Source organism: Hemitrygon akajei, chromosome 3, assembly GCF_048418815.1.
Source record: "Hemitrygon akajei chromosome 3, sHemAka1.3, whole genome shotgun sequence".
Lineage (NCBI taxonomy): Eukaryota > Metazoa > Chordata > Chondrichthyes > Myliobatiformes > Dasyatidae > Hemitrygon > Hemitrygon akajei.
The window spans coordinates 188,921,364-188,993,452 of record NC_133126.1 but is presented as its reverse complement, the minus strand read 5'-3'; the positions used below and the strand labels follow the sequence as shown (position 1 = coordinate 188,993,452).

At 42.2% G+C, this 72,089-nt stretch overlaps 1 protein-coding gene across 1 annotated transcript; it reads left to right on the top strand.

Moving 5' to 3' along the window:
* Window positions 1–48,536: 48,536 nt before the first annotated feature.
* LOC140724466 (succinate receptor 1-like) lies at window positions 48,537–62,485 on the top strand. The gene is made up of 2 exons (XM_073038920.1): window positions 48,537–48,646; window positions 60,887–62,485. The coding sequence occupies exons 1-2, from the start codon at window positions 48,644–48,646 to the stop codon at window positions 61,862–61,864; spliced, it is 981 nt and encodes a 326-aa protein (XP_072895021.1). The 5' UTR covers window positions 48,537–48,643; the 3' UTR covers window positions 61,865–62,485.
* The last annotated feature ends 9,604 nt before the right edge of the window (window positions 62,486–72,089 follow it).

Below are 72,089 nucleotides of genomic sequence, written 5' to 3'. Positions count from 1 at the left end.
CAACGAGCACAGCCCAGGGTGTGCTGGGGCACCCGTCGAGTGTCACCACACATTCTGGCACCAACATAGCATGCCCACAACATTCCTGATATTTTCAGGGACTATTGTTAGTAGCAAATCAAGGACAAATAATTTGGTAATAGAGTTGCATAACATGGAGTAAGCTCGTAGCCCTTGAATAATCATAAATAGCTCTGATGATTTGGCACAGTATCACTCAGTGATAATGCAAATTTGATCAACCTCCTGGTGTCGCAGGACAGCTTACATGCACTAAAACTTGAGAGTATCGGATTAAGGTATGTAAGTGGAAGAGTTTATAGAGGAGGAATCTGACGATGAACAGCGGAGGCTGAGGGGAGATTTGATAGTGGTTTATGAAAGGCAGGGATGGAATACTCAGCCGCTATCTTTTGCTGAATACTAGAGGGCATGCATTTAAAGTGAGAGGAGGAAAGTAGGAAGGAGATGGTCGGGGCAAGATGTTTACACAGAGAGTAGTAGAGCCTGGAATGCTTCGCCAGGCGTGGTGACAGAGGCATTTAAGAGGCCCTTGGATAGGCAGATGGATTTGCAGAGAGTGACAGGATATGAACTTTGTGTAGTTTAATTAGATGTTTCGAGTGGGCAGACAATGCAGGAATATGGACCATGTGCAGACAGAAGGGATTAGGGGTCATTAGCTATGCATAAGTTTGTGGGCTGAAGGGCCTGTTCCTCTACTGTTCTATGTTCTAAGATCTACTCCATTCTACCGCTTTGTGGGCTATTAACTAGCTGCGAGGTGCTTCTGAGAAAATGAAGAACCATAGGCAGCGTGGAGCATAACAGTTAGTGTGGCACTACCACACCACCTGCAACCAGCGTTCAATTCTGCAGCTCTCTGTAAGGAATTTGTACATTCTTCCCGTGACAGAGTGGCTTTCCTCAGGAAGCTCCCGCTTTCCAACAGTGTATGGGTTAGTAGATTACTTAGTCATATGGGTTGGTACAAGCTTGTTGGGCTAGAAGGGCCTGTTACTGTGCTCTATCACTAAGTAAGATTTAAATAGAATATATACTGTAATTGGATAAACCTTTCCTTTAATAATAAAATAAAGATAACCACTAGATGGCAGCCAAGCAAAATATTTCCCTCTTTACTCTCATTCAAGGATCCAATTTATTGACGTGGACATTGCGTCTCTCAGGAATTACAGTTAGAAGCTGGGGCTTTACCACTGGCCAGCACGATTGGCTCAGTGCATACCCCTGGCAGAGCATTCCACAAATAATGCTATTGCACTGCCAGGAGAGCATAGTTCATCCAGCTCAAACAGAGACGGTGCTGACATTTTGAGATTATTGACATTGAGGACTCTCTATAATCCCTTGCTGCTGACGGAGCAGAAAAGATTTAGTAAGGTCCAAGAAAAGCTGTAAGCAGTAGAGACAAAAGAGATTGCAGATGCTGAAATACTACACAGTCTGCTAAAGGAACTTAGCCAGCATCTGTAGAGGGAAATGGACAGTTAACGTCACGAAGGACGGTGCAAAAGGATGCTTCAAAAGAAAAATGCAACTGGCCGGAAATGTTACACTGTAGACAGCTTTGATACTAATGTTGTAATATTTTGAAATAATTGGCAGAGTTTTTGTTATGTTGCATTTTATGTCGGATGGAAAGTTTCAGCACCGTGGGTGTTTCACTCATATGGGGGAAGTAGGTCTTGCATCTTGGCTAAAGAATCCAGTCCAGATTTTCAGAATCCTTGTCCTGGATTAAGATGGCAGAAGAACCATCGGACCTTGGAGGCTGAAGGATTTTCTGTTGAAGTCACCTTCAGTGACTACATGACATGCTCAGTCATTACTGCTCTACTGGAATGTTAAATAAACACTCAATATTTAGCTTAGTTTGCAGTGCACCCACTTCTGTCTAATGTTGTGGTGTTGTGGTTAAGCTACAAGTTCCCAGGAGCGAGCATCCTAGGAACTAACTGGTCATGGTTGGTGCTCATGGTGGGTGGGGTGGTGAGTGTTGGGACCGCTTGTTTTCACATTATAAGTGGATGACAATTAATGCTTTTGTGGCCAAGTTTTCAGACGATACGAAGATAGGCGCAGTGGAAGGTAATGTTGAGGAAGCTGGTAGTCTGTGGAAGGACAGTTTGGGAGAATGGGTAAAAAAGTGGCAGATGGAATATAGCGTAGCGAAGTTTATGATCAGTGTCGGGAAGTATTTGATCATGTACCTTGGTAGAAGGAATAAAGTCTGGAGATTAGAAGAATGAAGGGGCATCTCATTGAAACTTATCGCATATTGAAAGAACCAGATAGAGTGGAGGTAGACACGTTTCATGTAGTGCGTGAGTCTAGAGCCAGATGGTGCTGCCTCAGAATAAAGGTACCTCCATTCAGAACAGAGATAAAGAGACATTTCTTTAGCAACAGGATGTTGAATTTGTGGAATTCATTCCCGTGGACAACTGTGGAAGCAAAGTCATTGAGTATGGTTAAAGTAGAGATTGATAGTTTTTGATTAGTCAGGGTCATAGAGTCATGGAGAAGTACAGCACTGAAACAAGTCCTTTGGCCCATATAGTCCATGCTGAAACCATTTAATCTGCCTGCTCTCAGCAGCCCATACTGGGAACCTAGCACCCCATTCCCCTACCATCCATGTAACTATCCAAACTTCACTTAAACGGTGAAATTCATCTCACATGCAACACTGTGAGATGCTGACAGCTCATTCCACACACTCACGACCCTCTGAGTGAAGAAACTTCCTCCCACGTTCCACTTAAACTTTTCACCTCTCACCTTTAACCCATGACCTCTGGTTGTAGTCCCCCCCCCCAACCTCAAAGAAAAAGCCTGCTTGCATTTACCCTATCTATACCCTTCATAATTTTGCATACCTCTATCAACTCTCCTCTCAACCTTCTATGTTCTAAGGAATACAGTCCAATCTTTCCTTATAACTCAGGTCCTCCAGACCCAGCAACATCCTTGTAAATTTTCTCTGCACTCTTTCAACTATGTTTACATCTTTCCTGTAGGTAGGAGACCAAAACTGCACACAATACTTCAAATAAGGTCTTAGCAATGTCTTGTACAGCTTCAACACAACATCCCATCTGTCTCCTGGGTGTCAAAGGTTGCAGGGAGAAGGCAGGAGAATGGGTTTGAGAGGGATGATAAAATCAGCCATAATTAAATTCTGACCTAATTCTGCTCCTGTGTTTTATGGCCTTATGGTCTGACATCACCAGAGGCCTGTCCTGATCCAGCCACATTGACATTATGGCCTAGAAAAATCAGCATAAGGCAACAGGAAATTCATTCTTTGCAGGCGTTCACAGAAAGGACAAAGACATGGAATAGATCAGTGAGAAACTGCTAACAAAGACAGACAATCAAGCAAGATGAAAATATGACAAAATAAAAATAAAAACATAATAATAATAATAATATGTAAATAGTAAAGAATATCGAGACAGTTCTAAAGTATGTTTCTTAAAGGAGAACTCAGGGCTGCAGATTTCAGTGATAGTAGTTTAGAAGTGCAGATTCTCTAGAGGTTTATTGAGCTGCCTGCAAAACGTCGCTGTGTTTGACAATGCTGCTCGACCTACAGAGTTCCTCCTGAAAGTTGTTTGTTGCTTCAGGTTACACCACCTGCAGTTTCTTTTGATGTCATAACAAGTCATTGGGTATACTTAAAGCAGAGGCTGACAGGATCTTAATTAGTAAGAGCAAAGATTACTGAGAATAGGCTGGAGAAGGGGGTTGAGAGGGATAATAAATCAGTCATGATGGAATGGCAGAGCAGACTCAATGGGCCTAGTCTGCTCCTATGGCTTATTGTCTTATGGTCTTAAATTGCAATTTCATTCTCTTCCTCTTTTGAAGGGTGGTTCAATCAAAGTCAAATGATTTTCTGAAACAGGCTAGTGCTATGTAACAAGTATGCATTTTGAAGCCATTGAATCATACGGCTCAGAAAGGATTGTATAACCCTTTTTGACTGTGATTGGTATTTTTAATGTTCACTATTGGTGTCACTACCTCGCTCTTTCCTTGTTGTGCTGTGATTTTCCTTTTGCGCTGACGGACATCTGCCCGATTCTGTTTCAAAGGCTATTTCTGAACCTGCTTCATAAACACAAAAGATTCCACAGAGATCTACGGTGGAGAATAAACGACTGAGCAGAACACAAAGAATTGGCGGAAGAACTCAACAAGACACGTAGCATCTATGTGGGGAATAAAAAGTCGGGTATTCAGGCTAAGACCCTTTATCATGCATGGAAAGGAAGGACACAGAGATCAGAATAAGGTGAAGGAGGGGAATCAAATTCCTTCTTCAGTCCTTTACCTCTTCCACCTATCCTATCCCAGCATTTTACTTCATCCCCCTCCACCCCCCCCCATGCCTTCTTATTCTAGCTTCTGCCTCCTTCCATTTCCATCCTGACAAAATTTCTTGGCCCGAAACGTCAGAAATTTATTCCCCACCATAGCTCCCGAGATCCTCTAGAATTCTGTGTGTGTTGCAGTGGATCTCCTGCTTGTGCAGAATCTCTTGGGTTTTTGTTCTCCTCATCACCATGGGAACCACGACAACGTTGTGATCAGTGCAACTCTACTGCAGCTCAGGGTGTTCCAGAGTTGAGAGTTCAATTCCAGTGCCATTCTGTAAGGAGTGACTGCACGTACACCCCATGGAATGCATGGGGAATGTTGTGATTTGCCCGGGTGCCATGGCTCGATGGGCCAAAAGGACTATTCTGTGCTGTATCATGAAATAAATCAATAACATAATCTTACTTTGCAGCTTTGTCAGAGCTTCCTGATATTGACACTCAGAGCTGTGACAGGCACATTTCAATATAAGAGCATAGGATCATAAGATATAGGAGCAGAATTAGGCCACGGCCTATTGAGTCTGTTCTGCCATTTCATCGCGACTGATCCATTTTTCCTCTCAGCTCCAATCTCCTGCCTTCTCTCCATATTCCTTCATGGCCCTGTTCCATCAAAAATCTATCAACCTTTGTCATAAATATACGTAAAGGCTTCGTCTCCGTGGCTGCCTCTGGCAACAAATTCTGGAGATTTACCCACAAACAAGAGAAAATCTGCAGATGCTGGAAATCCGAGAGAAACTCAGCAGGCCAGGCAGCTTTTATGGATAAGAGTACAGTTGACGTTTCAGGCTGAGACCCTTTGGCAGGAATGGAGGGAAAAAAAAAGACCTGCTGAGTTACTTCAGCATTTTGTGTGTGTTCCACAGATTCACCACGCCTGACTAAAGAAATTCCTCCTCATCTCCATTCCAAAAGGATACCCCTCTATTCTGAGGCTGTGTCCTCTGGTCCTAGACTCTCCCACCATAGGAAACATCAGGCTTAGAGCCATCAAATGCTCTTCATATGAACTCTGGAATCATTTTCGTGAAGCTCCTTAGAACCTTCTGCAGGGTCAGCACACCTTTCTAAGATAAGGGACCCAAAACCGTTCACAGTACTGAAAGTGAGGCCGCAGCAGTGCTTTATAAAGCTTCAGCATTACACCCTTGCTTTTACCAGGGGTGATTGATAAGTTTGTGGCCTAAGGTAGAGGGAGTCAATTTTAGAAAACCTAGCACATTTATTTTTCAACGTAGTCACCTCCTACATTTACACACTTAGTCCAGCGGTCGTGGAGCATACGGATCTCTTCTTTGTAGAAGTCGGCGTCTTGGACCTCCAGGAAGTGGTCCACAGCAGGGCTGATTGTTAAGTTTGTGTCCTGAGGTAGAAGGAGATGAGTTATACAGCTCTCATTACGTGCACGTGCAGTTCAGCTCGTTGAGTGATTATGCAGAAAGCTTGAAGTTAATAGTTTTTGTGGTATTTCTGTTTCAGATAATTGAAAATTGCAAGTAAGCACTATCTGAAAAACTGGACAATATCGGCCTTCGTGCAGTCATCTGCTACCTTGGTCTCAAGAGCTTATCACCCAAGGAGGTCCATGAGGACACGGTGACAACACTGGGGGGGGGGGGGGGGTGAAAAATAAGTGTGATGGGTTTTCTAAAACTGAGTCCTTCTATCTTGGGCCATGAACTTATCAATCACCCCTCGTATATTCTAGTCCTCCTGAAAAGAATGCTAATGCTGCATTTGCCGTCCTCACCAACAAGTCAGCTTGCAAATTCGCCTTTAGGGAATCCTGAACAAGGACTCCAAAGTCCTTTTGTGTCTCAGATTTTTGAAATTCCTCTCTATTTAGAAAATACATTTTTATTTCTTCTACTAAAATACATGGCCATGCACTTCCTGACACTATATTCCATCTGCTACTTCTTTGCTCTATATTCTTCTAATTTGTCGAAGTCCTTCTGCCATCTCTCTACTTCCTCAAAACTATTTGCCCCTCCTCCTATCTTCATATGGTCTGCAATTTGTCAACAAAGTCATCAATTCCATCATTCAAGTCACTGACATATATTGTAAAAAGAATTGGTCCCAACATAGACCCCTGTGGAACGCCACTTTAATCCTCTTCTTGCCTCCTGCCAATCAGGCACTGCTTTATCTCTGCCAGTATTTTTCCTGTAATAACATGGACTCTTAAACTGTTAACCAGCCACATGTGTGGCACCTTGTCAAAGATCTGAAAATCCAAGTACACAATATCGTCTGATTCTCTTTTGTCTATCCTGCTTGTTATTTTTTCCCTTAAGGAAATCATGCTGACTAAATCCTATTTTATCGTGTGCCTTCAATTTCCCCAAAATCACATCATTAGCAACCAACTCCAACATCTTCCCAACCACTGAGGACAGACTAACTGGCCTATACTTTCCTCTCTTCTGCATCTCTCATTTCTTGAAGAGTGGGGCGACATTTGCAATTTTCCAGTCTTCCAAAACCATTCCAGAATCTAGTGATTCTTGAAGGTTCATTACTAATCCCTCCTTAATCTCTTCAGCCATCTCTTTCAGAACCCTGGGCTGTACATCATTTGGCCCAGGTGACTTTTCTATCTTTAGACCTCAGTTTCTCACCAACCTTTTTCCTAGTAATGACAACTTCACAGACCCCCTGACACTATCGTACTTCCACTATACTGCTAGTGTCTTCCACGGTGAAGACTGATTCAAAATACTTATTCAGTTTGTCTGCCATTTCCTCATCCCCTATTACTACAGTATCCCCTTAGAGGTCTGATATTCACTCTTGCCTCTTTTTTCCATTTCATGTGTCTGGAGAATCTTTTGGTATCCTTTTTAATATTATTGGCTAGCTTACTTTCATATTCCATTATACACCATCATACCCCAGATATTGGTGGAGAAACTGACCTCGCTGGGACTCAACACCTCCGTCCGCAATTGGATACTGGATTTCTTAACAGTAAAGCCACAGTCAGTCCATGTTAGTTTGCTGCAACATCTCAAGTCCTAATACCCTGAGCAGCGGGTAACCCCAAGGCCGTTTGCTCAGCCCGCTGCTGTTCACAATGCTGGTGAAAGACTGTGTCGCAGGATTCAGCTCAAACCATGTCATCAAGTTTGTGGATGACACAACAGTAGTTGGCCTTGTCAAAAATGATGAACAGATGGATTATAGAGAGGAACTGGAGCGGCTGGTGGAGCAGCCTAGAACTTCACATCATGGATGACCTTACTTCTCCCTTAAGATAACGTCCCTGAACAAAAAGACACAGCAGCGACTTCACCTCCTGAGAAGATTGAGGAAGGCAACGCTCTCACCTCCCATCTTAACTGCATTTTACCGGAGCACCACTGAGAGTGACCTGACTAGTTGCATCTCCATCTGATATGGGAGCAGTCGAGCATCAGACCAGAAATCCTTACAAAGGACTCTGAGAACAGCTGACGGGATCATAATACTCCAAGTGAGGCCCCACCTGTGCTTTATAAGGTCTCAACATGACATCCTTTTATACCCTCATCTCCTTGAATGAATACTAACATTGCATTTGACTTCCTCACTGCAGATTCAGCCTGCAAATTAACCTTTGGGGAATCCTGCACAAGGACGCCAAGTCCCTTTGCACTTTGCTTTTTTCTATATTCTCTCCATTTAGAAAATAGTCAACCCTTTCATTTTTTCTTCCAAAGTGCATGACCATACAGTTCCCAACACTATGTTCCATCTATCACTTCTTTGCCCATTCTCCTAATCTGTTGAAAATCTTCTGGAGTCTCTCTTTTTCCTCATTGTCTCCTTTCAATCAGCCATTGCTTTAACCATAGTAGAATCTTCCCAGTAATACCATGGGCTTGTAGCTTGTTAACCAGCCTCATGTGTGGCACCTTGTCAAAGGCCTTCTGAAAATCCAAGTACACATCGACCAATTCTCCTTTGTCTATCCTGCTTGTTAATTCTTCAAAGAATTCCATCAGATTTGTCAGGAAAAGATTTTCCCTTGAGGAAACCATACTGACTGCAGCTTATCTCATCATAGATGTAACACCGAGCGATATAGGAAGTCATTCCTGCCTGTGGCCATCAAACTTTACAACTCCTCCTGTCATAGGCCTCCAAGTACCCTGAGATCTCATTCTTAATAATCAACTCCAATATCTTCCCAACCACTGAGGACAGATGAACTGGCCTATACTTTCCTTTCTTCTGCCTCTCTCCCTTCTTGAAAGTGGTGACATTTACAATTTTCCAGTCTTCTGGAATCATTCCAGATTCTAGTGACTCTTGAACTATCATTACTAATGCCTCCACGATCTCTTCAGCCCTACCATCATTTTGCTCTACCATCAGCCCCTCCTGGCTAGGAGTCTCACTGCACATTGCATTTGTTTGTAAACCATCTACTTCGGCCTCAGCATCCCCCGGCTAAATTAGTTTAAACCTTCATGAACAACTCTGGCAAACCTACCCACGAGGTTATTGGACCCCCTCAGTGTTCAGGTATAACCCATCCCTTTTGTGTAGGTGGTAGAATTCCCCAGAAGCAATCTCACTGATCAATAAATCTGAACCCCTGCCCCCTGCACCAGTTCCTCAACCACGCAGTCACCTGCCAAGTTCTTACTCTCACTAGTACCTGGCAGAGGCAGCAATCCAGGCTTGGAGGATCCACCAAAGGTTCTGTAGATGATGAAAAATTTAGAGCAACACACAAAAAGTGCCGGAGGAACTCCGCAAGTCAGGAAGTATCGATGGAGAAAGATGGACTGCCAATGTTTTGGGTTGGCACACTTTCCACCTGGACTCATTTATTGCTCTACAAATGTGAATACCTATCCTGCTCATCACTTAGATCACATTCTTCACCATTCTGATATCCAGTCTGAACAATAACTGAACCTCTTGCTCATGCTTTTATGCATTGAGCTGTTGCCACATGGTTAGTTGGTTAGATATTTGTATTAATAAGCAGGTGTACAGGTGTACCTAATAAAGTGGCCACTATGTTTAGATACCTCAAGTCTAACTAATGTTGTTGACTATGACTGAAACAACCTTGCAGTGCAATCAGGAATGGACATAAACTCCCCACCACATCCTTTGAACCACCTCAAAACATCTGGCACATTTCTTCATCAGATACCACTTCTTTCTTTTACAGGATATTTCTTAAACAAAAGATGAAGTTGAACTATTTAGTTCCTGATTGTGCTAAAGGCAAGGAACAAATTGGTACTTACAATAGGGAGCTTTGGTGAATACTTACATTTCTTCAGAGCAGGTACAGGTTTGATGTCAGTTGACAATGCGCTTCAGATTTTCCAGAACGTAGATTTGTCTGATCTGGTGTGAAGTTCCACTGCTATTAATTGTCCTGAAACAGAATTATAGGAGGCGAGTAGCTGGGTGACTGACAGGAGAAATGGAAATTGGCAGTTAGAACAGAGCCCCAGAGTGACACATGTATTCCAAACTTGAAGAAATACGCAAATGGTAAAATGGTACAACCATGGCTGACAAGGGAAGTCAAAGCCATTGTAAAAGCAAAATAAAGGGCATAAAACAAAGCAAAAATTAGTGGGAACATAGAGGATTGGGAAGTTTTAAAAAATCTCCAGAAAGCAACTTAAAAATCACTAGAGCGGAAAAGATGAAATATGAAAGCAAGCTAGCAAATAATATCAAAGTGGATAGTAAAAGTTTTTTCAAGCATGTTAAAAATAAAGAGAAGTCAAAGTGGATATAGGACTACTAGAAAATGAGGCAGGAGAAATAATGACGGGGGAACAAGGAGATGGCTGATGAACCAAATGAGTATTTTGCATCAGTCACGAGGAAATCTGCAGATGCTGGAAATTCAAACAACACACACAAAATGCTGGTGGAACACAGCAGGCCAGGCAGCATCTATAGGAGAAGCACTGTCGACGTTTCGGGCCGAGACCCTTCGGCAGGACTAACTGAAAGGAAAGATAGTAAGAGATTTGAAAGTAGTGGGGGGAGGGGGAAATGCAAAATGATAGGAGAAGACCGGAGGGGGTGGGATGAAGCTAAGAGCTGGAAAGGTGATTGGCGAAAGTGATACAGAGCTGGAGAAGGGAAAGGATCATGGGACGGGAGGCCTTGGGAGAAAGAAAGGGGGCGGGGGGAAAGCACCAGAGGGAGATGGAGAACAGGCAAACAACTAAATATGTCAGGGATGGGGTAAGAAGGGGAGGAGGGGCATTATCGGAAGTTAGAGAAGTCAATGTTCATGCCATCAGGTTGGAGGCTACCCAGCCGGTATATAAGGTGTTGTTCCTTCAGCCTGAGTTTGGATTCATTTTGACAGTAGAGGAGGGCATGGATAGACATATCAGAATAGGAATGGGACGTGGAATTAAAATGTGTGGCCACTGGGAGATCCTGCTTTCTCTGGCGGACCGAGCGTAGGTGTTCAGCGAAACGGTCTCCCAGTCTGCGTCAGGTCTCACCAATATATAAAAGGCCACACCGGGAGCACCGGACACAGTATACCACACCAGCCGACTCACAGGTGAAGTGTCGCCTCACCTGGAAGGACTGTCTGGGGCCCTGAATGGTGGTGAGGGAAGAAGAGTAAGAGCAGGTGTAGCACTTGTTCCGCTTACAAGGATAAGTGCCAGGAGGGAGATCGGTGGGAAGGGATGGGGGGGGGACGAGTGGACAAGGGAGTCGTGTAGGGAACGATCCCTGTGGAAAGCAGAAAGTGGGGGGAGGGAAAGGTGTGCTTGGTAGTGGGATCCTGTTGGAGGTGGTGGAAGTTACGGAGAATTATACGTTGGACCTGGAGGCTGGTGGGGTGGTAGGTGAGGACAAGAGGAACCCTATCCCGAGTGGGGTCGTGGGCGGATGGGGTGAGGGGAGATGTGCGGGAAATGGAAGAGATGCGTTTGAGAGCAGAGTTGATAGTGGAAGAAGGGAAGCCCCTTTGTTTAAAAAAGAAAGACATCTCCTTCGTCCTGGGATGAAAAGCCTCATCCTGAGAGCAGATGCGGCAGAGACGGAGGATTTGTGAGAAGGGGATAGCATTTTTGCAAGAAACAGGGTGGGAAGAGGAGTAGTCCAGGTAGCTGTGAGAGTCTGTAGGCTTATAGTAGATATCAGTAGATAAGCCGTCTCCAGAGATGGAGACAGAAAGATCAAGAAAGGGAAGGGAGGTGTTGGAAATGGACCTGGTAAATTTGAGGGCAGGGTGAAATTTTGCATCACTCTTCAGTGTAGAAGACACTAGCAGTATGCCTGATGTTGTAGTGTGTGTGAAGGAAGAGAAATGGGTGCAGTTACTATTACAAGGGAGAAGGTGCTCAAAAAGCTGAAAGGCCTAAAGGTACATAAGTCACCGGAACCAAAGGAACTGCACTCAAGGGTCTTGAAATAGGTAGCTTTAGAAATTGTGGTGGCGTTAAGAAAGATCTTTCAAAAATCACTGGACTCTGGCATGGTGCCAGAGGACTGGAAAATTGCAAATGTTACTTCACTCTTTAAGAAAGGAGGAAGGCAGCAGAAAGGATATTATAGACCAGTTAGCCTGACTTCAGTGGTTGGGAAGATGTTAGAGACAATTTTTAAGGATGAGGTGATGGAGTACTTGGTGACACAGGACAAGTTAGTACAAAGTCAGCATGGTTTCCTTCTGGGTAAATCCTGCCTGACAAACCTGTTGGAATTCTTTGAGGAGATTACAAGTAAGATAGATATTGTGTGTGTGTGTGTGTGTGTGTGTGTGTGTGTGTGTGTGTGTGTGTGTGTGTGTGTGTGTGTGTGTGTGTGTGTGTGTGTGTGTGTTACTGTGTGTGATTGTGTGTGTGTACATGCATGTGTGTGTGTCTGTATGTGTACGTGAGTGTGTTTGTGAGTATCTTTGTGTTTATGTGTGTGTGTGTTTATGTTTGTGTGTGCTTCAAAGTTTGACCGCTCCAACCAAACCACCAGAAATGACTCTTCTGCTGTTGTAGAAGTGATTGAGGTACACTTAGAACCGAAGCCACTGCTAATTGCGGAATGCTTTAGGTTTCATAAGTGAAATCAAAAAGGAGTCCATTTTTGTATATATGGCTAAATTGAAGAGATTGTCTGAGCATTGACTCTGTGTTAATGATATACTGAGAGATCATTTAGTTTGTGAAATCTTAAGTGAAAGCATTCAAAAGTGCCTCGTAAATGAAGCACAGTTTGCATTCAAAGGAGCAGTGGAAATTACTGTTTCAACTGAAACCACAGACAGAGACACAATTAAGTTGCAGTCAGGAATGAAAGTGACTGTGAATAAATTTGCAACACCTCAACAGAAACCAGCCAGCCAAACAAACTGTGTTACCATTGTGACAGTCACATACAACAAGCAAATCCACATTTAAAGGGGAAACTTACAGAACTGAGACAATGGGGTCCAAGCCTTCAAGAGTCCAGCGCACAAACACCTATCAGCTCCGGGAGGGAAGTCACATGCTTCTTCATAAGCTATCATGAAGGGGACCAGGATGGCAATGCTTGGTTGTTGGTAGGTAGGGTTAATACCTGACTTTCAATAGCACGTGTGTTATGTTCCGGCTGGACTTAGTCCTTAAACTGCTGGAGAACAGTGTGGAAAGATCAGGAGCTGTTTTCTCCTGGTAGGGATTAGTTTTTAGTTCCAAGTGCTCCTGTCACGTTTTGCCACCCTTATCTTTTGTCACCTTATCACCTTATCCTTCAATCTCTCTGAATTATGGAGGACAACATGTGTATAAATGTCCCTCTCCAGCAGACTTCATCATGATCATAATGACTCCAGTATTTCTACTATTTTTTAATGTTTCTTAATTGTGCATATGGTTTTTTAGTGTTCTATCGCTGAGCAGCAGTGAACCATCTGATTGGCCTATCAGAGTTCTTTTTGGGAACTAGTTGACAATCAGCATTTCTGATCTGGCTATTGTTCACGATTGCACTTAATGAAAAAAAAGTGCAATGAAGTGGGACACATAAGAAGAGCATGTTGGGTAGACAAAAATAAAACCAGTTATGAATGCAATGTTATCAACAATGGGCCATCTTTGTCAGGATTGAAATTCATTTTGGGCAACCATCCATAGGGTTGCCATGAGTCAACGACAACTCGAAGGCACTTAACAATAGCAACAATATGGTTTACACCGGAAGTACTTAAGAACATAAGAAATAGGAGCAGGAGTAGGCCATCTGGCCCATTGAGCCTGCACCACCATTCAATAAGATAATTGCTGATCTGGCCATGGACTCAGCTCCACCTACCTGCCTTTTCCCCATAACCCTTAATTCCCCTACTATGTAAAAACCTATCTAACTATTTCTTAAATATATTTAGTGAAGAAGCCTCAACTGCTTCCCTGGGCAGAGAATTCCAAAGATTCACCACTCTCTGTGAAAAACAGCTTCTCCTCATCTCCGTCCTAAATCTTCTCCCCTGAATCTTGCGGCAATGTCCCCTAGTTCTAGTCTCACCTACCAATGGAAACAACTTTCCTACTTCTATACTATCTATCCCTTTCAAAATTTTGTATGTTTCTATAAGATCCCCTCTCATTCTTCTGAACTCCAGAGAGTATAATCCCAGGCGACTCAATCTCTCCTCATAGGTTAACCCCTTCATCCCTGGAATCAACCTGGTGAACCTCCTCTGCACTGCCTCCAAAGCCAGTATATCCTTCCTCAAGTATGGAGACCAGAACTGCACACAGTACTCCAGGTGCGGCCTCACCAGTACCCTGTATAGTTGTAGCCTGACCTCCTTGCTCGTGAATTTAATCCCTCTAGCAACGAAGGCCAACATTCCATTTGCCTTCTTAATAACCTGCAAGCCAACATTTTCCGATTCATGCACAAGCACTCCCAAGTCCCTCTGCACGACAGCATGCTGCAGTCTTTCACTATCTAAATAATAATCTGCTCTTCTATTATTCCTTCCAAAGTGGATGATCTCGCATTTACTAACACTGTATTTCATCTACCAGACCTTGGCCTACTCACTTAACCTATCTCTATCCCTCTGCAGACTCTCCACATCTTCTGTAGAATTTGCTTTTCTACTCAGTTTAGTGTCATCAGCAAATTTTGCTACGCTACACTCAGTCCCCTCTTCTAAATCATCAATGTAAATGTAAACAGCTGCAGGCCCAGCACCGACCCCTGTGGCACTGCCAATCGGAGAAACACCCATTTATACCAACTCTCTGCTTACTACCGGTTAACCAATCCACTATCCATGCCAATACACTTCCTCCAACTCCATGCATCCGTATCTTATTTGTAAGTCTCTTGTGCGGCACCTTATTGAACGCCTTCTGGAAATTCAAGTATACGACATCCACTTGTTCCCCTCTATCCACTGCACTCATTATGTCCTCAAAGAACTCCCATAAGTTTGTCAAACAGGACCTGCCCTTTCGGAATCCAAGCTGTGGCTGTCTAATGGAACCACTCCTTTCTAAATATTTCACTATTTCTTCTTTAATGACAGCTTCAAGCATTTTCCTGACTACAGATGTTAAGCGAACTGGCCTATAGTTGCCAGTAATTGAAGTAAATGTATTTGAAGTAAATGGTAAATTAATTAAGATGGAATTGGATACCGGCTCGGCTGTTTCAGTCATTACACAAAACGAGTTTGAACAATATTTCAAAGGTACCGATCGGAAGCCTGCAGATATCCAACTGAGAACTGATACTGGAGAAAAGAAATTCCCTGCGGGAATGGCATTCATAACAGTGAAATACAACAACCAACAAGCCACATTGAGCTTGTGTGTGGTAAAGACAGAAGGACCAGCATTGTGAGGATGAGAGTGGCTTAAGCAACTACAACTTCATTGGAGATCCATCCACTGTTTTCATGCCACGTTCCCTGCAATGAAACCAATTGAAAGTGAATGAAGAAAGATACAGGACGATGCCGGAGCTGTCTCCATGCCGAACACCATAAACCGTTGCCCAACAGAGGATAAACGGGTGTTGGTACCATCCTCTGCATCTTTATTTGGAAAGCATATCAGACCCAGGAAGGACCATGTTGCTCAGAGGAACTGTGAATGTGACAGAAGCAGTAATCCAACTACAACTGCTTTTGTAGGCAACATATCTGAGAAAGCTTCCTATATGTTAAATCAGGCAAAATGCGGCTTGGTTTTAAGCTGGGAGAGAGTTCAAGGAGCTTCAGGAAAGTTGGAAGCATTCAGCTTCTGTGAGTATAAGCAACCAGAATCTACTCTGCATGCATTAAGGTTATCACATGAACTTCATGTAGGAAACAAAGAGCTGCTTGGAGACCAAAGACCAAAGCCCTGCTGGGTGAATGGAAGGACAAAATGAAATGAGCCAATGGAGATGTGTAAACAGAGGATTTCTCAGAGGATGTTGTGGATGAGCAACCAAGAGGAAAGATCAGATCATAAAGGGAGCAATAGAAGGATTGATAAGAGAATACTCCAGCGAACTGAATGCACCTTCCCAACATCAGGATGCACAACTGAGAAGGAAAAGGAAGGAAGAGATGGCTAGAAGGAACATGAAAAAGAAAATGTAAGGGATCAAAGTGGATCCAGAGAGAGGAACGGAGAAGAAACGTGTCAGAACCACTTCCTACAGACTCGGAGTCAACTCCCACAACAAGCACGGAGGAAACCCCAAAATCTGAGACTGTTTCACAACCACAAGTCTCCCCTTTGTGAGAAAAGATGTTACCCCCATGAGGAAGAAAACCTCCACAGCGATGAAATCTTCTGGCCTGAATTTTGGACAATTTAAAATTTACTCGTCGTGGCTAGCCCCTCGAGGTCGAGGATGATGGTCTCCATTTCGTTTCCACAGAGCGAAGACACCAGTGCGTGTATTTGTTTAACGTGTACTTGATGTTGCACTCCAAGAAGCACACAATACTTCACAAATCAACCAACAGATTCCAATGGCATGGAAACCATGACGGTTGGAGCTGATGGATTTGTTGCAGCCTTCATCCGCCTTCACAGCCGTTGAGTTCGAACTAACTTCGTCCACCTGTTCCACCGTCGAGGTCTTGGTTGGGTTGTTCTTTGTCAGGGACCTCACCCTCGACCTCACCACCATGGGTGACCCTAACAGGAGCATAGCTCCAGACGGCATCGCTCTCGGGATCTCAGCACCGCACAAGCTTCTCCACCACGACAAGGTGACGATCCATGGAGAAGTAAAATTTACTGTGCTGTGGATTTCTGCATATAATAACTATATTATATAGTAAATTGTGTATAGCATAGTTGGGATGCATTCTATACTGAGTTGGAGTTTATAGCCAACCAAGGAGGCATGTTGTATACTTAATACTTCAATAATATTTGAGTAATCTTGTGTGTATATAGAAGTGAGAGAGCTAAAGAGAGTCACTTGTCTCTTAACAGAATTGAACCAAAAGAAGAAATTGCTGAAGGCACTCAGTTGAACAGGCAATGTTAGTAGGAGAGAAACAGTATCACATTTAAGTTTCAAGTTCAAGTCTATTGTCATTCAACCATATAACCACCAAACGAAACAAAGTTCCTCTGAACAAAGGTGCACAACACAATACATAAAACTCACACAGAGCACATAACCAAATAAATTAACAAACTTTAAAACATATTCCGGAAGATTGACACTTCGCATAGAGTGCATTTAGAACAGAAGTTAAAAAGTAACCAACGATAAAATATATTCCCTAAGGATTGACATTTCGCATAAGGTACATTTACGACACAAGTCAGAAAGTGAACAATATAATGCTACTGGCGCTTCGTAAGTGATGAGATCTGGGTGGTGGCACGAAGGTCAGTAGTCTCACGGCCAGGAGGAAGAAGCTGTTTTCCATCCTCACAGTCCTTATCCTAATGCTGTGGTACCTCATGCATGATGGTAGGGGGTCATAGAGACTGTGGAATGATACTTGATAATGCTAAGAGTCCTGCATATGTAATGCTCCTGATAAGTAGGTGATGTTAAGGAGCTTTCATCAGATTTAGAAAAATAGGAGCACAAACTTGATAAAAATGCCAAAATGGGATAAGGTAAAGAGCAGGGGTTTGCCAGTGGAGAGGTGCAGATTAAAGTTGTCAAGGTCACAATTATTTTAAATATCAGCAGCTTGAGACAGATTCTAATTAACAAAAAAGAAAAAAAAAATGAACACAAGGTACACTGCAGATGCTGTGGTCAAATCAACACGTACAAACTAGCTGGATGAACTCAGCAGGTCGGGCAGCATCCGTTGAAATGAGCAGTTAATGTTGTCGGCCCAAGACCCGAAACATCGACTACTCGTTTCAACGGATGCTGCCTGACCTGCTGAGTTCATCCAGCTTGTTTGTACGTGTAGAAAAATAAAATCAAGCGGGAAGGTAAAGCCACAATCAAAAACAAAAAATGGCGGAAGCATTCAGCAGGTCTGCCCGCATGAGGAAGAACTTATTTAACCAGATGGTAGCGAGTCTGTGAAAGTCGGTGTCACAGATGGCTGGGGAGGCCGAGTCATTGGATATATGTAAAGTGGTGGTTGATAGGTTCTTGTTCAGTAAAGGTGTCAAAGGTTACAGCAAGAATGGGGTTGAGAGAGATAATAAACCTACCACGTTGGAGTGGTGGAGCAGACTCGATGGGCTGAATGGACTAATTCTGGTCCTATGTCTAACAAACAAGAGTTTCGAGGTTAGACGGGTTCCGTTTCTCACATATGGCCTGACCAGCTGAGTGCTCACAGAACTTCTTGTTCTATAAAATTTCAACCACCTGTATTTACTTAGAATTTTACCTGAAGAGAGAGAGGGAGAATGGGGTGGTTTCGGGAAATTTGGGGATTAACAGACATCAGCGCCTCCCCAGATGGAAGATGAGTATTCTGCCTACCTTTGTTTTCATAGCTTCCTTTGCAATTTATTGATTACCTTCATTCATGTTGGAGCAGCAGAGCGGAGAGAGAGCAGATAGGATGGATGGATCTTCCAGTAAGTTGGCGGCATGCTTAGTTGCAGTGGCCTCTCTGGGTCCTTTTTAAAGTATTCACCACCTTCCTGGATGAGGGCAGTGACACCGTTTCCACTCCACCATCGCCAGTGCACAGTGACTGCAGTGTGTCTCATCTACAATCTGTGCTGCAGTCACTCATCAGCTTTTTACAGTATTGAGCAAAAGCCTTAAAGTTCCAAGTAAATTCATTATCAAAGTGTGTATACATTACATAACTTTGAGATTCCTCTCCTTACAGAGAGCTACAAAACGAGAAACCAAAGAGAACCCATAAAAAAGCGACTGACAAGCACCCAATGTGCAGAGAGAGAGAGAGAGAGAGAGAAACAATCATACAAAAAATAAAAGTAAGCAAATAGCATTCAGCACAAAAGTGGCCCTCAGACACGAAGGCTGGAGCAGCCAGAGATTGCCCACAGCCTCAGCTTCAGTGCAGCAAAGAGCAGAGTGAACACAGCGGGGCAGCAGCCTCAACTGGACCGATCCTTATCTCTGGTCAACACCCTGTCTTTTCAATCGTTCTGGTCTGGCCTTTAAATCATGCAAACATTGAGTCATTCCTCGCTCTAAGACTCGGGCCCTGCCACATCAATACGCCTTGGGCCTGGACCCTGCCACCACGTTTCAGCCTGTTCCAACCAAACACATACTGCATACGGGTGCCTGAGACCTTTGCACAATACTGTAATGATTTTAAGTGTTGTACCGTACTGCTGCTGAAAAAATTCATGACATACGTGAGTGACAATAAACATGATTCTAGTATGGGTCTCTGTTGTGGGCTGAGAGTAGGAAGGGGGCAGGGAGAGGGAAATCATGGCTGGCAAAAAGGGGAGGGGAGAGAGTGGAGGGAGTGGAAGACATTCTGTGATGATCAATAAACCAACAGTTAGGAGTCAAATGAACTTTGGTGTGTCTGCACCAGTGCCGTCCCTCTGTCCCTGGCACTCCTTCACTGGCACTGGTCCCACACTCCAACCATGCCATCACTACATCCTGTGCTCCCACCAGATTTACAAACTTGCCGTCCGATCCAAGTTGGCAAATAACTTACCGTGCAAAAGTTTTAGATATCCGATCTATATATATGTGCCGAGTCTTTGGACGGTATCGTACCTTCCAGTAATATAGAGACTCATTTAGTCACGGTGGCCTCTCTGGGTCCAACAAATGGTGCAAATGTTTGTTTTACACAATTTTCTTGTGATTACAGACCCTGTTGGACATTAATAACACAAAATCTTTTAAGTCCGGTTCTCTACCGAGACTGACAGCAGAGGAGCTGAATGTCCTCAGGTCACTGCATAGACCAGACTCTCGGACCGCAGTGTCGCCTGTTTCAGCTACCCAGCGGAGGAGGTGCCAGAAACTGTGTAAAAGCAAGCAGAAGCATGGCACGTGGAATCTGAGCTAGGTCAAAAGGCTAAACCCTGTAGGTCAGTCTCCTGTCAATACTGCTCTCCAGTTTTCGTTCTCTGGAAAACAAATTGGTTATGTTGGATTGCAACTGACCCTGCATAAGATGAGGAACTGCTGCATGATTATTTTTACAGAAACTTGGTTCCAGGACAACAATCCATTCACCATCAATCTTCAGGCCATGCCTCTCAGCGACTTGTTTTATTTTTTTTTGGAACTGAAAGTGCTATGCACTATACAGTATGTAGTGTGTTTTGGACTTTGTCCCTGGAGAAACGAAGTTTCACTTAGCCGTGTAGATGTGTATGGTTGAATGATAATAAACCTGAACTTGAACTTGATTATAAAGTGACAAGTGATTGTAAGTCTTAGTCAGCCTTGTTGTATTGAATTGCAATAATTTGCAAAGCTATCGGCCAATCTGCACAAGTAGAGGAGACCTCACCCTGAGCACTGAATACTGTATTCCAAAGAGAAAGAGGTCATCCTTCTCCATTTGCTTAAATCATTTTGATCTCTGAATTGCAGAATGTGAAGAATTAGAGATTGCATTGAAGTGGCATGAGGAAGGCAGCTTGAAGACTTGGATAGGGAACGGTCGTCTCTGAATATTGGACGAGGAGGGGGAGACATATCATGTGGTGGATTCCCACTGGCTGTTTAGGCCTGTGGGATGCAGGGATGTAACAGACGGAGCTCTCCCATGTTCTGGTCGGATGAAAACAGTGTGTAGGAATTTGAGAACATACTGCTGAGACTCGCCAATTAGTTCACAGTTGATACAAAGATAGATGGAGTGGCAGTTATTGATGAAGAAACAGGGAGTTCACAGAAGCACTTGGACATATAAGGAGAATGGGCAAAGAACTGACAGATGGTATGCAGTGTAGGATGTAGACTATTGTATAAAGAGGGACTGAATTCAGAAATCAGGAGTGCTAACGTACTTGGAAGTCATAGTGCAAGGTTTCCTGGTCTTGCAGGTTAGGTTGGTAGCAGTGATGACAAATGCATTCATTTTGAGAGGATGAGAATATAAAGGCAAAGGATGTAATGTTGAACTCTGCCATAGACAATCCAAAGCAAAGCTGCAGAGAAGGAGGGTTGGGCATGAGAATGGCAAACCCATCCTGTAAAAACCATGTGCTACAGAAAAATAACTGTCCAAAGGCCACATCCCTGAGAGAAGAGAAGGAAGATCTTTGACAGGCTACACCTTGAAAGGTTGGTCCAGGACAGAGGACTGGCGAGTTGTTCTTGGTGGCCTATGATCCAGCAAGGGTGATGAGATAAAGAACAAGAAGAAGAGTGTAATGCTGAGGCTTTATAAGGCATTGACCAGAACACACTTATAATATGGAGAGCAGTTTTCCCCTATCCAAGATAGGATGTGCTGCTATTGGAGAGGGAATTTGCAAGAATAACCCTGGAGATGAAAGGTATATTGTATGAAGACTATTGGGCCTGTACTTGCTTGGACATAGAAAAACGAATATTGAAAGGTAGAGTCAATGTACAGAGGATGTTTCCAGCAGTGGGGGAATCTAGGACATGAGGGCACTGACCCAGAACTGTCGGACATCCAATTAGAACTGACTTGAGAAGAAATGTATTCATCAAGAAGGTGTTGAATCTGTGGAATTCATTGTCACAGACAGCTGTGGAGGCCAAGTCATTTGGATATACAGTGCCTATAAAAAGTTTTCACCACCCTGCTTCGAAATTTCATGTTTTATTGTTTTACAACATTGAATCACAGTGGATTTAATATGGGTTTTCTGATAATGATTGCCAGTGAGGGTAGAAACTGGATGATTTGGCAGATAAGTGCGTGGCTGAGAAGCTGCTGAAGGGGGCAGGGCTTCAGATTCTTGGATAATTGGGATCTCTTCTGAGGGAGGTATGACCTGTTCAAAAGTGACGGGTTGCACCTGAACCCAAGGGGGACCAAAATTCTCTCAGGCAGGTTTTTTAAAGCTGTTGGGGAAGGTTTAAACTGATTTGGCGGCGGGGGTGGGGGGGCGGGGGGGGGGGGGGTGGGAGGGCTGCGGAGAACCGGAGTGAAGGGACTCAGGAAAGATGGATTGTAAAAAAGTGAAAATAGCATGCAGTCTGATTGTCAGGAAGCACAGCAGGTGATGGGACTTAGTTGCATCCAACAGGCTGAGTATCAAATCTTTAGGGATGCAGAGTCAGAAAGGACAGCAAATACGGTACTCAAGATGTTGTATCTAAATGCATGTAGTATAAGAAATGAGGTGGATGATCTTGTTGCAATATTACAGATTGCCAGATATGATGTTGTGGCCATCACTGAAGTCTGGCTGAAGGATGGTTGTAGTTGGGAGCTGAATGTCCAAGGTTACACATTATATTGGAGGGATAGGAAGGTAGGCAGAGAGGGTAGTGTGGCTCTACTGGTAAGAATGGCACCAGCTCTGTAGAAAGATGTGGCATAGGATTGGAAGATGCTGATCCTTATGGGTTGAGTTAAGACACTGAAAGGGTAAAAGGACATTGATGGCAGTTAAGTAGTGGCTGGGAGGTGGACGCAAGTTACAACAGGAAATCGAAAAGGCGAGTCAAAAGGGCAATGTTATGTTAGTCATGGGAGATTTTAACATGCAGGTCATTTGGGAAAATCAGGTTGCTAATGGATCTCAAGAGAGTGAGTTTGTTGAATGCCTAAGATACGGCTTTTTAAAGCAGATTGTCGTTGAGCCTACTAGGGGATCAACTATACTGGATTGGGTGTTATGTAATAAACCGGAGGCGATTAGGGAGTTTAAGGTAAAAGAACGTGTAGGAACCAGTGATCACAATAAAATTGTGCTTATCTTGAAATTTGATAGGGAGAAAGTAAAGTCTGAGGAAGCAGTATTTCATTGGAGTAAGGGAAACTACAGTGGTATGAGAGAGGAGTTGGCCAAAGTAAATTGGAAGGAGCTGCTGGCAGGGATGTCAGCAGAGCAGCAATGGCATGTGTTTCTGGGGAAAATGAGGAAGGTGCAGGACACATGTACTCCAAAAATGAAGAAATACGCAAATGGTAAAATAGTACAATCATGCTGACAAAGGAAGTCAAAGCCATTGTAAAAGCAAAATAAAGGGCATAAAACAAAGCAAAAAATTAGTGGGAACATAGAGGATTGGGAAGCTTTTAAAAACCTACAGAGAGGAACTCAAAAAATCATTAGAAGGGAAAAGATGAAATATGAAAGCAGCTAGCAAATAATATCAAAGTGGATAGTAAAAGTTTTTTAAGTATGTTAAAAATAAAGAGAAGTCAAAGTGGACATAAGACCACTAGAAAATGAGGCAGGAGAAATAATAACGGGGGACAAGGAGATGGTGGATGAACTAAATGATTATTTTGCATCAATCTTCACTGTGGTAGACACCAGCAGTATGCCTGATGTTGTAGTGAGTGAATGAAGAGAAGTGGGTGCAGTTACTGTTACAAGAGAGAAGGTGCTCAAAAAGCTGAAAACCTAAAGGAACCTAAGTCACCCAGACCAGAGTTACTGCATTCAAGTATTCTGAAAGTGCTAGCATTAAATATTGTGGTGGCATTAGAAATGATCTTTCAAAAATCATTGGACTCTGGCATGGTGCCAGAAGAATGGAGAATTGCAAATGTCGCTCCACTCTTTAAGAAAGGAGAAATGCAGCAGAAAGGAAATTATAAACCAGTTAGCCTGACCTCCGTGATTGGGAAAAGTTAGAGTCAATGATTAAGGATGAGGTGATGGAGTACTTGGTATCACAGGACAAGATAGTACAAAGTCAACATGGTTTCCTTCAGGGGAAAATCCTGCCTGATGAATCAGTTGGAATTCTTTGAGAATATTACAAATAAGATAGATAAAGGGGATACTTGGACTTTCAGAAGGACTTTGACAAGGTGACTCACATGAGGCTACTTACCAAGTTAAGAGCCCATGGTATTACAGGAAAGTTACTAACATGGTTAAAGCATTGGCTGATTGGTAGGAGGCAGAGAGTGGAAATAAAAGGATCCTTTTCTGTTTGGCTGCCAGTGACTAGTGGTGTTCCACAAGGATCAGTGTTGGGACCACTTTTTTATGCTCTATATCAGTGATTTAGTTCATGGAGTAGATGGCTTTGTTGCCAAGTTTGCAGATGATACGAAGATTGGTGGAGGAGCAGGTAGTGTTGAGAAAGTAGGTAGGATGCAGAAGGACTTGTACAGATTAGGAGACTGGGCAAGAATTTGACAAATGAAATACAATGCTGGAAAAAGCATCGTCATGCACTTTGGTAGTAGAAATAAATGTGCGTACTATTTTCTAAATGGGGAGAAAATCTAGGAATTGGAGGTGCAGAGGCACTTGTGAGTGACGGAGGATGAGAGGTGACCAAGATAGTGAGAGGCATTGATCGTGTGGATAGTCAGAAGCTTTTACCCAGGGCTGAAATGGCTAGCACGAGAGGGCCTAGTTTTAAGGTACTTGGAAGTATGTCCAGAGGAGATGTCAGGGGTAAGTTTTTTATGCAGAGAGTGGTGAGTGCATGGAATGTACTGCTGGCAACAGTGGTGGAAGCAAAAATGATAGAGTCTTTTAAGAGACTCCTGGATGGATATATGGAGCTCAGAAAAATAGAGAGCTATGGGTAAGCCTAGGTAGTTCTAGGGTAAGGACATGTTCAGCACAGCTTTGTGGACCGAAAGGTCTGTATTGTGCTGTAGGTTTTCTATGTTTCTAACACCCTGAAGGTTAACTTGCAGGTTGAGTCGGTGGTGAGGAAGGCAAATGACATGTTAGCATTCATTTCAAGAGGTCTAGAAGACCAGAGCAAGGGTACATGCTGAGGCTTTATAAGGCACTGGTGAGGCCTCATGTTGAGTATTGTGAACAGTTTTGGGCCCCTCATCTTAGAAAAGATGTGCTGGCATTGGAGAGGCTCCAGAGGAGGTTCAGAGGATGATTCCAGGAATGAAAGGGTTATCATGCACAGAACGTTTGATGGCTCTGGGTCTGTACTCGCTGGAATTCAGAAGGATGAGGGGAGATCTCATTGAAACCTTTTGAATATTGAAAAGCCTAGACAGAGTAGATGTGGAAAGGATGTTTCCCATGATGGGAGAGTCTATCTGCAGCCTCAGGATAGAGGGTGCCCTTTCAAAACAGAGATGTGGAGAACTTTCTTCAGCCAAAGGGTTGTGAATTTGTGGAATTTGTTGCCAAATGTGTTTTGGAATTTGTGTAGGCCAGGTCGTTGGGTGTATTTAAGGCAGGTTGATAGGTTCTTGATTGGACATGGCATCAAAGGTTAAGGGGAGAAGGCCAGGAACTGGGGTTGAGGAGGAGATTTTTAAAAAGTATCAGCAATGATTGAATGGTGGAGCAGACTCGATGAGCCTGTCTTATGGTCTAAAAAGCCTCTTTTCTTTCAAAGTGAAAACCGATCTCTAGAAAGTGATCTAACTAATTACAAATATAAAACACAAAATAATTGATTGCATAAGTATTACCCATCCTTATTATAATATACCACATAATCACTGGTGCAGCCAATTGGTTTTAGAAGTCAGATAATTAGTTAAATACAGATCTGTGTGCAGTCAAGGTGTTTCAGTTGACTATAGCAAAAATACACCTGTATCTGGAAGGTCCATCAGCAGGTGAGTCAGTATCCTGGCAAAAACTACACCATGAAGACAAAAGAACACTCCACATGGATACAAGAAAATTTCCAATTCACTGAATGTTCCTTGGGCTACAATTAACTTAACCATCAAGAAATGGAAAGAATATGACACAGCTGTAAATCTGCCCAGAGCAGGCCGTCTTCAACGCTGGGTGATCGTGCAAGAAGGGGATGAGTGAGGGAGGCCTCCAAGAGAGCTGTGACAATCTGGAGGAGTTACAAGCTTCAGTGGCTGAGATGGGAGAGACTACGCATGCAATCGTTGCCTGGGTGCTTCACCAGTTCCCTCTTCATGGAAAGTGGCAAAGAGAAAGCCACTGTTGGAAAAAAAACTCACATAAAATCTCGTCTACCGTTTGCCAAAAGGCATGTGGGTGACTCTGAATTGAATTGATTTTGTTTCTTACGTCCTTCACATACATAAGGAGCAAAAATCTTTATGTTACGTCTCTGTCTAAATGTGCAATGTTGAACTATAGTAATTTATGATAATTTATAATAAATAGAACAGTCAATGTAACATAGAGTACACTCAAATCAACGTGAGCTAATCAGTCTGATGGCCTGGTGGAAGAAGCTGTCCTGGAGTCTTTTGGTCCTGGCTTTTATGCTGCAGTACCGTTTCCTAGATGGTAGCAGCTGGAATAGATTGTAGTTGAGGTGACTCGGGTCCCCAATGATCCTACGGGCCCTTTTTGCACACCTGTACTTGCAAATGTCCTAAATCGTGGCAAGTTCTCAACTACAGATGAACTGGACTGTTTGCACCACTCACTGCAGAGTCATGCAATTAAGGGAGTACTCCTGGGTACTCACCCTGGGATGCCGATGGTCCCGCAGCCTTGCGACTGTCCACTTGTTGGAAACATCTGCATACCTCAGCCTCAGAGATGACCAGGTTGTAGTGGTGGCATTCCTCAGAGGCTCCATGTTAGTGACACCTAAACGAGCATAGAAGTGATTGAGCTCATCTGGGAGAGAGGCCGCGATGTTGACGGCACCACAGTGTTTGGCTTTGAAGTCTGTGATGGTACGCAGCCCTTGCCACAAGTCATGTTTGCTATTCTTTGTGAATCTTGACTAAATTTTGTCCCTGTATTGTTGTTTCACAGCCTTGATAGCTTCGCACAGATCATAGCTGCTTTTCTTGAGCTTCCAGCTGACTCTCTTGAAGTCAGATGGAAGGAGGTTCTATGGTCTGCTAAAAGTAAAATTGAGCTTGAAATGCATAAATCAAACACTGCACATCATCAAGAACACACCACCCAAACAATGAAGCATGATGGTGGCTGCATCGTGCTGTGGGGACGTTTCACTACAACAGGCCCTGGAAGGCTTGAGAAGGTGGAGGGTAAAATGAATGCAGCAAAATACAAAAAAATCCTGATGCAGTCTGCAGGAGGACTGTGATTCAGGAGTTCCCTATGAGAACAGGAAGTAGTGGATGTAAAGTGATCAATGTACGAGGAAATGAGCGAGGGAGGAGGTTGGAATATGATTAAAGCAAGGTCTGTTCCACCTTTTCAGTAAGGGTTGGAGAAGATGGGACCTATGCAAGTTACTATTGGTACACCACGGTCATGGAGAATGTGAGTAGAGATGGAGACGTTACTGAATGAAAGAACTGGAGAATCCACCAATCATCCTAGTGCAGGATGATAGTGTAGATGGATCAGGCATCCACATGCTAAAGGCAACATTTATTTAAATTAAGAACTTAGATATAGGTTTAAAGACGCAGCGTGATAACAGCCTTTCCAACCCAATGAGCATGTGCTGCCCAGTTACACCCATGAGATCAAATAATTTACAAATTTGGGATGAGCAAGGAAACTGGAGCACCCAGAGGAAACATATGCCATAATGGGGACGACGACATGCACACTCCTTACAGACAGTTTGCTGGGAGTATGAAGCCAAAACCTGTCAAAATGGCATAGAGTGGAATAGGTGACAAAGGTGTGGGAAGAGATGGAACAAGAGGATAAAGGATTGACTCATATCAGAAACAAATACGTGTTGTTGGGCAAGAGCAAGCTGAAGCAAAGGGTCTTCTCTGGCAGTGGATCGTGACTATTGGACTGGAGGAAGAGGTAGTAGCAAACTGTGAGGGTTTGGCAAGTCATGGAAGGAAAGTCATAAGGTTACCGGCTGCTGGGAGTGGATGTCCTAATGTTCAATGATGGGATCATTATCCAGACGGAAGTAGAAGAGTATCAAGAGGCTAAAGAAATGTGGCATGTTCCATTTTGCACTAACTCATTTTTATTAATGGCCCATAGTAGTATCACGGCATGCTACAACAACTGCTCTACCCACAACCACAAGAATCTGCAGAGAGTTGTGGACACAGCTCAGCACATCACAGCAACTAGCCTCCCCTCCCTGCTCTCTGTCTGCACTTCTCACTGCCTCAGAAAAGCAACCATCATAATCAAAGTCCTTAAGCACACCAGCCATTCTGTTTCCTACCACCTTCCTTTTTGAGTATCTTAAAAACTCAAAATCTGGGATTTCAGTGCATAACTGTTTACAGAGAATGGTGTGAAAACACATCCAGCAGGTGGCAGTTCTGTAGATGAAAATGCCTTTTTAATGAGAAAGACCAGTCTGGTTTAAGGTTACAGTAACTCAAATAACCCCTTGTTATAACAGTAGCATGCAGAAGTGCATCTCTGAACAGAGCACGTTGAGCCCTAAAGTGGATGGGCTACAGCAGCAGAAGACCACAAACATACACTCAGTGGCCACTTTATTAGACAATAGACAATAGACAGTAGGTGCAGGAGTAGGCCATTCGGCCCTTCTAGCCAGCACCGCCATTCACTTTGATCATGGCTGATCATACACAATCAGTACCCCGTTCCTGCCCTCTCCCCATATCCCTTGACCCCGCTATCTATAAGAGCTCTATCTAACTCTCTCTTGAATGCATCCAGAGATTTGGCCTCCACTGCCTTCTGGGGCAGAGCATTCCACATATCCACCACTCTCTGGGTGAAAAAGTTTTTCTGCATCTCTGTTCTAAATGGCCTACCCCTTATTCTTAGACTGTGGCCTCTAGTTCTGGACTCACCCATCAGCGGGAACATGCTTCCTGCCTCCAGTGTGTCCAATCCCTTAATAATCTTATATGTTTCAATCAGATCCCCTCTCATCCTTCTAAATTCCAGTGTATACAAGCTCAGTCACTCCAATCTTTCAACATATGACAGTCTCACCATTCCGGGAATTAACCTTGTGAACCTACACTGCACTCCCTCAATAGCAAGAATGTCCTTCCTCAAATTTGGAGACCAAAACTGCACACAATACTCCAGGTGTGGTCTCACCAGGGCCCTGTACAGCTGCAGAACAACCTCTTTACTCCTATATTCAATTCCTCTTGTTATAAAAACCAGCATGCCATTAGCTTTTTTCACTGCCTGCTGTACCTGCATGTTTGCTTTCATTGACTGATGTACAGAACACCTAGATCTCATTGTACTTCCCCTTTTCCTAACTTGACTCCATTTAAATAGTAATCTGCCTTCCTGTTCTTGCCACCTGATTCCCTGTTTTCTCTCTCCCTCCTTTCTTGAAAAGTGGGACAACATTAGCCACCCTCCAATCAACAGGAACTGTTCCTGAATCTATAGAACTTTGGAAAATGATTACCAATGCGTCCACGATTTCTAGAGCCACCTCTTTAAGTACTCTGGGATGCAGACCATCAGGTCCCTGGGACTTATCAGACTCAACAGTTTATCCAACACCGTTTCTTGCCTAATATAAATTTCCTTCAGTTCATCCTTTACCCTAGTTCCTTTGGCCACTATTACATCTGGGAGATTGTTTGTGTCTTCCCTAGTGAAGACAGATCCAAAGTACCTGTTCAACTCATCTGCCATTTCCTTGTTCCCCATAATAAATTCACCCGTTTCTGTCTTCAATGCCCGATTTTGGTCTTAACTATTTTTTTGCTATTCACATACCTAAAGAAGCTTTTACTATCCTCCTTTATATTCTTGGCTAGTTTACCTTCGTACCTCATTTTTTCATGGCGTATTGCCTTTTTTGTTATCTTCTGTTGCTCTTTAAAAGCTTCCCAGTCCTCCGGTTTCCCACTCATCTTTGCTATGCTATACTTCTTCTCTTTTATTTTTATACTGCCCTTTACTTCCCTCGTCAGCCACGGCCACCCCAAGATGTACCTAATAAAGTGGCCACTGAGTATATTTTTTGGAATTTTATTGTTTTGATAATCACTATAAATCATAAAAATATTAATAAATTGTGCAAAAGAGGAATAGTGAGGCTGTAATCATAGACTGTTCTGAAATCAGATGGCAGAGGGGAAGTAGCTGTTCCTAAAACTTTGTGTGTTGGTCTCTAGGCTCCTGTACCTCCTCCTCAGATAAATAAGGTTAGTTTATATAGTCACTTTAGTTGGCATAAACAAGTTGAGCCGAAGGACCCACCTGTGGTCCTACTGTAATACAGTCCTCTATAGCAGTCCTGATGGTGATAACAGGGCTGCCTCATAGCGAGGGAAGAGCTTCAAATTCAGGAGGACGGTGGAGTGAATGATGTCATTGTTAAACCCCAGACTGTTGGCACCATGTCCACAGTCGATTATGAATAGATGAAGAAGGGGGAGAGGGGAAGATGGAAAGAGGCATCCGATTGGAAAGGGAATGCTGGAGTTGGGAGGAGTGTTTAAAAATTGAGGTGAGAAGTCCAGAGAAAGAAATTGGCACAGAGGTAAAGGCGGGGTGGTAGAACTTATTAATGTGAAAAATGGAATTGAATTTTTCATGAACAATGGGAAGAGTCCTTTCCATTCTTGACGAAGGGTCTTGGCCTGAAACATCGACTCTTCATACCTTTCCATAGAATCGGACATTCCAGGTGAATTCCTCCAGCATTTTGCATGTGCTACTCTGAAAACTGAAAATGAAGCTTTTCCTTCGTACTGAAAGAGGTTAAAAATAGATTGCTAAAACACTGAACACAGGTTGTTTGGTACAAAACTAAACTGAACCCAGAAAAACCACTTCCTTCTTTGGTAATCCTAACTCTGATCTTAACATTTTTAACTTCCTAAAATTCAAACCAAATTTTCACTAACATCAAATCAAGCAAAAATAAACCATCCAGGAGCATATGGAACTTTATAGCACTTGTTAAACTTCTCAGGTTATAAATCAGAATCAGGTTTATTATCACTGGTATGTGATGTGAAATTTGTTAACTTAGCAGCAGTAGTTCAATGCAATACATAATCTAGCAGAGAAAAACTAATAATAATAAATAAAATAAAGCATAATAAATAAGTTAATCAATTACAGATATTGAATAGAATATTAAAAAATGTGCAAAACCAGAAATACTGTATATTAAACAAAGTGAGGTAGTATCCAAAGCTTCAAAGTCCATTTAGGAATCGGTTGGCAGAGGGGAAGAAGCTATTCCTGAATCACTGAGTGTGTGCCTTCAGGCTTCTGTACCTCCTACCTGATGGTAACAGTGAGAAAAGTGCATGCCCTGGGTGCTGGAGGTCCTAAATAATGGACGCTGCCTTTCTGAGACACTGCTTCCTAATGATGTCCTGGATACTTTGTAGGCTAGTACCCAAGATGGAGCTGACTAGAGTCACCATGGACAGAGCCCCATTGCTCATTACCCTAGCCTATTCCTGAGGCTAAACTTGGAAACCTGATTAACTAGGTGAATCACTGAAAGATGATGACTCTCCCCCATTACCCTTATAATATATTTTACTTTAATTTTTGACTTTTCTCCCAGGAAGTTTCAACGCCCTTATTAATCAAAAACCTATCAGCCTCCACTTTAAATGTATCCAATGACCTGCCCTCCACTACTGTCAGTGGTGATAAATTCCACAGACTCACCAACCTTTAGCTAAGATAATTTCTTCTCATCTCTGTTCAAAAGGGACTTACTTGTATTTTGAAGCTGTGCCCTCTGGTCCTAGACTGCTCCACTTTTGGAAGCATCCTTTCAATATGCACTCCAGCTAGATCTCTCAAGGTATTGAGGAAATCCCTCCTCATTCTTCTAAACCCCACCCCCAACCCACCAAGAAGGTACAGGTTTAGGATGAGGGGGAAAGATTTAATAGGGAGCTGAGGGGAATTCTTTTATACAGAGGGTGGTACATACAAGGAACAAACTACCAAAGAAAGTGGTTGAAGTAGGTACAATAACAGCCTTTAATACTCAGTTGGACAGGTTCATGGATAGGAATGTGTACCATATCAGATAGCTTGCAAGAATACGCGGAATGCACATGCGACTGATTGTTTGTGCAGTGAATCGTTTGGACCTTGTATGTGTGGAAGGCATCTTCTTTTCATCACAGGATTTCAAGTACATAAGTCTTTTTTCTCAGCAGTCCAGTTCATAGCGGCCCACAAAAGATTTATCCTCCCACCCTGTACATTGCCCAATGTGTACCATTACGTCACTCAGTAAAAACATTTAGTTGTAGTTCTTGCACCATGTATAGGTAACAAAGATTTAGATGGTTATGGGCAAAATGGGATTAGCTTTGATGTTCAAGAGAAATAAAATGAAATATCTTTATTGTCATTGCATAGTATAATTTGTCATGCACCAATACAGCAGAAATGAGTTTGCAACTTTCGTACTTAATGCTGTAAAACAACAAATAAAATAAATAATAAATAAATAAAATCAAGTAACCAGCCAGTACAAGCAACGTCCAGCAGTACAAAAGCGCAACTCAGATGCATGACAGCCACAAAACCGGTATGAAAAGTAGCAATGTAACAAATTTATGGATGATGCTTGATCAATTGGTTCAGAACAATTATAGCTCTGGGGAAAAAGTTATTTTTCAGTCTGGAAGTGTGGGCATAGAAAATCTTATAACGTCTGCCAGGTGGAAGAAGTTCCTACAGATGATTGCATGGGTGTGTATTGTCCTTACAGATGCTTGTAGCTTTCCTTGGGCAGCGTAAGCTGAAGGTATCCTCCAGGGCTGGGAGCTGTGTCCCGATGATCTTCTGTGTGCTAGAGATGACCTGCTGAAGTGCTTTCCTATCAGCTTCTGTACAACTGAGATACCACACAGAGATGCAGTATGTTAAGATGCTCTCTATGGTGCAGCGGTAAAAGGTCACCAGCATCTGTTCAGGTAGCACCAACTTTCTGCAGCATTCTGGGGAAAAACAAGCATTGCTGGGCTTTCCTAACTATTGTTGTGGGGTTAATGGACCCTGTAAGGTCTTCTGAGATGTGTATTCCCAGAAACCTGAAACTGGACACTCTCTCCACTATGTCTCCATTAATTTCTGTTTAGTGTCATTGGAGACATACCAAATCTCAAACTCTGAATGAAATTTAGCAACTGTTGAGCCTTCTTTGTAGCTGCATCAATATGCTGGGGCCAGGTTAGATCCTCAGAGATATTGACACAAAGGAAGTGAAATTGATCACTCTTTCCACTTCTGATCCCTTTGAGAACTGGTACGTGTTCCCTCTTCTCGCCTTTTCTGAAGTCCAGAATCAGTTCTTTAAGGTTGTTGCTATGACACCACATTACTTGCTGATATATCTAAATCCTGTACACCCTCTCACCAACATCTGAAATTCTATCAAAACTGGTTATAATGTCAGCAAATTTATAGATAGCATTTGAGCTGTGCCAAGCTATATAGTCATGGGTGTAGAGAGAATAGAGCAGTGGGCTAAGCACAGATTCCTTAGGTGCGCCAGTGTGGATTGTCAGTGAGCTGGATTCTTGTTTCCAATTGTCAGAACGCTGGAGCAGGGATATAATCACAGACCCAGTACTGTGCACACAGTGATATTAATTGAGTAACAAATCCCAAGGTGCAAACAAAGTTGGCATCAAAGTTCAGGCAGAGATCAAAACATCCAGAGAAATCCAAAAACCAGAATCGGGGAACAGGCAGAGTCAATATTCAGACAGCCAGTGTACAGATACAAATGCTGAAAAGGCTCAGGAAAATTCACTGGCACAATTCAGCAACAAACAGGTGAAAACACAGGACTGAAATACATTGAGCAATAAATAGAGAGGCAGATGATAGGTGGAGCACAATGAGACACAGGTGGCAGCAATACAGGTAATATTGAGAAGCAGATGAGAGATGGAGTACTCAGTAATACAGAGGCCGGAGTAGAGCAGGAGTGGGGACAGGAGCACTTGGGCAACAGCCAGGGGGAAACACACAAAAAGACAGAGTTCAACTGGAGGTACTGACACCAATCCACAGAGATTGTGGTCTACTGGTTAGGAAGTCAAGGATCCAGTTGCAGAGTGAGGTACAGAAGCCCAAGTTCTGGAGCTTTGTGATCTGAACTGTAGGAATGATTGGGTTAAATGCTGATCTGTAGTCAATAAACTGCATCCTGACATAGGTATTTGTAATTTCCAGTTGATTCAAGGTCACATAAAGAGCCAATGAGATTGTGTCCACTATAGACCTATTGTGGTGATGGGCAAATTGCAGTGGGTCCAGATCCATGCTGAAACAGGAGTCAATTCTATCCATAACCAACCTCTCAAAGCACTTCATCACCATAGATCCTGAACACATTTGACAAACTCTATCCTGTCTAGTCCTATTACAGTATGGGAGTCCCAGTCAATATGTGCAAAGTTAAAATCAACAACAGAACAATCTTATGTTTCTTGCAATAGTCTGCAATCTTTCTACAAATTTGTTCCTCTAAATCCCACTGACTGTTGGGTGATCTATAATACAGTCCTATTAACCTGATCATACCTTTCTTATTCCTCAGTTCCACCTATAAAGCCTCACTGGACGAGTTCTCCACTTTGTCCTGATGGAGCATTGTTGTGACACTTTCCCTAACTAGTAACCTCCTCCTTTAATCCCTCCCACTCTTCATAGTTGCTTTGAAAACTACAGTACCCAAAATATTGAGCAGCCAGTCTTGCCCTTCCTGAGCAAATCTCACTAATGGCTACAATGTCATAATTCCATGTGTTGATCCATGCTCCAAGCTCCCCTGCCTTTCTTACGATACTAATTGCATTGAAATAGATGCAGGATTATTATCACCGACACGTGTTGGGAAATTTGTTAATTTAGCAGCAGCAGTTCATTGCAATGCAGATAAAGTATGTATAAAGTATAAAATGGACAGTTACCACAAAGTATCCAAAGGTGGTTTAAAATGAGAGGAAGCCAACGTGATTTGAGAGGAACATGTATATTTCAAAAACAAAGGATAAGAACAAATGTAAAAAATCATTGTATTTCAGTCAGAGGGGTGAATCTATGGAACAGTTGTAGTGAGAATTTAAAACATGCACCACATTTAACAAGTTTAAAAAGTTATTTAAAAATAATTTAATGAACAAATATGAAATACATTATTTAAAATGAATGGGAGTAATGTAAATAAATGATACTTGGAAATGGATTTTGTGTTAAAAGATTATGAGATTTTTTGTTTTGATGTGATGATTGATGCCTAATATGTTTTTATATAAGTAAGAGGGGTAGGCGTAATAAGCTGTAGCTTCAGCCTACACCCTTTCAGTCTGTTTTAAAGATTTTTATTGTTTAATTTTGTCTTATGAAATCATAATTGGAAATTATGCTTTTTGTTATGTATGTACTGACTGAAAAAATAAAATTTCATTCATTTCAAAAAAAACGAGCTGAGAGGAAATGTTACAGCTATATAGAACTCTGGTCAGACTCTACTTGGAGTACTGTGCTCAATTCTGGTCAGCTCACTATAGGAAGGATGTGGAAACTATAGAAAGGGTGTAGAAGAGATTTACAAGGATGTTGCCTGGATTGGGGAGTATGCCTTATGAGAATAGGTTGAGTGAATTCAGCCTTTTCTCCTTGGAGTGGCGGAGGATGAGAGGTGACCTGACAGATGTGTATAAGGTGATGAGAGGCATTGACCATATGGATAGTCAGAGGCTTTTTCCCAGTGCTGAAATGGCTAACATGAGAGGGCATAGTTTTAAAGTGCTAGGTACAGAGGAGATGTCAGGAGTAAGATTTTTACACAGAGTGTGTGGAATGGGCTGCCAGCGACAGTGGTAGAGATAGAAACAATGGGGTCTTTTAAGAGACTTCTGGATAGGTACATGGAGCTTAGAAAATAGAGGGCTATGGGTAATTCTAGGTAATTTCTAAAGTAAGTGCGTGTTTGGCACAGCTTTGTGGGCTGAAGGACCTGTATTGTACTGTAGGTTTTCTATGTTTCTAGTTCACAAGGTGCAGGATAGATATGTCCCAAAGAATAAGAAGTTCTCAGATGTCAGGTGTAGGCAACCGTGGTTGATAAGGGAAGTTAAGGACTACTTAAAAGCCAAGGAAAGGTATATAAGACAGCAAAAGTGAGTGGGAAGTTAGATGATTGGGAAGCTTTTAAAATTCAAGAAAGAGCAACTAAAAAAGCTATAAGAAGGGATAAGATGAAATATGAGGGCAAACTAGCTAATAATATAAAACAGGATACTGGAAGTTCTTCAGTTATATCTAAAGTATAAAGGAGGTGAGAGCTGAACACTGGAAAATGATGCTGGTGAGGTAGTAATGGGGAACAAAGAAATGGCAGATGAACTTAATGGAAGACACTAGCAGTGTGCCAGAGGTCTGTGAGTGTCAGGGAGCAGGAATGAGTGCCATTGCTATTACAATGGAAAATAGTGGTGGGCAAACTCAAAGGTCTTAAATTGGATTAGTCAGCTGGATCAGACGGACTACATCCCAGAGTTCTGAGGCAGGTTGCTCAAGAGATAGTAGATGCATTGGTCAAGATCTTTTAAGAATCACTTGGTTCTGGCATAGTCCTAGAGGACTGAAAAATTGCAAATATCACTCCACTTTTTAAAAAGGGAGGAAGGCAAAAGAGGGGAAATTAATGGCCAGTTGGCCTAACCTTGGTGGTTGGGAAAGTGTTCTAGTCTATTATTAAGGATGAGGTTTCGGGGTTCTTGGAGACTAATGATAAATTAAGTCAAAGTCAGCATGGTTTCTGTGAAGGGAAATCTTGCCTGAAAAATCTGTTAGAGATCTTTGAGTAACAAGCAGGTGAACACAAGAGAGGCAGTGGATGCCATTTAATTGGATTTTCAGAAGGCATTTGGTAAGATGCCACACGAGGCTGCTTAACAAAATAAAATCCCATGGCATTGCAGGAAATATATCGGCATGGATAGCGGAGTAGCTGACCGGCAGGAAGCAGCAAGTGGGAATAAAAGGGACCTTTTCTGGTTGGCTGCCGGTAACTAGTGGTGTTCTTCAGGGGTCAGTATTGGGACCACTGCTTTTCACGTTGTTTATCAGTGATTTAGATAATGGAATTGATGGTTTTGGGGTAAAGTTTGCGGATGATACAAAGATAGGTGAAAGGGTCGGTAGTGCTGAGGAAGCAATGCGACTGCAGCAGGACTTAGACAAATTAGAAGAACGGGCAGAAAATTGGCAGATGGAATACAGTGGTGGGAAATGTATGATCATGCATTTTGCTAAAAGGAACAATAGTGTAGACTATTATCTAAATGGAGAGGGTTAAAACATCAGAGGTGCAGAGGGACTTGGGAGTCCTCATGCAAGACTCCCTGAAGTTTAATTTACAGGTTGAGTCTATGGTTAAGAAGGCAAATGTAAGGTTGGCATTTATTTCAAGGGGAATAGAATATAAAAGCAAAGAGATAATGCTGAGCCTTTATAAGACACTAGTTAGGCTGCCCTTGGAGTATTGTCAACAGTTTTGGGCCCCATATCTCTGAAAGGATGTGTTGTCATTGGAGAGAGACCAGAGGAGATCACAAAGATGATTCCGGAAATGAAGGGATTAACATATGAAGAGTATTTGGCAGTTTTGGGCCTGTACTCGCTGGAATCTGGAAGAATGCGGGGGCGGAGTTCTCATTGAAACCTACCTAATTTTGAAAGGACCAGATAATGTGGATGTGGAGAGGATGTTTCCTGTGGTGTGGGTGTCCAAAACTAGAGGACATAGCCTCAAAATTGAGGGGTGACCTTTTAGAATAGAGGTCAGAGGAATTTTTTCAGCCAGAGAGTAGTGAAACTGTGGAGTGCTCTGCCACAGACTGAGGCAGAGGTCAAATCTGTGGATGTACTTAAAGTGGAAGTTAATGGTTTCATGATTGGCAGACCATCAAAGGATTTGGCGAGAAACTAAGTGTATGGGTTGAGTGGGATCCGGGATCAGCCACGAAGGAATTACGGAGCAGACTCGATAGGCTTAATGGCCCAATTCTGCTCCTATTTCTTATGGTCTTGTGGTCTTATAGCACTCTGCTTCCCACCTCCCTGCAACTCTTGGTTAATCACAACCCACCCCCTGTGCAGCACTAGCAAACCTTCATACTAAGATATTATTTCCCCTCCAGTTCATGCGCAAACTTTCCCTTCTGTACAGGTCTGACTTTCCTTGGAAGAGAGTCCAATGATCCAAAAATCTGAAAAACTTCATCCTACCCCAACTCCTTAGCCATGTGTTAAACTATTCGATCTTCCTATTTCTGCCCTCACTGGCACGTGCCACATGTAGCAATCTCAAGATCATTGCCCTGAAGATCCTCCCCTTTAACTTAGAACATAACTTCCTGACCTCACGTTGCAGAACCTTGTCACTTTTCCTACATATATCATTGGAGCTGCAGTCAATATCTGACCATTGTACTGCGTGACAGGACAGCTGTGCCTGAGAGGGCGTGAAGGAGTCTGACTCCCTGTTTGATCCAAGGTGATTGATATTATACAGCAATCATCACTCTATGCTCTATGTCTGGCCCTGGGATTTTGTGATGGGATGATGTAGCAGGAGCTTCACTACGTGTCTGAGTCCGGGAACGTATGGTAGTCCAGACAGAACTTCACTATGTATCTAATCCCAAGAGTGTATGATGGAATAGTTTAGAGGGATCCTCATAATATGCCTGAACCCAGGAAGTTTGTGAAGGGAACAGTGTAGATGGAGTTTCACTCTTTTTGACACTAGGAGCGGACAGAATAGAGGGAGCTTTACGATGATTTGAACATTGTGCATGTGTGGTCGGATGATGTTCACTCTGTGTCTGACCCCAGGAGAGAGCGATGGGAGAGTATTGTGGTAGCTTCATTCTGTGTCTGTTCCCTGCCTATGTCTGCCTTAGTATAGGGAGTGCTTCATTCTGTGTCTAGCACAAGCAGAGTACCATGGAATTGTGTAGAGTGAGCTTCATTCTGTGTCTGGCTCCTGAGCATTTATGATGAGACAGCGTAAAGGGTCCTTCATTGTGTTTCTGACCTTGGGAATGTGTTGATGGTACAGTGTACAGGGAACGTCACTCTGTGTTTGATCTCAGGAGGGTGTGATAGAGAGTACTGAGGGAGTATTATTCTGTGTTTAACTCCATAAGTGTGTGATGGGACGAGACTGAGGAAGATTAACACTGTGTCTAATCCCAACAGTGTGTGTCACAACAGTGTAGAGAGATCTTCACTGTGTGTCTGACATGGGGAACCGATGCGAATGAACAGCATTAGGGGAGATTCATATTATGTTTTATGTGATATGCCAATGACTTGAATGATGGAAATAATGGTGCAAAGTTTTCCAATAATACAAAGATAGGTGGAGGAGCTGGTAGTTTTGAAGTAGAGAGTCCACTGAAAGACTTAGACAGATTAGGAGAATGGACAAAGAAGTGGCAGGTGAAAAACAGGGTCAGGAAGTGTATCATCATGCATGTAGGTAGAAGAAATAAAAGCATAGACTATTTTTTAAATGGAGAGAAAATTTTAAAAATCTGAAGTGCAAAGAACTTGGGAGTCCTTGTGCAGAATCCCCTAAAGGTTAGTTTGCAGATTGTGTCTGCAGTGAGGAAGACAAGTGTGATGTTAGCATTTATAAAAGCAAGGATGTAATGTTCAGACTTTATAAAGCACTGGTGAGGCCTCACTTGGAATATTTTTAACAGTTTTTGGCCCCTTAGTTTAAAAAGGATGTGCTGACATTGGAGAGGCATCAAAGGAGATTCACAAAAATGATTCCAGAGTTGAATGGCTTGTCATAAGAAGAGTGTTTGATGGTTCTGGGACTGTATTCACTAGAATTCAGAAGAATGAGAGGTGACCTAATTGAAACCTTATCGAATGGTGAAAGGTCCTGACAGAGTGAATGTGGAAAGGATGTTTGAAATGCTGAAAGAATCTATGACCAGAGGACACAGCCTCGGAATAGAGGAGCATCCTTTTAGAACAGAGATGAGGAGGAATTTCTTTAGCCAGCGAGTGGCGAATCAATGGAGTTTGATGCAACAGGCAGCTCTACATGCTAAGTCTTTATGTGTATTTAAGGCAGAGGTTGATAGGTTCTTGATTGGTTAGGGCATGAAAGGATACGGGGAGAAGGCAGAAGATTGGGGCTGAGAGGAAAATTGGATCAGGCATGATGAAATGGTGGAGCTGACTCAATGGGCCAAATGGACTAATCCTGCTCCCTGGTCCCATGTCTCAGATGGCATGGGCCAGTTGTGCCGAAGTTTCTATTTCCATGTTATATAACTCTGTTATATCTATTCAAGGATGCCTAAGCGATTGGGTTTAACTCATAGGAACACCAACTCATTGCGCAATAGCAAGAAGCCATTCAGTCCATCGATTCTGCTATGCTATTGCATTTTAGTTGTACTATTGTATCCACTTTGAGGACATGACATACGTCTGTTGAGCACAAAGTTTTTCTTGCATCCACAATGTATGTATTTGATCATGAATACAGGAGCTCACTCATCAGGCCTTCACTGAGTTCAGGGCATATATATTCGACCATCTATCCAGTTTGATTTTCCTCAAGGATAAAGGATCAAGGATCAGTTTTATTCACCATATACATTTACATATATCTGAAGTTCTCTGTGTTGTGTTGAAGACAGTGAATTAGTTCTGCTCTTTGGGTGAGAAAAGCTTTTTCACATATATTTAATGCATCCATCAATCATAGGCCCGAATGCTTGTTTCCTGTTACATCAACCATCTGCTTATCGGGGACAGTTTCCCTCTAAAGTGAAAAGTAAACTTTATATTCAAGGATCAAGCACCAACTTTATTCACCATATACTTTACATGTAGTTGGCCAGTGGTGTAGTGGCGTCAACACCACACTCCGAGGTGAGTGGACCCGGGTTCGAATCGAGCTGGCTTGTTACACACTTTCCATCTGCGCAACTCGGCCACATAAAACAAAAAGACAAACGAAAGGGTAAGGCGTCCGCCTGAAGTGCCTTAAGGCGCAGAGAGGAACAATAATGACATTTACATGTCTTAGAAATTTGCTGTGGTGTATTGGAACAAAAGAACAACAGCATTCCAAAATTGTGAGAATAAAGAATTATATACAAAGATAAAGTTAGTGGTTAAATAGAATAAATTATCTGACTGTTTAATTCTTAGATTAGACTGTTTAATTGTTATTTTCTTTTCAGTATAACAATTAATTATCTGCTTGTATATTAAGTGTTTTTTAAATTTTTTTGCACAACAGTTTAATTTATCTCTAGTCATTATGCAAATTATAACTCTGGAAAGCTCTGGAAGCTTCTTTGTTCTGCATTACTTCAGTGCTTTCTCATTGGTTATCTACAGTTTTGAATGTGCTTTCTAATTGGTTAATTCTTATCAATAGATTTTAATGGAATTTGCCTTATCACTATGGGTATAAAATAGCTAAACAAAAAGCGGTTCCATCTTAACCTTCTTTCTTCTTTTAATCTTAGCTTTCTCTTTCTTGTTCAACAATCCTCTCTTCCATCAACCCTTAATAAAATAATTGTGAAGCAACATTTTGTGCCTCTATACTGACTTCTGAAAGAACTGTTTACAATGCAGTGCAGTGACTGAGGGAATAGATAGAGAGAGGATGGGGGCCATTTTAGAATGGTTGGTCAGACTAACTGCCTGGGGGAAGAAATGTTTTTGTTTTAATTGCCCTGTAGCACTTTACAGCAGGGAGCCTGTGGAAAAGGCAAGTCCAGGCTTGGTAGTGTCCACAGTGATATTTGTACCCACTTCTTTGTCCTTGTTGCTTTCTGAGTATTTTGCAATTTATTTTTCATCAAAATAGGAAGTAAAATAATGGTTTGGATGCCTACTGATCTTAACACCGGTACCACAGAACACAGGGAGCACAGAGCTTCGCAAAATACCTTACACCTGGTGAGAGTAACTGTTGTTTGGGAAAGGGCTTGACTTACTTTATAGTTTCAATCCTGCAACTTCCCTGATTAAATCCGAAACCAAAATGACAAGCCAAGATCTGTGAACTAGGTATTAATTTCAGTATCACCTGCCTTTATTTTTTATGATCTGTTAATATTATTTTTGTGCTGTATGTGATATATGTACTGTGTTTTGCACCTTGGTCCCAGAGGTATGTTGTTTTGTTTAGCTGTATACATACATTTGATTGAAAGCCAATAGCTTGAACTTGAACTTGTGGTTTCACTATTCAGTCAATGTCCTTAATTAAGCATGTTAAACAAAACTTTTAATACTCAATTCAGAAAATTCAAAGTCTGGATGTAGATCATGTACGGACAGTCTTCTATGGCTTATTCACTTCCTTTAGCTTTTTAATAAAGATAAAAGATAACAATTAGCTTTATTTGTCACATGTACCGTACTATGCAAAAGTCTTAGCCACATATATATAGTTCGGGTGCCTTAAAATTTGCATGGTACTGTATTTGTCAATGTAGAACAGAAAGTGAGTTTGTAAATCTGCAGGGAGCAAAGGATATTGGAAATGGCGAGGATGGAGTGCCACAGGAGTGATGTGGGACGGGTGGCAGAGGGTGGGTGTGGGATGAATGCCAGGGTGGATGATGGCGCGGGTGCAGACACATCCAGCCTTGAGACGCCAGACGAGGTCATTTGATTCCAAACAATTGCTTTATTGATCATTACTGAATGTCTCTCTTGTGCTACCTGTTCCTTCCTCTCTCCCTTGACCTATTCCAACAATGATTCCCCTCTCCCTGCCCTCTTCACACTCTCAATCCACCATAGAGACCCGTATCAGAATCAAGTTAATCATCACTCACATATCTCATAAAATTTGTTTTTTTTTTTGTGACAGCAGTACAGTGCAATACATAAAGTTACTACACTACCGTGCAAAAGTCTTGGGCACCCTAGTTACACATTGTATATGTGCCTAAGACGTTTGAGCAGTACTGTACATTGAAACATCAAAAGATAGAGTGAAATGTGCCGTTTGCATCAATGACCTACACAGGCTAAAGATATGCTGGGTGCAGCCTGCAAAAATCACCATCAAAGAGGCCCCACAACTCATTAACCCTAGGTCTTTGATTTTGGACCCATGAGACCAATTAACATTCTAACATCTTTGGAACATGGGGAAAAAAACTGGAGCATCCAGAAGAAAATCACATGGTCCTGGGAAGAATGCCCTCTGGATAGTGGCAGGAAATGAACCCAGTCACCAGCGTTGTAAAGCATTGCGCTAACCACTGGGCCAACATCTTGATTAAAACACTTGATGTTTTCTTAAGGGTAGACCAAAGATAATTTTGGTGCTTCATCTGGAGTCACACAAACAGAGTATTATATCATGATAACAGGCCTTTAGCCCAACTTGTCCATACTGACCAAGGTACCTGCCGGAGTTATTTCCATTTGCCCATGTTTAGCTTATATCTCACTAAACCTCTCCTACCCATATACTTGCCTAAATATCTTTTAAATGTTATTATTTTACTTGCCTCAAATACTTTCTACATGACACCAGCATCAACTAATTCTTTTATAAAGTACCATTCATGAAGTGAGATACACTAAGGGAATGTCTGTGGATAGACCTGCAGATAAGCCATCAGGAAGAAGGTGTGGGAGCCTCAGGACTCACACCACCAGGTTCAGGAACATTTATTACTCTCAATCATCAGACTCTTGAAAATAAAGGGATAATTTCATTCAACTTCACTTGCCTATCATTGAAATGTTTCCACAACCATGGATGCACTTTTAAAGTCTCTTCAGCTTATGTTCTTAATATTTATTGTTTATTTATTTATTGTTGTTGTTGTTGTTGTTGTTGTTGTTGTTGTTGTTGTTGTTGTTATTATTATTGTTATTGTTATTATTATTTCTTTCTTTTTGCATTTGCAGTTTGTTGCCTTTTGCGCAGTGGTTGAATGCCCAAGTTGATGAGGTCTTTCATGATTCTGTTATGGCTATTATTCTGTTATTGTCCCATCATTGAAATTGTCCCACAGCCAATGGATTCATCTTCAAGGACTCTTCATCTCATGTCCTTGATCATAATTGTTTATTAATTTGTTATTATTATTTCTTATTTTTGTAATTGCTCAGTTTGTTGTCTTCTGCACTCCGGTTGAACACTTTAGTTGTGCAGTCTTTCATTGATTCTGTTATGGTTTTTATTCGATTATGGATTTATTGAGTGTACCCCCCCCACAAGAAAATGAATCTCAGGGTCGTATATGGCAACGTATATGCACTTTGATAATAGGTTTGCTTTGAACTTTTGAACTTTAGTGGACTAGTTCAATGGCCTTAAGCATGTGATAAATAACTCTAAATCTGATCTGGAGGCATTCTCTCCACATCCGTTAGAATTTAGATATTTCAATTAATTCATCTCTAGCCTTCTACACATTAGCAGAAACAGAGTCTATCCAACCTTCTGCCATGAGACAATCTGCACATCCCAGGTCTTAGCATTGTTTTGTCTATACCAAATCTAGAGAGGTGGCAAAATCACCCGAAGTTCATCTGGGACTATTTTGGGAAATGTCTTTCAGTGATGTACATAGAAAGGCAGGTCCTGAATAGGCTTTGGAAAGGAAGTACCAAACTGTTGACATATATTATGCCGCTGGGGAAACACAACATATGAGGGAAATATAATGTAGAATCTTTCAGTAGAAGAAAGATACACTCAGTGGCCAATTTTATTAGGCACATCCCATAGCTGATAAAGTGGCTACTGAGTGCACGTTTATGGTGTTCTGCTGCTGTAGCCCATCCACTTCAAGTTTCTATGAGTTGTGCATTCAGAGATGCTCTTCTGCATATCACTGTAGTAACAAGTGGCTATTTGAGTTACTGTCACCTTCCTGCCAGCTTGAATCAATGAGGCCATTCTCCACTGACCTCTCTCATTAACAAGGCATTTTTTGCCAGAGATTTGCCACTCACTAGGTGTTTATTTTTTTTTCATCCCATTCTCAGTAAACTCTAGACTCCAGTGGTGGTTGTGAGTGAAAACCCAAGAGATCAACAGCTCTTGAGGTACTCAAACCACACCGTCTGACACCAACAATCATTCCACCGTCAGAGTCACTTGGATCACATTTCTTCGCCATTCTGATATTCTGTCTGAACAACAGCTGAACCTGTTGACCATGTCTGCATGCTTTTATGCTGCCACATGATTGGCTGATTGAATATTTGCATTAACAAGCAGGTGTACAAGTTAAAGTGGTCACTCAGTGTAAGTAGAAAAGGAGACAAGATCAGTGGACATGTGTCAAGTGAAGTAATTGAGGAGAAGTACTAGCCAGGCAGCAAACCAAAGTTTGAAGGTTGTTGCCAGGAATGATCTGCCGGAGGGACTCAGAGGGAGACACAAGAGGCTGCAGGTACTGGAGTCTGGAGAAACACACAGTCTGCTCAAGCAACTCAGCAGATCAAGCAGCATCCATGGAGGTCCTTGGGAGGTGGAAGGATTGTTGATGTTTCTGACCAAAAACTGAAGTAGATGATTTGACCTGAAATGTCAATGATTCCTTTACTCCCGCGGATACAGCATAACCTGCTGTTCCTCCAGCAGATTGCTTTGTTTTTGGAGGAAACTCAGTGGATTAGGTTGAAGATTGATGAAATTCAAGATTAAGCAGGGCGCAGACTGATAGATCAAGTTGGAAATGAGATGGAGAATTAAATTGGCTGGCAACAGCAAGCTCAGGGTTGCTCCTTTGGACTGGTCCCATTACCCAATTTGTGTATAGTTTCTCCAATATAGAAAATACCACATTGTGCACTCAACTGTACCAACTGCAGTACACTGAAAGCGACAGAGAAAGCGTAAAGATGTTGCCAGGACTTGAGGATCTGAGTTACAGAGAAGTGTTGATCTCCCCTCATTCCCTAGGATTTAGGAGAATGAGGGGGAGATTTGAGAGAGGTGCAGTATATACCTCGCATTAGACAGAGTAAATGATCTCAGCCAGTAAGTTGACTAGTTATTTGTTTCCATTGATGCTGCCTGACCTGTTGAGTTCCTCCAGCATTTTGTGTGTGTTGCTTTTTATTTGCCCTGAGGTTGGATGAGACAACAACTAGAGGTCACAGGTTAAGGGTGTAAGGTGAAGTATTTAAAGGGGAACATGAGGGTGATCTTCTTAACACAGAGAATAGTGAGAGTGTGAAATGAGCTGCCAGCTGAAGATGTGGATTTCAAGATATAACAGAAATTTGGATAGATACATGCATGGGAGGGATATGTAGGGCTACGATCCAGATGCAGGGCAATTGTATGAGGCAAAATAATAGTGTAGTACAAACTAGATGGGCCAAAGAGCATGTTTGTGTTCCTTACTGCTATTTGACTCTATGACTCTAATGGGAAGTACAAATAACTTGCTCAATGTGAACAGGACTGAACTAGAAGATGCACACCCTTTCCTTTGCAGACCAGAACAAGTGGGGAAGCTGATCAAAAAATTAATGATAGTTTTGTTGAAAATAGAAGGATAACCTAATTTCAGGAACCGAGATGTTGAACTGGTTGAGGTGTGGTGGCACTGGGTTCACTGACTGCAAATCCCTAAACTCAAAAAGAGATTTTAATCCCTATCCAATATGGATATCTACAGGTACTCACACTACACGGGGGTTATACTCTATCCCCCTACTCTACAAAGACTTACTTATTTCCCTGTCTAGTCCCTGTGGTGAGGTCGAGCTGCCAATATCCACTATTTGAGTGGTGGGTTCCAAGGAGGAGATGCTTCCAGCTAAAACAACAGTTTCAGTGCAGTTATTTTATTTTAATGAGACACATTTAAATTTAGACAAATAATTCTTAACCCTCAGAGATGAGTTCTAATTTATAAATGATTTCCGAATTAACACAATATTTACAAGCTACAAAGGATTCTCAAGTACAGGTGCGATTCATACAAACCAGAGGAACCAGAATGCAGAAACCAAAGGTTTAAAAATTATTTTTAGTTCTTTTTATAACCCCAGCTTTTTGTTACTCTCATTGTCATTCCTAACAATCCCCTAGTCCTTCTGAAATTTATACTATTTTCTGTTAGATGACATCATTTGCTTAAGTTCTCAAGATACCCTTGCTGGGACAAAGTAATTCACACCAATGATCTTAATGCTTCAAGTGACAGAGATCCCAGTACACAAACATTCCAACTTGTAACCATGTCTGATGTGCTAAGTGACATAATCTCATTGTTTTGAGTCTGACCAATAGAAATAAGTCTCCTGGTCACTTACTTTGCAAAGCTGTGCCTTCAACATCAAACCGATTGCTGCTTGCTATTTACATTACAAACTGAAGACTGGTTCTTGTTTACAACAAAAAGCTAAACAAATAATATTTGTCCAAAGTTTAACTTTATCATCAACAACTCTGTCTGACCCTTCGGAACAGTCATGCCACTGTGTTAGAAGGTAAAGTTTAGCAATAAACCTCTTAGACCCCTGAAAGTGACTATCCATCACACATGCTCTGATTGAATGCTGGAGTAGGCGTAACATGCTCCTACTCTTAATTTATGTAGTTATTGTACATGCTATTGATTTTACCAAGGGCAATAATGAATGAGTGTAAAGTGGTAACTTAAAAAGTGTAACTTTATTTGTCACATGCACAAAGAAATATTGAAATACAGTGAAATGGGCCATTTGCGTCAACGAACAACATAGTCCAAATATGTGCTGGGGACAGCTCACAAGTGGTACTGTGCATCCAGCACCAACACAGAATGCCCACAAATTACTAACCCTAACTTGTGCCTGAATCCTGAAGAAAAAAATGAACAACAAAAGAGATTACTGTTGGGACCTGAGGGCCTGAGTTATAGGTTAAATAAGGTAAGACTTTATTCCCAAGAATTTAGGAGAATGGGCGGGGGGAAGGGGGTTGTGGGTCAGGGGTAAGACTTGATAGAGTTATACAAAATTATGAGAGGTATAGATAAGATAAATGCAAGTGGTGGAAGCAGGTTCAATTTCAAGAGATATTTGAATAGGTACATTGATAGAGGGTTATGCAGATGATGGTTTGGGTGTAGGTTGATGGTACCAAGTAGAATGATAGTTTGATATAAATCAGATGGGCAGAAAGAATATTTTGTGCTGTATTGTTCTATAACTCTGAAAAACATGACATCATGAAAGGTCTTGTGTAAATGCAAGTGTCTTCTTGACCTGGATCCCCAATTTCTTATCACATTTCCATCCTATTTTCTTTAAAAATAGCTCAAATTTTTATCTCCTACTTTCAGACAACAAGGTTAAAAAAACAGTTTCAGGTGTTTAGAAAGTAACTGCAAATCAGAGGCTTCACCCTTGCTAAAAATACACCATAAGTCCTGACGAAGGGTCTCGGCCCGAAACGTCGACAGCGCTTCTCCCTATAGATGCTGCCTGGCCTGCTGTGTTCCACCAGCATTTTGTGTGTGTTGTAAAAACACACCAACATGGTTTTAAGATGGACTTCATGAGCTGAAGGTCTTCTGTTAACTGAAACTTTCTTTTCTGCTTTAACTAAAACACTTTACTTCAGTGTTAAATTTCAAATTTTGGAACCCTGCACTTCTTCCTCTTGGCTTCCAAATTCATTTGGGAGGAGGGGCCACACTGGCTGTGGAAACGTCACCTCCATATCAAAACTATTAAAGCAAATAGCTGGTGCTACCTCAGTGTATACGCTTTGCCTCATTAGGAGTTGTTACATTCATTGTCCGAGTGCTTCTTTCAAAAGAAACGTTACATAAGATTATTTGGAGCATTTAATCTAGTGTTGCATGCTTTCAAATCATAGTTATGGTAAGTGAATATTTCTGTTTCCTCTTTTTCTTTTGTTTACACGAGTTTGCAAATCCACCTATTGTAAGAAAGATTTGAAAGATATTGTCAAATTATTGAAACAAAGAAGCTGTGTAAAGCAGCAGAAATAAACATCTCTTGAAAGGTGCCAGTTGATTGTGACTAATTTAAGATGCATCATTCTCAACCAGCGTGGTTAAAATATTTGAAGTACAGCAAATATTATTTTGTGACTGCATGTGCTGGATGATAACTATAGGTGCTGTGTGTGTGACTCTTAGCCCCTGAGGGATATTGTTTCAGTTAACTGTATATAGGTGAACAATTAAATAATAATAAACTTGAACTTGAATGTGCTCTACTGAAATAATTGCTCTCCCTTTGCCATTATTTTATTTTTACCCCATCCTTGGTATGTTTTCCTTGAAAGCTTCTTGTTCCAAGGTTTGCTTCAAAAGGTATTATTTTAAATGTACAGCATTTGAGTGTTCAGGCACTGTTGACTAGACCAGGTTTGCATGATTGCATGTGTTTAAGCTCCTTTAAATGTCAACAAAGAACTAATCACACTAATATAGGACCATATAGACCAGGTATCCACCTGAAAAGGCATTCACAAACGAGGTCGTGTTAATCCATTTTTTCGGGGACAGTTTTCCTACTGTCCACTTTGTTTTAAATTACTGGATTCAAACTGTCAAGCTCCCTTGATGGGGCTTGAACCTTCAGCATCCATTCCACTAGTCGCAGATGCCCTGGCTGAAAACTACACACCTATTGCCCAAAAGGTATTCACCAGGAGCACTGCATACGAAAAGACCAAAGTATTACTGGGGATCTCTACCACCCATCCCATAATCTCTTTGACCTACTAACATCAAGGTACAGATGCCCGGGTTCTGGAGCTTTTCGATCAGCACCGTCAGAATGATGGTGTTAAATGTTGAGCTGTAATCTATAAACAGCATCCTGACATAGGTATTAATATTGTCCAGGTGATCCAAGGCCACCTGGAGAGCCATGGAGATCACAACCATTGTAGACCTATTGTGGTCTATAAAGCAAATCAACTTAGATTTATTGCATTTTTTTTTGATGAAGATAAACCGGCATGGATTAGAATAGAGTTAGATAAGATAGGAGAAAATATACCAGAAGATTTTATATATAAATGGGGATCCAAATGGATACGGGAAAAGAAAGAATCTCTTATATTAAAACATTTAATTGATTTATGGAATAAGATAAATGTTGATGATGAGATAAAGAAATCTTTATTAGCAAAGAGAACCCTAATTCAAAATAGACTCATTCCCTTTACAATGGATAACCAACTTTTATATAACTGGTTTCAAAAAGAGATTAGATATATAGATGACTGTTTTGAAAGAAGTATATTGATGTCATTTGATCAACTAAAGAATAAATATCAAATATCAAACAACACTCTTTTCTGTTACTTTCAATTAAGGCCTTATTTAAGAGATAAACTGGGCCAAACAATGTTAATACCGAAGCCTAATGAAATAGAAATTTTAATTCAAAAAAGAAAAATTAAAAATTTACTTCTTGTATGTATAATTTGATTCAAAAACTGACAATTAAACAAGGAATTCATAAGTCAAGACAAAAATGGGAAAATGATTTGAATATTAAAATTGATGAAACAAGTTGGTCAAGACTATGCCTTGACAGTATGACAAATACAATAAATGTCCGACTTAGATTAGTACAATACAATTTTTACATCAATTATATATTACACCACAAAAAATAAATAGATTAAACCCAAATTTATCTGACCAATGTTTTCAATGTAATCAAGAAATTGGTACTTTTTTACACTCTACTTAGTCTTGTTTTAAAATTCAACCTTTTTGGATAAATCTAAGACTTTTACTGGAACAAATTATTGGAATACAACTTCCACATAACCCAACGTTACTCTTATTAGGCGATATTGAAGAGATAATACCGAAACCTACATTGAAAAAATATCAGAAAAAATTTATAAAAATTGCATTGGCAGTAGCCAAAAAAGCTATTGCAGTTACTTGGAAATCAGATTCATATTTAACAATGGACCATTGGAATAATGAAATATATAGCTGCATTCCACTTGAAAAAATTACTTATAACTTAAGAAATGAATATGATATATTTTTGAAAATTTGGTACCCCTATCTACAAAAGATAGGATTAAATATATAGGTCCTTTGAAGATAAAATTATTAGTTATTTGGGGGGGAAAAAGATATATACTAAAGTTATTTTGAACTCCATGGAGCATATGGAGATCCCCCTATATCCAGGCAATCCTTCTTGCTTTCTTCTTTCTTTCTTTCTTTTTTTTTCTTTTTTCTTTTTTTTAGACAGGGATGTAAGGGGGAAGGGTTAAGGGGAGGGGGAGGGCTAATATTAATTTTCATTACTCTATTATTCTATTCATTGTATACAATTCTCTTAAAAATTTAATAAAAAATATTTTTAAAAAGACCTATTGTGGTGAAAGGCAAATTGCGGTGGGTCCAGGTACTTACTGAGGCAGGAGTTGATTCTGGCCATAACCAACCTCTCAAAGCACTTTATTACTGTAGATGTGAGTGCAATAGCGGTTAAGGTACTTCACTCTGCTTGTCTTAGCCACTGGTATAATTGGTGCCCTTTTGAAGCGGGGGAGTTTCTAACTGTAGCAACAAGATATTGAAAATGTCTTTGAACACCCCCGTCAGTTGGCTGGGACAGGTTTTCAGAGCCCTACCAAGTATTCCAGATATCTCATATATCTGATAACCTCAGAATGTCTCAAAGCATTTTTCAGTGGCATACCGTTTGTAAGCATGTCACTGTTGCATTAGCTACTCAGTTGCCACAGTACTGCATGCCTCCTGTACCTAAACAGTGGCCACTGAGTGTGAAGTATTTTCGTGATCTGCCACTGCTGTAGCCCATACACTTCAATGTGTTGTGTGTTGAACGTGTTAGCTACCCTCCCCTGACCTCTCTCACTAACAAGTCGCTTTCGTCCACAGAACGGGATGTTTATTTTTTGCTTTCTGTACCATTCTCTCTAAACTGTAGAAACTGTTGTGCATGAAAATCCCAAGAGATCAGCAGTTTCTGAGATACTCAGACTATCCCATCTGAACAACACCTCTTGAACGGCTTGACCATGTCCACGTGCTTTTACACATTGAGTTCCTGCCACATGATTGGTTGAGATTAGCTATTGGCATTAATGAGCAGGTGTGCAGGTGTACCTAATCAAGTGACCACGAGTATACACTCACAAACAGCTCTGTGGTAATGATCAGATAGTCTGTTCTTGTAAATTCATTTGAAGGATTGTAATTGGGCCAGCTAAACGATCACTATCAATCTCACATGCAGCACAGAATGGCCCATCGAGCCATGCTGCCCAATCAGTACAAGACCTACCAATCAATTGGATTGTGGGAGGAAATCAGAACGACCAGGGAGAACAGACAAGCTCCTTACAGGCAGTGGTGGGAGTTGAACCCAGGCTGCTGGCACTGTAAAATGTTGTGCTAACCATTGTGCTGTCCTACTAGTGAGCTGTAATTATTTATCATTCCCAAGAGAGGATGGATTGGGAAGAAATTCAGGATCTGCAAGTGGGCAACTTTTAACCAGAGTTTGTGAAGTACATTGTTGTAATACAGGACATTTTAAAATTTATTTGAAAAGCAGAAGTCTGCTGTTTCATTGGTTGCACCGATAATCACCACAAGCTACCATATGTGAGGTTATCAGATTTCTGCTCCTGCTCATACATCCCCTTCCTGATTACGACTCGAACTTGTGATTGCCTGGCATTTTAATTCCAACTTTATTTAATTTATTATTTCATAGACAAAAACCATTCAGACCACCGAGACCATTTCAGCTCCCAGCTGAACAATCCTATCAAATTCTCTAAGCCACTCCACATAAGTTCAAGCTCAAGTTCAAATTTAATTTTCATTCAAACACACATAAATATAGCCAAATGAAACAGCATTCCCCTGGGACCAAGGTGCAAAAACACTTTACCAACAGCATACAGCACATTGCACAAAGCACATAGCAAATAGCACATAGTTCAAATAGAACATAGTTACCACAGCAGAAAAACATAAAGAATATAATAATATAGCCCAATCCCTGAGTAGCACAACCTGTAGATTGATGGTAAATTGTCTTGGTCCAGCTTGCTTTCCATCACTAAAGAGGTAGTGATGAGCAAACTGGAGGGCCTGAAAATAGATAAGTCCCTGGTCCTGATGGGATGCATCCCAGGGTGCAGAAGGAATTGGCGGAGGTTACAATAGATGTGTTGGTAATCATTTATCAAAACTCTCTACACTCTGGGCAGGTCCCAGCAGATTGGAAGACAGCAAATGCCACACCACTTTTTAAAAAAGGATGTAGGCAAAAGACAGGCAACTATAGGCCAGTTAGCTTAACATCTGTAGTCGGGAAAATGCTTGAAGCTGTTATTAAGGAAGAAATAGCAGAACATTTAGAAAGGAGTGGTTCCATTAGACAGATGCAGCATGGATTCAGAAAGGGCAGGTCCTGTTTGACAAACTTACTGGAGTTCTTTGAGAACATAATGAGTGCAGTGGATAGAGAGGAACAGGTGGATGCCGTATACTTGGATTTCCAGAAGACGTTCAATAAAGTGCCGCACAAGAGGCTTATAAATAAGATACAGATGCATGGAGTTGGAAGAAATGCATTGGCATGGATAGTGGATTGGTTAACTGATAGAACGCAGACAGTTGGTATAAATTGATGTATCTCCTGTTGGCAGTCAGTGGTGAGTTGGGTGCCGCAGTGGGCGGTGCTGGGCCTGCAGCTGTTTACCATTTACATTGATTGATTGAGTCTGCATAGCATAGCAAAATTTGCTGATGACACTAATCTAAGTGGAAAAGCAAATTGTACAGAGGATGTGGAGAATCTGCAGAGGGATATAGATAGGTTAAGTGAGTGGGCCAAGGTCTGGTAGATGGAATACAACATTGGTAAATGCGAGATCATCCACTTTGGAAGGAATAACAGAAGAGTAGATTATTATGATTATTATTTAAATGGTGAAAGATTTCAGCATACTGTTGTGCAGAGGGACAAGGGAGTGCTTATTCATGAATCGCAAAAAGTTGTCTTGCTGGTACAACAGGTTATTAAGAAGGCAAACGGAATGGTGGCCTTCATTGCCAGAGGGATTAAATTCACGAGCAAGGAGGTCATACTACAACTATACAGGGTACTGGTGAGGCCGCACCTGGAGTACTGTGTGCAGTTCTGGTCTCTATACTTGAGGAAGGATATACTGGCTTTGGAGGCAGTGCAGAGGAGGTTCACCAGGTTGATTCCAGGGATGAAAGTGTTAAACTATGAGGAGAGATTGAGTCGCCTGGGACTATACTCTCAGGAGTTCAGAAGAATGAAAGGGGATCTTATAGAAACATATAAAATTTTGAAAGGGATTGATAAGATAGAAGTAGGAAAGTTTTTTCCATTCGTAGTTGAGACTAGAAGTAGGGGACGTTGCCGCAAGATTCAGGGGAGAAGATTTAGGATGGAGATGAGGAGAAGCTGTTTTTCACAGAGAGTGGTGAATTTGTTGTATTCTCTGCCCAGGGAAGCAGTTGAGGCTTCTTCACTAAATATATTTAAGAAACAGTTAGATAGGTTTTTACATAGTAAGGGAATTAAGGGTTATGGGGAAAAGGCAGGTAGATGGAGCTGAGTTTATGGACAGATCAACCATGATCTTATTGAATGGCGGGCAGGCTCGATGGGCAGGATGGGTACTCCTGCTCCTATTTCTTATGTTCCTATATTTTTCTAATGAGCGAACACTGGCAGGGCCCCCACCCAGTAAGGATTCCAGCACGCCCTACAGAGACCTCTGCTCCCTCCCACACTGCCCTCGGCATCTCCTCCCCTGGCAACTGTAATAGGCAACCCACAGCAGGAGTGCCATATCCTTGCTACAACCAAGGCAAATCAGGTTCCTCGCCATCCATCTGCCAATGGACCAGTGAACCAAACTTGCAATATTTTACGTTACCTGTGCATAACAGGATCTTGCGATCTATATAAAAATGTCCAAGTCAAGCATTTGCACTGCACGCTGTCTCGGCACAACAGTGTATAGAAAGCCTAGGCGATAACACAACAACGGTATGCAATAATTCCAGCTCCATCGCACTTCTGCACTCACTGGTGTTGCAGTGCTTAACATTGTAAGTAACCTGCAGTATCCTGTGATCATAAAAATGCGTTCAGGATGAACAAGTACACCTTTGATTGAACTTGGACTGTCCACTTCATTAGGTACACCTCTGTATCCGCTCATTAATGCAAAAAACTAATCAACCAATTATGTGACAGAAACTCAATGCATAAAAGCATATAGACATGGTCAAGAGGTTCAGTTGTTGTTCAGACTAAACATCAGAATGGGGAATAAATTTGATCTCAATGACTTTGACCGTGGAATGGTTGTTGGTGCCTGACAGGGTGGTTTGAGTATCTCAGAAGCTGCTGATTTCCTGGGATTTTCACGCTCAACAATTTCTAGCGTTTACTGAGAATGGTGCAAAAAACAAAAAAAAACTCCAGTGAGTGGCTGTTCTGAGAGCAAGCATGCCTTGCTAGTGAGAAAGATCAGAGCAAAATGGCCAGACGGGTTCAAGCAAACAAGTAACAATAACTCAAATAACCACATGTGACAACAGTGGTATGCAGAAGTGCTTCTCTGATGGGCTACTGCAGCAGAAGACTATGACCATATACTCAGTGGCTACTGTATTAGGTTCAAATGATTCTTAATAACATGGTCACTGAGTGTATTATAGTTGATTTACTTGGGGATGTCAGAGGAAAATAGAATTTCCATGCAATCACGAGAACAAACTCCAAATTAGAAATTGTGTCTAAAGTTTATTGACAAGAATTCCAACAGAACATAAGTGGCTTGGCCAAGTGATACCGTGGGACATAACATCTCAATAGTAGGACCCGCAATGAGCAATAATCAGCGTCTGCTTAAATATTGCAAGTAACACAGAATACCCAAACCTATCAAAATAAACTTAACAGGCTTAAAAAGAAGGCACCAGGAGACTACATTATAAAGAGCAAGTCATTCAAGAAAAAAACACAAGCAACTCAAAATGATTAATGACTCCTATTAAACAACAATTAACCAGTTCAGGTGCTCCAAAAATCCTTGGAGCCCAGTGCCCTCCAGTTCCCCACACAAGCCCAGATAGCTCAATACAAACAGGCATGTTGGATCAATATTGAAGACTCTGAATTGTTGTGCTGCTGCTCCTCTCACATAGCAGCACTGGAGCCCAGCATTTAGCATGATGCATTACAGTACAGGCAACACAGGTTCAGTTCCCACCACTGCCTGTAAGGAGTTTGTACATTCTCTGCCTGATTGAGTGGGTTTCCTCCCACAGTTCAAAGCCATATGGTTGGGAGGTTAACTGATCATCATAAATTGTCCTGTGATTAAATCAGTGGTTTGCTGAGCATCATGGCTGTATCTCAATAAATTTTTTAAAAGTTCCATTTTATGCTATCCAGTATCCTCCTTCCCAAATAGTCCGAACCTTCCATATCCCAGAAGCCATCTCTAAATTGACTCAAATCACCTCTTTCTTCCCACTGAGAAGGCAGTAAAGTGTTCATCTTTGGAGCAGAGATATGCCAGGTCCAGATATCATAGCCTCCAAGCCATTATTACTTGCTACCACCATAATCTTTTTGGTGGCCGTATTGCATGAACAATTATTTGGCTGTCCCCCTACAGTTTAGTACCATCCTTTGTCTGGGCTGGGGGAAGTTTCCAGAGAATCAACAGCAACAAGCACTTCCGTTTCTATAGTGACGCATGTAAGGTGCCATCATTAAGGCAACTGATCAAGATCCTAGGTAAAGAATGTCATAAAAATATAAGAGTGAGAAGGAGAAGGAGAGGTTTCTGGAAAAAGTTATAGATTAATACAGCATGGAAACAGGTGCAGATGCTATCACGTCCATGTCAACCACGGTGCCTTCCAGGCTCGTCCATTTGCTTGTGTTTGGTCCGTATCCTGCTAAATCTCTCTTATCTATGTACTAATCCAAATGGCTTTTACATTTTGTTGTTGTTCCTGCCTCAGTCACAGGGTTGTATATAGTGGCATATATATACATTGATAATAACATTTACTTTGACCCACCTCCTCTGGCAACTCATCCCAGATGTGCTCCACATCTGCATGAAGACACTGCCATTCAGGTCCCTTTGAAACCTTTTACTTCTCAACTTAAACCCATGCCTTCTAGTTTTTAGCTCCCCTTCCCTAGGAAAAAGAAATTGTGCTTTAATAAGGGACTTAGGAGTCCTCGTGCAAGACTCCCAGAAGGTTAATTTACAGGTTGAGTCTGTGGTAAAGAAGGCAAATGCAATCTTGGCAGCTATTTCAAGGGTAATAGAATATAAAAACAAGGAGATAATGCTGAGACTTTATAGGAAACTAGTCAGGTCGCACTTGGAGTACTGTCAACAGCTTTGGGCCCCATATCTTAAAAACGATGTGTTGTCATTGGAGGTTCAGGAGGATGATTCTGGGAATGAATGGATTAACATATGAGGAGCGTTTGGCAGCTTTGGGCCTGTATGCAACAGAAATTTAGAAGAATGCGTGGGGATTTCATTAAAACCTATTGAATGTTGAAAGAACTAGATAGAATGGATGTGGAGAGGATGTTTCCTATGGTGGGGGGTATCCAGAACTAAAGGGCACATCCTCAAAATTGTGGAGTGACCTTTTAGAACAGAGATAAGGAGGAATTTTTGTTTTTAGCCAGAGAGTGGGGAATCTATGGAATGCTCTGCCACAGTGCCACAGACTGCAGTGGAGGCCAAGACCATGGGTATATTTAAACAGAAGTGATTGTCTCCTGATCAGTCAGGGCGTCAAAGGATATGGCAAGAAGGCAGGTATATAGGGTTGAGTGGGATACGGGATTAGCCATGACGGAATGGTGGAGCAGACTTGATGGACTGAATGGCCTAATTCTGCTCCTATGTCTTCTGGTCTATAAATGTAAGAAATTCCACAGATACTGGAGGTCCAGAGAAACCACACACAAAATGCTGGAGGAACTCGGCAGGTCAGGCAGCATTTATGGAGATGAATCGTGAACTGATGTTTGGACCGAGAACCTTCATCAGGACTTCATCCTATTTGATGGCTGGTTCTTCACTTGCAAAGATCAGGCGGGAAGCAGAGGCCACAGGAGTGACGATACAGTCATTGGTAACTATAGAAGCCAACTCTGGATCTGTCACAAGCCAACTGCTGCCACTCATTGACCTTGATATTTGCCTGAGGGAGCTGCTGCTTAAGTTGGTCTTTGTACCTCTAGCACGGGGCACCACGATCTCTATTGCCCTGAGAGAGGATTGCTTTCTGTAACCTGGAGTTGTCCATACGAAACACGTGGCCCGGCCAGCAAAGCTGCTTAAGGAACAAAGTGGCTTCAATGTTTGGAAGTTGAGCCTTCTTGAGGACCTCATTGTTGGAGAGATGATCCTGCCAGCTGATACCCATGATGGAGAGGAGGCAGTGCTGTTGGGAACGTTCAAGCCACCAGATTTGCTTACAGTTGAAGACCCAGGCTTCATAGCGGTATAGTAGTGTTGTGAAGACGGCAGCCCTGTACACCTGAATCATTGTGGACAAACGCTGCTGGTGGTTCTTTCACACATGCTACTGGAGGTGCCCAAAGGCACTACTAGCTCTGGCAAGTCAATTGTCAACATCCCAAACGTCGTTGGAGATGATGCTGCCCAGGTAGGTGAACTGCTCAATTGTGGTGAGAGGGGGTCGCCAATGGTGATCTGAGGTGGGATGTAAACACCACAAGGAGGCTTCTAATGGAGGATCATTGTTTTCTTCAGGCTGACCATTAACCCGAAAGCCTTTATAGGCTTGGTGAACCGTGACTGCAGCCTGTAGCACGTCCTCCACATGCATGAGAAAAGCACAGTCATCTGCATATAGTAGCTCGAGAATGGGCTCTTGCATGGTTTTTGTACGGGTGAGAAGGCAGAGTACATTGAAGGTATTTCTATCAGTGCAGAATCGAATGCAGATGCTCTCTGCTGTGGTCTCTTTTGCTTCCCATAGCATCATGCTGCAAAAGATGGCTAAGAGCGTTGGTACTAAAACCCAGCCTTGTTTCACGCGGTACTGATGGACAATATGTCAGACAGGTCACTGTTGTGTTTAACCTGACCAGTGAGGAATTTCAGGGGTCATCCAGGCTTCGACAGAATCTTCCAGAGACCATCATAAGTGACTGTATTAAATGCCCTGTACAGCCCCATGGTCTGATCAGGACACCTCTCCTGTATCTGGCACAGGGCAAAGATCATGTCGGAAGTGCCTCTGTTCACTCTGAACCCACACTCACTCACTGCGAGATTGCCTTCGGCAATGGTAGAGATGATTCAGTCCAAGAGAATTCTGGTGAGGATGTTCCCAGTGGTGAACAGTAGGGTAATGCCTCTGTAGTTTGAGCAATCCAATTTATTCCCTTTGTTCTCGTACATGGAGACAATTACAGTGTCACATAAGTCATTTGGGACTGAAACTTTTCTCCCAACGGATTGTGAACAGGTTTGTGAGTTAACTCAGGAGAATGTATCCACCCATTTTGTACATTGGGACCCCAACAATCCCTGGAACTGCATGACCTAATATACCCCTCAAACCAGGCATTCTAGGGACTATAGTCCTAGCTTGCCCAACCTCTCCCCTCTAACTCAGGTTCTCAAGTCCTGGTAGCATTGTCATAAATCACCCCTGCACTCTTCCCAGTTTAATGATGTCTTTCCTATAAGAGGGAATCCTCCAGCAGCCTGCAGTACACAGGTGAAGATGCAGATAATAATGAAGAATATGAAATGCAAAGAACAAGTATTTCTTATACAGGACCCTTGCCTAGATCATCCCACTCCACCACACACAATCTCTCCTTTCGCTCCAGACTAGGGACTGGTATAACATATCCAGGTCCAAGCATAGTTTCCCACTGCAGGTCTTTCAAATTCTCAGCCTCAATCTCTTTTGAAATTATAACTTCAAAAACCAGTGGTCAAATTAATTAAGCTGTTATCTACATTCTGCATGTGCTGTGTATTATCATTTCATTGTGTTGACCATTATATTTCAATGATTGGTTTACACTCCGTTTCCAATTAAAGTATGTTATGTTACTGAGCACGAATCAAAAATTAATCAAAAAACTGTCTCTGGTGTTGATAAGGATTTTGATCATTCTTTTTAATGCCTTTTGAATAAGATCTTACAACAACACCAACATCAGCATGCTAATTGTCCCGGAGAATGATCTTGAACAAGAGCAGAGATGTTCAATTTAAAGACCTGGCAGCTATTGGTATTGGTTTATTCTTGCCACATGTACCAAGATACAGTAAAAAGCTTGTCTTGTATACTATTCAAATCATAGGTAGATCAAATCACAGGTAGATTGTGAGTTCAAAAGTCCTAGTTATTATACTAGGAAAGCATTCAACAGTCTTATAAAAGGAGCTGACTTCTCTTTTAAGACCATAAGACATAGGAGCACAATTAGGCAACTCATCCCATTGAATCTGCTTCACCATTCCATCATGGCTGATTTATTATCCCTCTCAACCCCATTCTCCTGCCTTCTCCCCATTGCCTTTAACACCCTTACTAATTAAGAACCTATCAAGCTCTGCTTTAAATATCCAATGGCTCGGCCTCCATTGTCCACGGCAATGAATTCCACAGATTCACCACTCTCTGACAATAGAAATTCTTTCTGATTACTGTTCCAAAGGGACGGTCTTTTTATTTTGATGTTGTGCCCTCCGGTCCAAGAATACCGCACTATAGGGAACTTGCTCTCCACATCCACTCCATCTAGGTCTTTCCATATTCGACAGGCTTCAATAAAATCCCCCTCCTTCTTCTAAACTCCAATAAATACAAGTCCAGAACCATCAAAGGCTCCTCATATGTTAAACCTTTCAATCCTGGAATCATTCTCGTGAACCTCGTCTGTTCCTTCTCACATGCCAACACATCTTTTGAAAGCTCTTTCAACTGTATTCCCCTTGCTAGTTTATGCACATTCTTTCAGCTAACTCTGTTCCTTCCTTGTATTTTCCAGGAAAATAATGGGGATTGTGTGGACATCAACGAAGGTGTGGAAAGGTTCTACCTCACAACAATGTACAGTGTCGAGTTCATTGTGGGGCTCATCGGGAATGTAACTGTGATAAGTGGTTATATCTTCTGCCTGAAGAATTGGAAGTGCAGCAACATATACCTCTTCTTCCTCTCCATCTCTGATCTGTTATTTATTTGCACTCTTCCCATGTTTGTTGTCCAGTATGCAAATAACAGTGAATGGTTCTATGGTGAAATTTGCTGTAAGTTTAATCGATACTTCCTCAACTCTAACCTCTACCTGAGTGTTCTCTACCTCACCTGCATCAGCATTGACCGCTACTTGCTGGTAAGAAACCCGACAAGGCTTCACTGGTTCCAGAGAAAGCAGACGGCAATTGTGATCTGTTTCACCTTGTGGGTCTTCGTCAGCTTGGAGCTGATACCAATGTTTACATTCATTGGCCCGAAGAACATCACGGATAATGAAGATCACATTGTGGTTTGCATTGACTATGCCAGTTCGGGGAACGCGTGGGACAGCATTATTTATAGCATATTCCTCACCATCGTTGATTTCATCCTCCCGCTCTGTGTCATGGGATTCTGCTGCATTCAGACAGCTAAGAGCTTAAAGAAAATAAGTGCTCAACGCCGCAGGAACATTAAACTCGAAAAGCCCCATCGCCTTGTAATATTGGCATTAGTCATTTTCACAGTACTCTTTACCCCTTATCATATCATGCGAAATGTCCGTATTGCTTCCAGGATGGACAATGACCTATCGTTTTGCAAGCGTCGGGGCATAAAGGCTGCATATGCCCTCACGAGGCCTATCGCTTACCTTAGCTCTGCGATAAACCCCATCTTCTACTTCCTGCTCGGAGATCGATTCAGAGAGATCCTCTTCAGGAAGATGCCATTTGTGGGGCCAAGACTGATGTCCTTAAAGTCTTCAGCGACCAGCATTACTCATTAAACCTCCAAACATCAAGAAAGCTCATCGGCCATATCTTCTGAGTTTTTTTTTTTGTCCGAATATTTTTGTTCTTGGACTGCTGCTGGAGATGTGTTGAGATCCATGCCACCTGCTTGATTCATAACCATAGACAAGTCCAAGTTTAAGTATATTTTCCGTAAGGCCATAAGACATAAGAGCAGAATGAGGCCATTCAGCTTGCTTCGCCTGATTAATTGCTAATTTATTACTCCTCTCAACTCCATTCTCCTGCCTCCTCCCCATAACTTTTGATGCCCTTACTGACAGAGAACTTATCAACCTCCGCTTTAAATATATTCAGTGACTCGGCCTCCAACCATAGGCATGTATAGAGCTAAACAAATGACCATTCCACTGGGGCCAACGTATGAAACGTTGTATGTAAAGTCACACACACAGCTCATATCTTTACAACCCAGCTCATGCAAACACAAAATAATATTAGCACAGGTCTCTGAGTTGCGTGGCCTGAGGATTGACAGGTTGACATAAAGTGTGAGGTGCAAGCTTATGCGAGACAGTATAATGTTACCGGCATTAATAAAGCAAGCAGTTGTATAAATATGTGTAACAGCAGCAATAAAAGATGAAAAATGACCACTGTGGGATGAGGGTGTGTCTGTGAGTTGGGGAGTGGAAAGGGAGGGGGGGTTGTGGGTAACGGGGTGGGAGCAGGCAACAATATACTATGACTGGGATCTTTGTTTGAACATTTTGTGTTCCCATGGCAACCTTCCAACTAAGTACTGACTGGGCAAAAACAAATAACTGCAGATACGAGAGATTTAAAGTAACACCAGAAAAAAAAGAATGCTGTAAGTACTCAGTGAGTCAGGGAGCGTCTGAGGGAAGGGACCCTGAGCTAGTGAGTGTGCTCATAAACCCTGCCTCAGAACTGGGAAAGAGAGGAAGAGGAATAGGTTTCAAGCTCAAAGCAGGGATGGTAAGGGCAATTTCATTGATAAGATGAGAACAGCTAGTCAAACTGTACTGAAGACAAACAGGGGCAAGATTTTTACATGGAGAGTGGTGTGTGCCAGGAATTGGCTGCTCAGGCTGGTGGTAGAGACAGATACATTTGGGGCTTTGAAGAGACATTTAGATAGGCACATGAACGTGAAGGAAACATAGAAACATAGAAAACCTACAGCACAATACAGGTCCTTCGGACCATAAAGTTGTGCCGAACATGTTCCTACATTAGAAATTACTAGGCTTACCCGTAGCCCTCTATTTTTCTAAGCTCAATGTACCTATCCAAAAGTCTCTTAAAAGACCCTATCATATCCGCCTCCACCACCGTTGCCAGTAGCACTCACCACTCACTGAGTAAAAAACTTACCCCTGACATCTCCTCTGTATTTACTCCCCAGCAAGTTAAACCTGTGTCCTCTTGTGGCAACCATTGCAGCCCTGGGAAAAAGCCTCTGACTATCCATACGGTCAATGCCTCTCATCATCTTGTACACCTCTATCAGGTCACCTCTCATCCTCCATCGCTCCAAGGAGAAAAGGCCGAGTCCACTCAACCTATTCTCATAAGATATGCTCCCCAATCCAGGCAACATCCTTGTAAATCTCCTCTGCACCCTTTCTATGGCTTCCACATCCTTCCTGTAGTGAGGCGACCAGAACTGAGCACAGTACTCCAAGTGGGGTCTGACCAGGGTCCTATATAGCTGCAACATTACCTCTCGGCTCCTAAATTCAATTCCACAATTGATGAAGGCCAATACACCATACGCTTTCTTAACCACAGAGTCAACCTGCGCAGCTGCTTTAAGCGTCCTATGGACTCGAACCCCAAAATCCCTCTGATCCTCCACACTGCCAAGAGTCTTACCGTTAGTACTATATTCTGCCATCATATTTGACCTACCAAAATGAACCACTTCACACCTATCTGGGTTGAAATCCATCTGCCACTTCTCAGCCCAGTTTTGCATCCTATCAATGTCCCGCTGTAACCTCTGACAACCCTCCACACAACACCTCCAACCTTTGTGTCATCAGTAACCTTACTAACCCATCCCTTTACTTCCTCATCCAGGTCACTTATAAAATCACGAAAAGTAAGGGTCCCAGAACAGATCCCTGAGGCACTCCACTGGTCACCGACCTCCATGCAGAATATGACCCGTCTACAACCACTCTTTGCCTTCTGTGGGCAAGCCAGTTCTGGATCCACAAAGCAAATCCACAAAGAAATGAAGGGATATGGACATTGTGTAGGCAGAAGGGATTAGTTTAGTTGGCCATTTGATTACTAAGTAAATATGGTTCAGCACAACATTGTGGGCAGAAGGGCCTTTTCCTGTGCTGTACTGTTCTGTGTTCTAAGAAGGGAAACAAAGAGCATTGAGATTAACTAGAGTAGACAGAGGCAGTTGGAACTCCCACTGGAGAGTTTCTTCCAAAAAAGAAGTGACAGTGAACTCAAAACAATAAATGAAAATAAATCGAAGCTACTGATACTGGAACTCCAAAGTAAAAAAGGAAAATTCTAGAAATACTGAGCAGGTCAGGCAGCATCTGTGGGACAAAAACTAGAACTGAAGTTTCAGTTCAAAGACCCTTCATAAAAATTAGTGTGCAAGGAATAGTGGGGGAGGGATGGATAGTACAATTGAATTATCTCCTAGATAGGTGCATACAAGGAACACACTAATGAGACTTTGCTCCCTGGAAATATTTAACAATGTCAACTATCTCAGAATTCCTGCTTTTAAAACGAGAGACTGTTTGGAAATCTATATTAGAGACAGACGGTGTTGCACTGTTACCCGCCACAATGGCTGCAGAAGTGAATTCAGATTAATAAGCTTAGAGGTGGATAAGTGTGTAATTATTATTTCCAACTTACTTACTGAAGTTCTAAAATGACACAAGATCTGAAGGATATTTGCTTCAAGCTCATAGTGAGAAACAGGGCCAACAACAAATAAAATAATTATTTTAGGTTAGATTAGTCACTACACAAAAGAGAATGGTTGCTCCACGGACTCACTTGATAATCCCATCATACGGTGTAGTTGTTAGCATAACTCTATTACAGCTCAGAGTAAAGGAGGTGCAAGGAGATGGCATGTCCTCTGCATTGAATGTGTGGCTTTCCTCACACAGTCCAAAGATGTACCAGTTAATAGATAAATCGATCATTGTAAATTGTCCTGTGATTAAGATAGGGTTAAATCGGGATGGCTGGTGGTTCGGCTATAAGGACGGAGGGGCATATTCTGTAGTGTATCTCTAAATAAGTAAATATTCTTTACAAAAGGGGGAACATACACAGGCATTCCATGAGTTACAAATGTCCAACTTATGAACAACCTATACATGAATGAGATCCCAAAATATTATTAAATCCAACATAAATGTCAACGAGGTGGAGTTAAGCAACAGCAACTAATTTTCTCTCTTTCTCTCTTCTCAATGTTAATAATTGTTCCTTTTTACCAACCTGATGTGTTTTGAAGCCATTCATTACATACAGTGAAGGTATAGTTACTATATTGAGGAATCTTGCTGTATTCTCTGGCATGTGAATATGAGACATAGGAGCAGAATGAGGCCATCCGGCTCATCAATTCCCCCATGGCCGATTTATTATCGCTCTCAACTTCATTCTCCTTCCTTCTCCCTGTAATCTATAATGTCTTTACTAAGGAAGAACCTATCAAACTCCGCTTTAAATATACTCAACAACTTGGCCTCCACAGATGTCTGTGGCAATGAGTTCCACAGATAGACCACTCTTGGCTAAAGAAACTCCTCTGCTGAATGTTTTAAATAAATGTCCTTCTATTCTGAGACTGTGACCTCTGGTCCTAGACTCCCCCCACTACAGGGAACATCCTCTCCATACCTACTCTACCTAGGCCTTTCAATAGTAGAATAATTTCAATAAGATGCCAACTCACTCTTCTAAACTTCAGCAAGAACAGACACAAAGTTATCCATTATGGATAAAATTTGTTTTAAGGAATTTGTTCTGTAGCAATGTAACCCATACATTATCAAAGGATGGCCTGTGCATTGATTTAAATCAAATGATATTCACTTGTGGAATATGTTTATTTATTGTGATATTTATTCCACAATACATATACATAATGCAGTGATATTAAATTCATGGCAGAATTGTAACATGGTACAGTGTATTATACGCATTCTCTTTCATTCCTGGTACAGCAATATGATATTCTGTTCCAATAAAAGGTCATCAGACAGAAAATCCTTTCTTTGTCTCCAGATGCTGACTGACCTGCTGAATATTTTTTGTCTCTTTCCAGAACATAGAACTTAACACAGTACAGCACAGTACAGACCATTTGTCCTGCAAAGTTTTGCTGAACTTTTAACCTACTCCAAGATCAATGCAATCCTTCCCACATAGGGCATATCTCAAAATCTCTTAAATGTATCTGCATCTATCACAACCACTGGCAGTAAATTCCATTCACTTATCACTCTATGTATAAATACCCTATCTCTGACATCTCGCCTGCATGTTCCTCCAATCACCTTAAAATCATGCTCTCTTGTATTAGCCATTTCTGCCCTGGGGATAAAACCAGTCGCTCTCTGTAAACTCTGTCTAGGCTGCTTCTCGTGTAATACATTTCTATCAAATCACTTTCCATCCTCCTTGGCTCCAAAGAGAAAAGCCCTTCCTTGCTTAACCTTTCCACCTAAAACTTGGTCTCTAATTTAGACAGCATCCCGGCAGTGTATCTATGCAAGCTTCCTCTCTATATAGCAAAGGATAAAAATTAGCTTTATTTGTCACATTTCCTCAAAATATTGAAACACACAGTGAAATGCATCATTTGCATCAACAACCAACACAGTCTGAGGTTTGTGCTTGGGGCAACCCACAGGTGTCGCCATTATTCTGGCACAAGCATAGCATCCCCACAAATTAGTGACCCTAACCTGTATTTCTTTTGGAATGTGAGCACCTAGAAGAAACACACATGGTCCAGGGAAGAATGAACAAATTCTTTATGGACAACAGTGGAATTGAATCCCAGTCCTTAGTTTGTTGGCACTGTACAGTGTTACATTAACTGCTATGCTACCATTCCACGTGTATTCAGTTTTTACATTAATCAGAAGGTATTTCTAGTTTTTAGAAATATTCTAGTTCTGGAGCTGTCTAGTTGTTATTTCTGAGGATGTTTCTAGGTCACAACAAATTAGATTTATATAGTACATAAGACAAGGTAACATGCCCCATGGGACTTCATTGGAGATTATCAGTCAAAAGCATATCACCTACATACTACTCTGGGGCAGCGGGGTAGTGCAATACTTAGCACAATGCTTTACAGTACCAGCAATCCCTGTTCAATTCCCACCACACTCTGTAAGGAGTTTGTACGTTCTCCCTGTGACAGTGTGGGTTTCCTCTGCGAGTTCCGGTTTCTTCCCACAGTCCAAAGATGCACTGCTTGGTAGGTTAATTAATCATGGTAAATTCTCCCGTGATAGGGTTAAATAGGTGGGTTGCTGGGTGGCGTGGCTCAAAGGGCAAGAAGGCCTATTCTGCACTGTATCTCAATGAATACATAAATAGATACTGTACATAATCATCCTCTGCTCATCATATTTCTGGAGAAATACCGCTTGTATTGCGAGACCTTGTCAGTTTATTTCTCTATTCTTCATCAGACTGTGTTTTTTGAATCTGTTGACTTTATTTATGTCTAATATGCAGTTCACATCCCCTTGTACCTCCAACCCAATGGATAGAACCGTTGAACCACAGAACATTACAGCACAGAAACAGGCCTTTCAGCCCTTCTTGGCTGTGTCAAACCATTTTTCTGCCTAGTCCCACTGACCTGCACCTGGACCATATCCCTCCATACACCTCTCATCCATGTACCTGTCCAAGTTTTTCTTAAATGTCAAAAATGAACCCGCATTTACCACTTCATCTGGCAGCTCATTCCACACTCCCACTGCTGTCTGTGTGAAGAATCCCCCCTTATGTTCCCTTTAAACTTTACCCCCTTCACCCTTAACCCAAGGGTGAAGCAGTCTTACAGTGCGCCTTTGCTTATGTTATAATGTCATTCATTTCACTGATGCTATGTTAGATGAGTAAAAGTTTAATATTCTGTACAAATATAGCATGAGATGAATTTTTGCATGTACAATTAAATAAAAAATTACATTCCCTGCTGGTTTAGTGTCTATTTTTAATAAAGACAATATATTCAGTGGCCACTTTATTAGGTACACCTGCACTCCTGCCCATTAATGCAAATATCATATCAGCCAATCATGTAGCTGCAACTTAATGCATAAAAGCATGCATACATGGCCAAGAGGTTCATTTGTTGTTCAAACTAAACATCAGAATGGGGAAGAAATGTGATCTAATGACTTTGACTATGGCTGGTGCCAGACAGGGTGGTTTGAATATCTCAGAAACTGCTGATCTCCAGTGATTTTACAGAGAATGGTGTAAGAAATAAGAAAACATCCAATAACCAGGAGTTCTGTGGATGAAAATACCTTGTTAATGAGAGAGGTAAGAAGAAATATCGATTGCCATCTCCCTAGAGCAAAGGGTTTAGATGGGGTGGAGTTTGTCAGGTGTGTTCAGGAAAGTTTCTTCACACAGTATGTAGATAAGCCTACAAGAGGAAAGGCTGTACTTGATCTGGTACTGGGAAATGAACCTGGTCAGGTGTCAGATCTCTCAGTGAGAGAGCATTTTGGAGATAGTGATCACAATTCCATCTCCTTTACAATAGCATTGGAGAGAGATAGGAACAGACAAGTTAGAAAAGCATTAATTGGAGTAAGGGGAATAATGAGGCTATCAGGCAGGAAATTGGAGGCTTAAATTGGAAACGGGTGTAATCAGGGAAAAGTATGGAAGAAATGTGGAAAATATTCAGGGATTTGTGTAGAGTTCTGTATAGGTACATTGCAATGAGACAGGGAAGTTATGGTAGGATACAGGAACCATGGTGTACAAAGGCGGAAATAAATCTAGTCAGGAAGAAAAGAAAAGCTTACAAAAGGTTTAGAGAACTAGGTAATGTTAGAGGATCTAGAAGATTATAAGGCAACTGGGAAGGAGTTTAAGAAGGAAATTAGGAGAGCCAGAAGGGGCCAAGAGAAGGCCTTGGTGGACAGAATTAAGGAAAACCCCAAGGCATTCTACAAGTATGTGAAGAGCAAGAGGATAAGACGTGAAAGAATAGGATCTATCAAATGTGACAGTGGGAAAGTGTGTATGGAACCGGAAGAAATAGCAGAGGTACTTAATGAATACTTCAGTATTCACTGTAGAAAAGGATCTTAGTGATTGTAGTGATGACTTGCAGCAGACTGAAAAGCTTGAGCATGTAGATATTAAGAAAGAGGATGTGCTGGAGCTTTTGGAAAGCATCAAGTTGGATAAGTCACTGGGACCGGACAAGATGTATCCCAGGCTACTGTAGGAGGCTAGGGAGGAGATTGCTGAGCCTCTGGCGATGATCTTTGCATCATCAATGGGGACAGGAGAGGTTCCAGAGGATTGGAGGGTTGCGGATGTTGTTCCTTTATTCAAGAAAGGGAGTGGAGATAGCACAGGAAATTATAGACAAGTGAGTCTTACCTCAGTGGTTGGTAAGTTGATGGAGAAGATCCTGAGAGGCAGGGTTTATGAACATTTGGAGAGGTATAATATGATTAGGAATAGTCAGCATGGATTTGTAAAGGGCAGGCCCTGCCTTTCGAGCCTGATCGAATATTTTGAGGATGTGTCTAAAGAGCAGTAGATGTGGTGTATATGGATTTCAGCAAGGCATTTGATAAGGTACCCCATGCAAGGCTTATTGAGAAAGTAAGGAAGCATGGGATCCAAGGGGACATTGCTGTCATGGTCTGGTCCGAAGTCCACATTCTGGTTCACAGTTCGGTCCGTGGATTCCGAACTCTGGGTCCTCCGGCTGCCCCTTGTTTTGGTTGGACTTAACCATAAGCACCTGATGCTCATCCTGGGGCTGGGAATATAAGTAGCCCTGGGATTGAGTGTGGTTGGGGGTTTGTCTTGTCAAGCTTCCCTTGGAGCAAACAGCCAGTGGAAGGCTAGAATGGCCACTTGCCATCTTTAGGCTGGGATGGAGAACCATTGCTTCTGGAGCCTTGCTGTCAGTAGTCGGGGCTGCCATTGCGGTATGGGTTCGACCGTTTTCTGGGCCAGCTGGGTGGCCGTCAGCCACTCCGAGCTAGGTAGGGATCCGGTTGTCTCCATAGCTAGCCAAGGTTGCTGGCCGTAACTGTGACTCGGAACAACCCCAATGCAGAGATGGAACTGTCTGTCATTCTTCGATGTTTGTCTCTTCCTGCCCTCGCCCTGTGGGGTAAGTTAGGCCGTGCTACCGTTGCCCAGCAGGGGGAGTCAGTCTTGTCTTGTTTTTGCCTTCGTCGGGTAAGTCAGGCCGTTCTGCCGTTACCCGACAGATGGTCCTGCGCCACCTTGGTGTGGAGTGCAAGTTGAGACCTGGCTTGTCGAAGGATAAGTCCTGGCTCTATGGTGATGTACAGTTCCTAGTTTGCCTCCAAGCTCCAGCCTCTGAGTTATGCAGGCCTCGAGCTCCAAGAACCCAGCCTGAAGCCTCAAGCCTCGAGCTCCAAGAACCCAAGCCTCAAGCCTCGAGCTCCAAGAACCCAGCCTGAAGCCTCAAGCCTCGAGCTCCAAGAACCCAAGCCTCAAGCCTCGAGCTCCAAGAACCCAGCCTGAAGCCTCAAGCCTCGAGCTCCAAGAACCCAGCCTGAAGCCTCAAGCCTCGAGCTCCAAGAACCCAGCCTGAAGCCTCAAGCCTCGAGCTCCAAGAACCCAGCCTGAAGCCTCAAGCCTCGAGCTCCAAGAACCCAGCCTGAAGCCTCAAGCCTCGAGCTCCAAGTACCCAGGCCTCGTCACGTCTTCACCTGGTTTGGGGTCCAAGCCCGAGTCAAGACCCAGGTTCTGGGTCCGTGTCCAGTCTCGAGCTCGGAGTCCACGCCCAGGCTCTTTGTTCCCAGTCCCTCGTCCTGGTCCTGCTTCCCCAGTCTAGTCTGCGACCTGTCCCGACCTTTAGTTTTGTCCCGTCCTGTTCCTAGTACTTCAGTGTCTGTGTCCTGCATTTGGGTCTATTCCCAATGCCTCCCTTATGACAACTCCTTGTGGATCCAGAACTGGTTTGCCCACAGAAGGCAAAGAGTGGTTGTAGACAGGTCATATTCTGCATGGAGGCCGGTGACCAGTGGAGTGTCTCAGAGATCTGTTCTGGGACCTTTTCACCGTGATTTTTATAAATCACCTGGATGAGGAAGTGGAGGGATGGGTTAGTAAGTTCGCTGATAACACAAAGTTTGGAGGTGTTGTGGACAGTGTGGAGAGCTGTCAGAGTTTACAGTGGGACATTGATAGGATGCAAAACTGGGCTGAGAAGTGGCAGATGGAGTTCAATCCAGATAAGTGTGAAGTGGTTCATTTTGGTAGGTCAAATATGATGGCAGAATATCATATTAATGGTAAGACTCTCGGCAGTGTGGAGGATCAGAAGGATTTTGGGGTCCGAGTCCATAGGACACTCAAAGCAGCTGCACAGGTTGACTCTGTGGTTAAGGTGTATGGTGCATTGGCCTTCATCAATCATGGAATTGAATTTAGGAGCCGAGAGGTAATGTTGCAGCTATATAGGACCCTGGTCAGACCCCACTTGGAGTACTGTGCTCAGTTCTGGTCGCCTCACTACAGGAAGGATCTGGAAGCCATAGAAAGGGTGCAGAGGAGATTTACAAGGATGTTGCCTGGATTGTGGAGCATGCCATATGAGAATAGGTTGAGTGGACTCGGCCTTTTCTCCTTGGAGTGATGGAGGAGGAGAGGTGACCTGATAGAGGTGTACAAGATGATGAGAGGCATTGACCGTATGGATAGTCAGAGGCTTTTTCCCAGGGCTGAAATGGTTGCCACAAGAGGACACAGGTTTAAGGTGCTGGGGAGTAGGTACAGAGGAGATGTCAGGGGTAAGTTTTTTACTCAGAGTGGTGAGTGCGTGGAATGGGCTGCTGGAAACAGTGGTGGAGGCGGATACGATAGGGTCTTTTAAGAGACTTTTGGATAGGTACATGGAGCTTAGAAAAATAGAGGGCTATGGGTAAGCCTAGTAATTTCTAAGGTAGGTACATGTTTGGCACAACTTTGTGGGCT